Source organism: Bidens hawaiensis, unplaced genomic scaffold (assembly GCF_021521415.1).
Source record: "Bidens hawaiensis isolate Kalapana, Puna unplaced genomic scaffold, B.hawaiensis_p1.1 tig00025460_1, whole genome shotgun sequence".
NCBI classification, from domain to species: domain Eukaryota; kingdom Viridiplantae; phylum Streptophyta; class Magnoliopsida; order Asterales; family Asteraceae; genus Bidens; species Bidens hawaiensis.
Window position 1 is genome coordinate 201,805 of NW_027494073.1, and position 72,089 is coordinate 273,893.

Genomic DNA, 72,089 nt, shown 5'->3' on the forward strand with positions numbered 1-72,089 from the left:
CCTTCAATTAAAGTTATGTTCTTCCTCTCAGCCACTCCATTTTGTTGCGGTGTATACGGAGCGCTGTACTGGTGTTCAATCCCCTTCTGTAAGCAGAAGATCTCCATCTCATAGTTCTTGAACTCAGTCCCATTGTCACTTCTGATGTACTTAACCCTTTTTTCCCATGATATTCTCAACCTTGGTAATCAAATTCTTTACCATCTGAATAGTTTCATCCTTTGACTTCAGGAAATATACCCAGGAATATCGAGAGAAATCATCAGTGATCACCAAGCAGTAAGATGTTCCTCCTAGACTTTTTACATTCACTGGACCGAAGAGATCCATGTGAAGTAGTTCTAGGGAGCTGACTATAGAATTAATCTTCTTGGTGTTATGGGATTTCTTGTGTTGCTTTCCCTTCTTGCATGATAAGCATTGGTCTTCGAAGTTGAAATTCTTCAAGGGAACACCCAACACCAACCCATTCTTGACAATGTAGTTCATCTTCCGAAGATGAATATGCCCCATTCTCCTATGCCATAATTCGGACTCCGATTCAGTCGCTTTCGACAAAAGACACGATTCTTCTGTGGCCATTTCAGTCGACCTCATGTCCATGATATACGTATTCTTCTCTCTTGGAGCCCTCATAACAATCCAATCCTCGGGTATCTTAAAACCAGGATGCAACACAATCGCCTCATTCTTGGTAAAATGCATAGTGTAATCCTTGTCACAGATCTACGAAACACTCAGCAGATTGTGCTTCAATTCTTCAACAAAGTTCACTTTCTCTAAAGTCATCTTTCCATTCGTCACAGTCCCAATTCCTGTGATTCTTCCACCGCTCTCTCCAGCGAAACTCACTCTTCCTCCTTGAACAGGTTTCCATTCGTGTAACAAATTCTAGTTACCCGTCATGTGCCGGGAACAGCCGCTATCCACAACCCATAGATTGTTTGCAGCCCTGTTCAACTGTTCCTGCACGATTAAAGCAGAGGGTTAAAATCTGGGGACCCAAGACCTCTTGGTCTTGGGTCGATACATCCCGTACCTTGGCTGTCCAAAGTTAGCATCAGAATAATTTATGTAAGTCCTGAGCGGATACCTCCTTGGAGATTGACTATGAGGCCATCCAAACCATCGTGAATTAAATGAATTATTACTTATGGTTTGGTTGTTAGCAGTGAAAAACTGAGATCTATTTATTTGAAAACCTGAATTAGACCAATTTTTGAACTTTGATGAGTTTTCAGTTTTACCACTATTGTAATTACAGTTAGTTCTGTTTTCAGTTTTTGAAGGCCTCACACCTCTGAATCTCTGCTTCAGAGGGCAATCAGCAATTAGGTATCCTAATTGATTACATCTGAAACAACTCCTGTGTTCAACTTTCTTTTCCATAGTTGTTTTAGATGTTGAGGTTGTATTACTGCCCGTTTGTCTCACATAAGGTGGGACATACGGGTTTAGTGGAGATTTCTTTTCAGTTGTTTTATGTTTCTCCCCACTTTTTGGTAAGACTGCCTCTTGTTTTGTCTCACTCGACTCGAAAGACTTGTCCGAGTTAGATGAGACAGGACTAGGCACAGAAATTTTCACATTAGACACAGGCTTACTCGTTTCGCCTTTACTAACTTCTGGTTCTTTACTAGTTACCTTAACCGGAACTGTCTGACTATAATCAACATCAACAGATTTCTGATTACTAGGATCATAAGTGTAATTATGATTGTACGGTGGTGGAACTTCATGATATCCAGTTCCTCCCCTTTTAACTGGGGAACCTTGATCACTAACGAGGTGATCAAGTATAGCGGTGGAATTTCTAAAGTTCTCAAGTTTCCTGTTAAGTTCCACCACTTTCACCAGGTGATCAGCTATCTGTTTATCCCTTTCAGCTATTAGTTTGGTTTTTTCTTCTAACACTTCATAGCTCAGATCAATTACTTTAATTTTTTCAGCTAGATTTGCTTTTAGACTTCTAATATCTTTTTCACTAGCTTTTATTTTTACTTTATAACTATTTTCTCTAGCTTTAGTGAAATGATGTTCTTCTTTTAAGGTTTTAAATTGAGCATCCAAACTAACATACTGATCAGTTATAGTTGTCAATTGTTCAGACAGATTTTCACACTTAGTGCAAGGGAGTTTAGTACTTACCTCGGTGAGCTGATCTTTCACATCTGCCATACAAGCTTCATTTTGATCCTCTGCCATGTAAGCTTCACTTTCGCCAGTCACTTCCTCAGTATCTGCAGTTTCGATGTTTGCCATATTGGCATGTTCGAACACTTCTTCAACATGCAGATTCCAGTTATATTCCCCATTCTGTCTGGAAATCATGGCCCTATTATCATTACCACCCCCATTCTGGTGTGTCGACCTGTTCTGACTACGTTCAACTCTCTCATTCGTGCACTCCTTCGCAAAGTGGCCATTCTGCTGACAGTTGTAACAGCGCACCTTTGACTTATCAAAACCCGGTCTCTCACCAACAAACTTCCTTCCTGTCTTCTTCATAAACCTCTTAACCCTTCTCACGATCATCGCCATCTGCCACTGCAGATCCATCTCTTCCAGATCATCAGCATCGATCTGATCATAGTCTTCCTCCAATATTGCTGGATCAACAATCTTACCCTGAATGTAATTTTCATACGAAGCAATAAAGGATGCATAGAGAGCAAACTGTTGTTCAGCAGATTTGACACTCATGGGCATCCTTGAGTAGTTGTTGTTCGAAACATTTGGGGTAAAACTACTCTTGGTTGCTTGAGGGTTAGAAGCATTTGATCCTCCAGCTACAAAGCATACATCACCATTCATGTTGAGAGTTACATGACCTTCAGGTGTTGAGTTAGCGCCCGACTCTCCCTTTGAGTAGTAAGCAGACGAATCAGACTTCAAACTTGAACTTGTATTAACCTTGGCACCATACATTCCTGGATCTTGAACCTGATCAGTAGGTGTCTCTTTTCGAACCATGTTTAGTTCAAAAGTTCGTAGCTTGTTTACTGCCGTTTCCAAATCATAGTCGGCAAAGTCTTTGTCTTCTCTCATCAACACGGTGTACATCTCCCATTTTGGTGGGAGAGCATCAAGAAGCTTTTCAACAATCTCATCTTCTTTGTAAGTAATCGAATAATTGCTGAGTTCTGTCATCAGATGATAATATCTAGTGATGATATCATCAAGTGATTCATTCTTCAGATACTTGAAGACCGAGAACTGGGTTTTAAGTAGTTTAATCTTTGAAGCACGGATTCCCACATTACCCTCAAAACGGTTTTCAAGCGCTTCCCAAAGCTCTCTGGCAGTTTTGTACTTTCTGAAAGTGTGCAGAATCTCTTGTGGAAGAGCCATTGTAATTGCTGCATGAGCTTTGCTTTCGGCCTGATACATTTTCTTCTCTTCTTCTTCCATCTCTTTGTATTTCTTTATCTGATCACGACCCTCATACTCAGCAGTAGGTGGAATGTAACCATCTTGTATGCATACCCACATCTTAGCATCTTGGTACTTGACATATTGTTCAAAACGATCTTTCCACGCTACATAATCGGTTTTCTTAAGCATCTTCGGTGCCTTTGTAGCCGAACCCGCTTCCACTTCCATCTTAACTAGTTCCGTAATGTTGATTGAAGACATCTTTCACGAAACACACAGAAACCCGAAAAATAAAAATTTTATTTTTAACAGTACTGTAGGCGAAGTTGTGGATAACTTCGCTTATGTCTGAACTTCGCTGATTCTGAACTTCGCTTCCTTTTTAAATTCGCCTGATTCGGCGAAGTTGTGTATAACTTCGCTTAAGGAAGGCGAACTTGTGAAGTAGGCGAAGTTGTGGGTAACTTCGCTTGAGATAAGCGAACTTGAGAAGGTAGGCGAAGTTGTGGATAACTTCGCTTAACCTTATATCTTTGCTGAAACCCTACGAACAGTGACGGCAACTTCGCCTGATGAACACGATGAATATGCAGGTTTGATTTCTGGACTTTACGAGGTTTGTGAAGGTGATATGGGTTGTTTATGATTGTAGGAGGTGAGTAGGACACAAAAACTCAGAAAACTCGTCCCGCGAATAGTCGAACGGAACGATTTCTACACCCGCGTGATAATCCCGAACCACACAATCGAGCAAAAGCTCTGATACCAATTATAGGTTCCCAGCCGGATCTACACGAGATATCTCGTTCTACGTAGGTGCGGAATCCCTACGTAAGACGTTACGAGCGTAGAAGACAAAACGATTAAAGACGTAACAATAAACACAAACACGTTATATTGCAACCGTAAACACGTGATACAAAGATCACCAAATACAGACTCTCTCTAACTCGTTTTCTGAATAATGAACTCGTTCAATTCTAATAAAACTTAAGCCGTAACCTAAGTTTATATAATCACGACAACTTCGCCTGGCATGTTCAGGCGAAGTTGTCTCTAACTTCGCTTGTCTAACAAGTTCGCCTATATCAGCGAACTTGTTAGCAACTTCGCTTACATACAAACTCAAATCCAAACGACTCGATTACAGACACTAGACACTGAACTACTGACATCATGTACCAACAGTTCTTAAAGCCAAGATCAAGACTGTGAACGAGGCTAATGATCCTTCCTTTGAAAAGTCGGCATGGGATTTGGCAAAATGGAAGCAAGCTCTGGTAGCGTTGGGCGGTGGCGTAGATGAAGCTGGTGAAAGCTTCGATATTGCGGCCGGTGGTGAAGAGGCTGAGATGGCTGAAGCGGAAAAGGATGCAGCGATTGAGGAGGAGGCTACCAAAGTGGGTAATGAAGGATAGAGAAGACAAATCCCGAGCCCACTTTTTTTTATTTGTTTGTGTTTTGATGAATATTGGATGGTTTTGTACTTAAGACAATAGTAATTAGGGTAAATGATCTATGATCCTTAAGACAATTATGAGGGGTAGCAAAGGTGGAAGGATTCTCTTTTTTCGGGGATGAAGCCTTTGATACCCCTTTCCTTTATCTTTCCTGCACTTTAAGACTATTAGTAACACCTTCTTAACCCGGGTGGTTGGTCCATCTTTTGCATGGTGAAATCCGGGTTAAGATTTTTGGTGAGCCAAGGTGACTTTTTAATAATAATAACTGATGTGCGAAAATATATATATAAATAAAACACAAGTCGCAACTAAGCTTTAAAAACCAAACAATCTATCCTAGTTCACACAAACGGCAAGTGTACCGATCGCGTATAGCACAGATGAGGAAAGTCCGGATATCGAACTCGAAGACACATGAAAACGTTTATAATTACAAAACTCTAACCAAGACTCACCAAAATATTTAATTAATTTATTTTAGAATTTATTTAACTACTTAACTTAACTGAATGAAAACTTTTAACATAACTTAGAAAACTTTGATTTAAATTCAATGAATAAAGACGTCTACCTAGGAATGAATCATGTTGATAGAAATAACAAGACAATGGATTGAAAATATTCACGACACCGGTTATAAAAGATGACACAACTAAAAATTGTTTAAGAAAGTCAAATTACCTCTCAGTCTCTCTAACAATCTCTAACTTATTTTAATTGATTTTAAAGAATAAACCGGAAAAACAATTATTAACGTGTTCAAATGACGACTCTCCTCTCGGTCTCACCGACACACTAGCCTAATGGGAATGAATACTACGCAACCAAGGATAGAGGAACAATTTAACTTAACCCAAATTAAACCAACTAATTGCACATAAACACTCAAACTTGACAAGACAAAAACCCGCTCTCGCGCGGTCTTAATTCTAACAAGTAAAAGCAACGAGACAATATTACTTCTTATCACCTCTCGGTCTCAAAGAAGGTGTATTTTAACTGATTTTAGATGATTATATTACCCACTTATCCCTACGGTTGTACACCCCACAAATAAACCCTAAACACCAAGTCAAGAGTCTTACAAGCAATCAATTAATCAAAACTAATTCAAATAACTAATGCAAGAGGATTATAAGTAATAACAAATAAAACACAGCCATCACACACAATCTAATTTATGGTTTAGTTAAACTTTACATCAATAATTTAAGTCTTGAACATTAACAATCCATTAAACAAGTCTAAACTACTCAACAATCATCTATCCTAGGTAGAACAAGCAAGTTTAGCCTAACATTGATTTTGGACAGCCATGCATACTTAAGAAAAACATCATAAACATCATCATAAACATAATTATATTCATTCAAGATCCAAACATTATCAATCACAAGACAAACTATCAATCAATTGCAAAACAATTCAAAGTAAAAGACTAAATCAACAAAGTTAGGGTTCTTGAAAAATAAATAAAGTTTATGAGTGAATTACTAAAGTTATATGGCTGAGATATATGATGAATAAGGTCCCTAGTAGCTGAACAAGATCACCCCGAGCCTCCTTCTTCTTCCTTCTTCCTCCACAGCCGCCAACAGCCGCCGGTTCTTCTCTTTTTTTTTCCTTCTTGCCGGCTGCTGGTTCCGATCGGAACTTCTGCCCTAGTTAGGGTTCTTTGTAATTTCGGGATTCTTGGATGATTAATGGCTGGTAACTTTTTTAATTAACTTAATATAATATTATATAAGGCCTTTAAGATGTGGGCTTGGGTCGGGCCTTGACTTGTAAGTTTAAAAGTTGAACAATTAAGCCCCTAAACTCTTCCAATTTAACTCTTTTTTCCACCAAACTTCATAACCTACAAGAAAACAATCATCTTTGTAATATTAAGCATAAACAAACCATAAAACTTAATAATTAAACTAAAAAGTAATTAAAACATGATAAAAATGATACGGAAAGTAAGTGTGTTTCACTACACATCAATAACTTAAACCTTTTGACTACTTGCTCGTTGTTTATTATTATCAAAGCATTGCTGTTATAGTTTAGATCTATAAAGAGTTTTATGAAAAGTTCCAAGAATAATTAATCCTTGTAAAAATAGAATAAGGATCCTGGATCCTTAATTTTAAGGATATATAAAGATTTAATCCGAATAAATGTAAATTGATAAGTAGAGATCATACCATAAGGTCTGATTAGAGCTAAATTACCACAAGTGTTAATGTTTCCACGATCTTTGTAGTTAGACTTAGGATACCTGATGCAAATAAGTTATCATATTAACTGGGATTAAACCCAACAAACTGGGGACAAGCCCAAATAAACTGGGGACAAGCCCAAAAAACTGGAGACAAGCCCAAATAAACTAGGGACAAGCCCAACAAACTGGGGACAAGCCCAAATAAACTAGGGACAAGCCCAACAAACTGGGGACAAGCCCATATATACGGATGATAAACTAGGGACTCACCCAAACCAGGATTTAGCCCAAATTTGAGTGACGTGAAAACGCCAAAACCTTAGCTAACATGAAAATGTTTGAAACCTGGGAACTTGAGCTAACATGATAATTTTAGAAACCTTGTGTATGGTATGTCTACCATTAATTCGTAGGATCTTCCATATAGCCGAAAGCAATGAAATTGTCAGCCACTAAGCGTGTACTTGTCCCATTACCCCAAACTATACTTTGGATAGTTTGCGCTACAGGCGAGAGTATAGATACTCTAATTCGTGAGAAAGGTGAAACCCTTTAAACCTTGGAAGATGTGATCATCAGGGATCACACCTTATTCTTGGGATTAGACTAGGGAAATATTGATGCACCTTAAACGTGAAGGATAGGTGGCCAACCTCTTAATCATTGAATCTCTTATTGAAATCTGCATTGTTACTTAAAACTTAGAAAAGATAAATGTTAAGAATATATTATCCTTTAGTTAGTAACATAAATCTGAAATGTATAAACGATAAGATAAAATTTTACCAACTTTAGAATCCTTGATCCTGATTAAACAAAGTATTTCTTAAGATGAATAGCATTTCATGCTCTTGGCAGTCAGTCACCCTCCATGGTAAGTAGATGATATGCCCCATTTCCTACTTATGATTCGATCAAGTAAGGCCCTTCCCACTTAGGTGCAAGCTTTTCCATCTGCGGGATTAGTTGTATTCTGGAAAGCCTTCCTTAAGACCAGATCTCCTTCTTGAAATCTTCGATCTGATGTTCTTGTTGTATGCCCTAGCTATCCTTCGTTGGTATGCTGCCTTTCTGATCTTTGCTAGGTCTCTGAGCTCATCAACAGTATCTAGATCTTGGATAAGATTTTCATCGTTGGCCTGAGGATCACGAATGCTTGTTCTGGCATTAGGAACCACCATCTCTGTAGGGATCAGAGCTTCTGATCCAAACACCAATGAGAAGGGTGTTTGTCCTTTTGCATTCTTGGGTGTTGTTCTATCATCCAAAGGACATAAGGAAGTTCCTCAGCACACTTGCCTTTCTTGGATCCTAGCTTCTTCTTCAAGTTGTTGATGATAATCTTGTTGCTTGACTCTGCTTGACCATTTGCTTGAGGATGAACTGGTGTAGAAGTGATCATATTGATGCCCCAACTGTCACAAAAGTTAGTAGTTCTTTTCCCGATAAACTGGGATCCATTATCACAAACAATTTCAGATGGGATGCCAAATCTAGTTATAATATTTGTTTTAATGAAGGATATAACTTCCCTTTCTCGGACTTGTACGAAACCTTCTGGCTCAATCCATTTAGAGAAGTAGTATGTCATAGCAAGCATAAAGACCTTTCCGCCTGGTGCTTTTGGTAGCTTGCCAACAATATCTATTCCCCATTTCATGAAAGGCCATGAAGAGGATATAGGATGAATTGGTTCTGCTGGCTGGTGAAGAATTTTTCCATGACTTTGGCAAGAATCACACTTCCTTGAGTATTTCATGGCATCTTTCTTCATCGTTGGCCAGAAGTATTCAGTCCTAAGTATCCTGGAGAGTAATTCTCTCCCCCCTGTTTGATTGCCGAAATCTCCTTTATGGAAGTCTTGGAGCACCTCTTGTATTTCAGGATCCTCGATGCATATCAAGTAGGGACCTGCAAGAGACTTTCAATATACAGTATCTTGTAAAATAGTGAATTGTGATACCTTTGTTCTGAAAGCTTTAGGATTTTCCCCTGTAGCGATTTCTCCATCTTGGAGGAATTTTTTGATTGGAAGGATCCAAGATCCTATTTTTGAAGAGGGTGAAGGATCTGTAAGTTCTTCTACGCAATCCATTGTCACCTCCATAGCTTCCTGTCCCCCGATTTTCCGAGACAATATGTGAATGATAGGTATCTTTATATCATCCGGGATCTTCAAGGATGATGCGAAGTTTGCTAAGGAATCTGCCCCAGCATTTTCTTCTCTCGGTACCTGCATGACACTAAACAACTCGAAGGATTTCGCTAATTCCTTCACAATTTCTAAATACTTGATCATGTTCTTACCTTTCACGGTATAAGAGCCGTTAAAGTGGTTAGTTATAAGGAAAGAATCTATATAAACTTGTAGATACCTGATCCTCATTTGTTTGGCTAAAAGTAAACCTGCAATAAGTGCTTCGTATTCGGCCTCATTGTTGGTGGCTTGAAAGTCACATGCTATGGACGGGGATATTATGTCCCCCTTTGGCGATTTCAGTAGGATACCTAATCCTGTTCCTCTTATGGTGGATGCTCTATCTGTGAAAAGGGTCCAAGGATCCTTAGTTTCTTCTAGTTGCTGGCCCTCTAGATCAGCTTCCTTTTGCATAACACTACTAAAATCAGCCACAAAGTCTACAAGCACTTGTGACCTAATGGTTGTTCTAGGCTCATACTGAATATCATATGCGCTCAGCTTCACAGCCCACTTCGCCACCCTTCCTAACAATTCTGGCTTTCTAAGCACATTCTTAACAGGATAGTTAGTTCTCAAAATAATAGTATGTGTTTCAAAATAGTGCCTCAACTTGTTTGAGGCCATAATGAAAGCAAGAATTAATTTTTCAAGGTGAGAATACATGACCTCTGCAACTAAGACGCTTTTACTTACATATTATACCAGATGCTGTTAACCTTCATGATCCTTGGCCAGAAAAGCACTAACTGCATTACCTGAAACGGTTAAGTATAGGGACAATGGCTCACCGTCTATTGGCTTCATCAAGGCTGGTACTGAGGATAAGTAATCTTTAAGAGCCTTCAGTGCATCCTCATGCCTTTGAGTCCATTCAAACTTCTTATTCTTCCTCCAGATATCATAGAAGTCTTTGCACTTCTCTGAGAACCTGGAAATGAATCTGTTGAGGGCAGCTATCCTTCCCGTCAACCTCTGGACATCTTTAGCATTTATAGGAGACTTCAAATTGATGATGGCTTCAATCTGATCAGGACTTGCTTCTATTCCCATCTTTGTCACCATATATCCTATGAACTTCCCAGCCTTGACACCAAAATGGCATTTCGACGGGTTCATCTTCATATTGTACTGATCCAGGATGTTGAATGCTTCTTCAAGAACTTGAGGTGATCCTCAGCTTTCTTTGACATCACTACCATGTCATCTATGTAGACTTCCATGGTTTTGCCTAGCTGATCCTTGAACATCAATTTGACTAATCTTTGGTATGTTTCCCCTGAATTTATTAGTCTGAACAGCATAGAAATATAATAATATATGCCAGTAGGAGTCATGAATGTTGTATCCTATTTATCAGATGCTTCCATCTGAATTTGTTGAAATCCAGAGGAAGCATCCATAAAAGAGAGCATTTCATGTCCTGTCGTGGCATCCACCATAGAGTCAATGTGTGGTAAGGGGAAAGGATCCTTGGGACATGCCTTGTTTAAATCAGTAAATAGACACATACCCTCCACTTTCCATTTTTCTTAGAAACTACCACTGCGTTGGCTAACCGTGTTGGATACTTTACCTCTCTTATCATACCTACTTTGAGAAGTTTATCGACTTCTTCCTGGATAATAATATTTCTTTCAGGCGTAAACTTTCTCTGTTTCTGGTGAGCAGGCCTGATAGAAGTATATATCCCTATTTTATGTGTAATAATATCTTTAGATATACCTATCATATAAGAGTGTTTGAAGGCAAAGGTGGACTTCCTTTATTCGAGGAAGGATACCAAATCCTCTTCAATGTTTCTAAGGATATTGGATCCTATACACACCTTTACATCTGGATCCTGAAGTTGCATGTGATCCTCTTCATAAAAGGTTATAACCCTTTGATCAGTTAACGTGGTTGTCCAGATGGGTCTTTCACCATTCTCCAACTTCGTTTCCTTCGTGTGCCTCTTCGCCGAGGAGAATGAGGTTCCACAAATGTGTAAACCCCCGGAGATAAAATTGATGATCTGTGCATCAGGTGGTGGTGGAGTTGCTTTTTGGGGAAATTCTTTAGGATCCTGGATCCTTGATTTCTTTCTTCCTAGAAGCACCTTAAAGTGGCCCTTGCTTAGAAGATACCCAATTTCTCTCCTCGGACCAATACAGTCATCGGTTATCTGGCCAAAATCTTCGTGGAATGCACACCATTTGGACTTATCCTTGAAGGATGTTGACTTCTCATTTTTCCGAGGCCATCATGCTTTTTCTCCAAGATCCCTATAACACATATTAAGCCATGAGTATCAACAGAGAAGCAATACTCGAAAATTCTTGGATAATCCTCATCATTATCGTCCTCTTCTTGAACCGCATGGACAGCTTGGTTGTTCAACTTTGAATACGGTTTGGGATTGTTGTTCCTGAATAAGGATTCTTGTTTCTTGCTAGGTGACTCCTATTTTGTTGGAGTTCCTAACCGTTCTTGGATTTTGTTATCATCCTCCAATCTTATGAACCTGAGCGCCCTGTTCCTAACTTCATCTAATGTTCTGTATGGGGTCATAACAAGATCATCATAAAATGGGAAGCTCTTTTGTAACCCCATCTAGAATTCCTCAACAGCCGTAGCCATGTCAAGATTCGGGATTTCTAAGGCCTCCCTTCCAAACTTGATAACAAAATCCCTTAAGGATTCATCACACAGTTGGACAACAAGATATAAATCACTAGTTAATTTCTCAAATTTTCTACTACAAGAAAATTGGCTATTGAAGAAATTAAATAAATGTGAAAATGAAGTAACATAGTAGGGAGGAATACATAGCAGCCATCTAAGAGCGGATCCAGTTAACGTGGATCCAAAACCTTTGCACAGGAAGACCACTTTAAGCCTTTCCGGAATGGGGTTGATTTCCATTCTCTCCCTGTATTGAGCCACATGTTCCTCTGGATCGGTTGAGCCATCGTAAACCTTCATGTCGGGTTATTGGAAACGCTTCAGGATTTCAGCATCACATATTGGTGGAGCAAACCTCGACAGCTTATGGCTTCCTTCTGGAATTTCAGGAATGGTACGAACCACCCTTGGAACACTAGATATCATATCCTTCAATTTATGCAGTCCCTTGGCTATGGCTAGATTGATACCTATATCATTCGTAGAACCAAGGTTAGTGTCTAAAGATATATGATTATAAAGATTACCTCTTTGTTGACTAAACAATGGCATCCCAGATGAGTAAGAAGCATGAGTTATGATAGTTGGTCCACCAAAGGAAATGGTATGCATAGGGATGAAGTCTCTCTCATGAACCTCCGATGACCTTTGATGTTGTTTGATCTCGTTAATCCGATACACAGATGTCAGACCTGTTATATATATATAATTAACTTCTTACTAAGGATCTAGTTCATAATTACTCTTGATTGTATGTTGTATATATGATATATTAGTTGTATGTATGTATGTGTATAATAATACTTAGATTGAAGCTTGAGAGTGAATCTGGGCAGCAATTCGATAATATAACTCAAAACTTAACTTAAACAGTGGACTAAAGCCACTATAAATAGAGGATGGATCTAGTTCGTTACACATTTCATAACGAACTATTATCCACTTCGTTACATACACTTAAATGAAATAACATTAACGAATCACCCCTTGATTCGTTAAACATCCTTAACGAATCAGGAGGGATATTAACTTAACTCTAGTTCGTTAAACATCCTTAACGAACTAGATGCTAATGTAACGAACTACATTTATAACTTAATAAAAGATAAATACATAAACGATAGATACAAAGACTCGAGACTCAAAACCGTGTACTAACAGACCCCCCCCCTCGTCTTGAGCTCTTTGTCTTTACTTTATTTGAAACGCTTGGACTGCCAATCTCTGCAACTATGAATCCCGTTCTCATAATATACACGCACGACGCATAGGAATTGCATAGCCGGATCATAGTCTTCATTGCACTCGAACAAAATATTATTCTTGTGTAGCACGTCGTTGTCGGTCTCGGTTAAATTAACAAGCCACATTGGATCAATGATCTTGATCAGCTCGGTCTTCAAACCTTTGCCCAGGACAATGACGGCCTCGCCAGTTCGGTTATCGTAATACCAGCGGTTAAAAGACAGATGCATGTGTTGATTCAAAGTATTCATTGGTACCCGCTTTAAGGTCTTTGGCGGCTTAACCTTGAGAATCAACTTTCTCCAACCCGTCCTAGGATCAATTTCATTTATACATTTCCGGGTTGGAACCTGAGGCTTGAGGAACTTGAAACCAGAATTGACCTCGAATAGCAATTTTTGATGAAACCAATCTGCTATTCGGTCACCTCCTCGGTTGATAAATGGACGACACGCGAGGGTACGAACATCCCATCGCGGTAAAGTGAGAACATCCATTATCTTCTCATAATATTAAACCCCCTTTTCCCTTTTCATAATACATACTTTAAGATCGGAATCAAATAACCAAGAAATGATATTACCTTGAACCTTTAACATGTTCTTGAATGAAGTCACTTGATTTGCTTTGTCACGAGCGCAGCTTCGTCCTTCTATTCTTGATCCACATACCGATATGCATCTATAATCTTACGAGCTTTCTTGCTACGGTACCCAAACCACCTTTCAATAATAGCATCGGTTGGGTTTTCAATCGAATTGAATCTCGTATCAACCACCTTTTTACCCTTAGATACCTTCTCCAGATTACCCCCAACTGCTTTAAACGTATCCTCATTAAATGCTGGAGCACCCTGATCAACGTTGGTGTGTTGAAAAAGGTCAGGATACTCCTCAGCTATGACATCTTCTACCTCGACCTCCACATCTTCATAAATAAAATCCGTATTCATTTGAATAGTCAGATCATTTAGAATCTCCTTATCGTTCATCACTTCTACATCAGGCTCCGTCTTTAACACGGTCAATTCATCGTCATTCAAACCAAGCAGTAGTGAAATTTGCTCTCGTGTTAGAGATTTTTGTACAAGCTGCCCCTCTTCGATATCATCCTGATTCACCACACTCCTGACCACCCCCGATCCATCCACAAAGATAACTGTATCAGCTTCAATCATCTCAATCGGTTTAGCAGCAGTCGCATCATGATAAACAATGATCTTCTTGTCCGACTCACCAACTCCACTAGTGCCTGCACCAGAGGAAGAACCATGAGATTGTTTCGGCTCATTTCCTCCAGCACCTAACGCATCAGGGTCCTCCTCATCATCATTCTTCAACTTTTTCAAAACATCTTCTTTGCACGTGAGTTGAAAAATGAGATCCTCTTGTTCTTTCAATTTCACCCCCTGAGACGTGACAATATCACGAAGAGCTTTCGTTTCTTTTTGACAGTACGAAACTTAGCCCATCAATTTCATATGATTCTCCATTAACCGTTCTTTATTCGGGCGGTCAGCAGACATTTGATTTTCATACAAATATAGAAGACTTAACAACATATTTGTCTGCTGAGTTGGAGACATTGCATGAAAGGAAGCAGGAATAGGTTGCACAGGACCCTGTGGTCGACTCAATCTCAAGAACGAGATATCCATTAGAAGTGGAGGCAACAACATCGATGCTGGAGAAACCACCGAAGTTGCAGTAGAAGGCATTGGCAATGTAGATAATACTGAATGTGGAATCATGCCAAGCCTAGGATCTGAAGTGAGCGTGGTTGTCAAAGTAAGCTCCGGAGTGCTAGTAGTAAGCGGCACTGTCGGGCGTAGACGAGTGGACGATCTTGGAGGTTGAACTCCAAATGAGACGCCAGCACCAGCCGACACTCGACGCTTCGCTGATCCCTCAGCTGCCAATTCTTTACCCTTTCTATTTCGTTGAGCTGCAATTGTAGCAGCCAACGCCGCTTCAACCGCAGCTTGTTGTTCTAAAATAGCTGCATCACCATCACCACCATTACCACTGTCACCACCATCATCACCACCATCGTTCCCACTTGGTCCCTCCTCACGCTCAGAATCCGAATTGTCATGGATCAGGCTATCATTGTCAGGACATTCATAATCAGGATTCACAATATGACCAATCAAACGTTTGGTCCGAGGCCTCTCCTTCAGATAAATCTTCATTCTGCGTACTGTGTCAGCCTTCATGTGATCTAACTCCAATACGTCCTCTACCAGTGCTTGATCGATTACCAAATTTGGAATCAAGTCTTGAATAATTAACTGAAGGAACCTTGGATACATTAAAAACTTTTTCTTTTGAACCGTTTGCCGACACTGTTCTTTGAGATGGTAGAAGATCATCTCTGAAAAATTAAACTGCTTATTAAGAACAAGTGCCACAAAAGCCGACTGCAACAAGACACGGCATTCATCAAACCCGCCTTTACGTCCTCCCAAGCAATGGATCAACAAATGAAGGAGATACTTGTAAGTAGGACACAATCCATTCTTGTTGTACATAGATTCTCCGATGTCACCACCATAAAATACACGGCGAAACAGACCTTTGATTAGCTCTTTATCAAATTCACACGGATAATCATCAGTGTCACCAAAACGAAGTATTCGTCGAATCACACTAATATCAACAATAATAGGCGTTTGGTTGATTGTGGCAGTTATATGGTTCTCCTCTTCAATGTATCTTGATGTACTCCAGAATTGACAAACTATACTGAGAGGAACGTCAGGATTAATAGTGATTGCATAGTGAATACGGGAACGACGAAGAAACTCCAATAATCCTCCAAAGAGATTTCATTTGCAAAATTTGTACCAACAAAGGCACAAATGTTGTGTTTCTTGTCATAAGATAGCAAAGGCAAATTTTGTTGCTGTTGTTGTTGTTGTTACTCAGCAACTGGTGGATCTTGCTCCACATTAACAGCCATATGTCTAAATAAATAATATTAAGAATCAGTAATCTTCAATGTTATAAAGTAAATTTTGTACATTTAAATAATTTAAACTATTATAAACATATTTAAGATGTCATTCGTAAAGAATCAGTTTGATTCGTTACAAAATTTATAACGAATCTGCTAATTCGCTATCAAGTAAATTATTAACGAATAAGAAGTAGCGAATGTACAAAATTTGACTTATTTTGTCAAGGTCAAAAATAACCAAGAACACCAAAAGTCAAATTTGCAAATCTGAAATCGATTACCCTATATTCATCGATGATTAGCCGAACAAATGACCATAAAGATCTCGAAAACTCATTGCGACTAACATGGTATCGATTTGGTGGTCCAATACTTGATCTAAGTCAATTTAATTGAGGGTTTGAACGAAGAATAAAAACTCATCAATCATTAACCCATCATTCAGTAATCAAAACATAATCAAAGATCACCATTGATCTCGGAAATCCGTTCAGATGATAATGATAACAAATTTATGGTCCATTATATATAATACAACTTATAGATTAAGGTTCAAATAAACCTCAAAAACCCGATAACAAAACATCATAATTAACCTATATGTGTCATTTTTGACGAAAACCACAAAGATGTGATCATCTATACCTTAGTTTCAAGAGAATATGATTAGAAATTGATTTAATGAAAGTCGAAATTTTTGAGAAAAATGGCCAGAGTAACAATGCTTATGAGGGAGATGAAGTGTGAATAGTGAAGCAAACCGCCTTCACAATTCCCTATATAGTCTGACACTACACGTTTTTCAATGTATCGAATCATATGATTCGTTTGAATTTTGAATTAACGAATAAGATGATTCATTAGAGTAACATAACACATGTCATGACGAATCAGATTTTAATTATTGTCTAATTCGTTAAAATATGCATAACGAGATGAAGTCATTTGTTACAGAGTGCGGAAACGAATTAGAGTAACGAACTAAGATGTAATTCGTTAGAATAACCTAATTCGTTGTTCATAATTAACGAATTATACTTTATTTAATTTTAAATGAATAACTAAATTAATAAATGAAAATTAATATTTATAAGAATTAAATCATTAGAAAAAATTTAAAGAATTAAAGAATAAAGATTGCTAATTTTAATTTAAACTAATTACCGAAGTCTTTTATCACGATAATCGAATACCTTAAAACGTTTCACGTTTTTAAACACTTAACTTATAGAATTAAATAATATGTAAAAATGAAAACACAAGATCTTTTTGTATTTTGATCTTTTGATTTAAAATATTTACACAAGAAATATCTGAAACTAAAACGTAGAACATAAAATGTTTTTGTGTTTTTGTATGTTTTATCAAAAACAGTACATATTTTTTTTGGATTTTTGTTGAGTTTGAGCAGAGAATCATATTGACTGAATTGCCCTTCTATCACAGTTTTATGTGTCAGCGATATTATGACTGACGTTAAATCGGTCATTGATATTGTTGTCCACTTAAATCTTATAATAAGTCTTCAAGCATTTTTGTGATATGATTAAGTGTTCAATTATCGCACAGAATATCAGAAACTATCAGCCTCTAATCTCGGTTCAAGCTTAATTTGATTTTTGCCAAATCACCCCAACTTGACTTAAACCATTATAGTGTTGATCAAAATTTTGAGAATTTTATAACTTTGAGCAATGCATCAAGTTTCCTTTACTGTGAGTGAGTATGCACGAGTCCATCTGTCGGCTTACATACATTGTATCCCCTGGGGTCCGTTTCTTATTGGTAATGAGACGTGCGCAAGGGAGGAACAGATGTATGACTAACAGCGGATTTTAATCAAGTCAGTAATTTAGATTGTACGAAGTACAACATTGATCAAGTTTAATAACTTTGGATTTGCTCTAGAAGCGAGTGAAATATTCATGCTTATGAATACCCAGATGATTAAGCTGCATAAAGATTCACAGTGTCCGGAATCCTAACGCTTGTTATTTGCTTTATTATATTTTTGGGTGATCAACAACTATAAGTGATGTGGGGAGATCAAATATTTACCAAATAATGAATACATAGGTTATGGAATTACAAGAGTTTATAATTAACATTTTATGTCTTTTGGTTTAATCATTAGAAGCCCAACGGTTTATAGTTTCTTTTAAATTCTTGAGATTTTGGCATGTAAGAAAATAAGGTTTGGAATATATAAAAAAATCATTTCCTCTCTATCACAGTGTGTTTGTCAGGTCGTTTCGGATCGGATCTTAATCAATCATGTCATAACTCACACAAAATTAATCGTGTTGACAAGCGAGTTAATGACGGGTTACTATGTTTAGAAAGATGACCGTTTGTTAAAGGCGGAATCAATAACAAACATACGGTTGCAGTGAATATTCAAAATACGAAGACACATGAAGGATTCACTCAAAAGATTTCCATTTATATAACGTTAATCATACAAAAGGATAATCGATTAGGGTTTAGGAGGAATCCTAGGACAGCCGTCACACACAAAATATTCTCTTAATTAATGTGTCGGTCTTATCCTCTCTGTCTCTCGTGTCTTTTGCGGCGTGCCCTAATTATTCTATTTATAGGCCTGCCAACCTAGGACAGCTGTCATTCCTTCTAGAAACCCTATCCGATAGTACATATTCAATTTACATATTCAAAAATTATACTAAGTGTAAAACAAGTCTTCCGGGTAGGCTTTTCATTAAACTTCAGTCTCCGAGTACGCAGTGTACTCGGCCTTCCTTCAGACTTGGTAAACATAGAAGTGTACTCGGAATCAGTTTCCGGGTAGACTTTACTTAAAGAATATTTTACCAAGTAAAATATTCACCGAGTAGACTTCAATCTTCTTGGACTTATCAAACTTTGCTCGACAAATCCTTACGAGCAACCTTGTTCTTCTATGATCCTGTTCGGCTCATTGTCAGTTGAATAACTTATTGATAAGGCGTACTCGAGAGTACATACCTTGCTTGAGCAGAACCTTACTCGATATAACTTAGAGATATTCCATCAACTCATCAAGTATACTCGGACCATAATTATTAAAGAATACCTTGCCCGGTCTTCCAATTACTTGGCTTCTTGGACTTGGTTGACCAAACCTTACTCGGAAGAGTAAAATACTTGGTCTTGAAGAACAATCCTGCTTGACAAAGTGAACCTTGCTCGGATATGCCAAATTAATGAACCTTACTCGGGAAAACACTAAAAAGCATACCTTGCTCGGATATCCACTAAAGAAGACTACTTGAAGTAAACCTTGCCTGGGAGGCAAAATCTCATACTCGGCTAAGTAAAAGCTTACTCGAAGGTCCAAGGTGTACCCGGATTCAATACTTAGCAGTTTCTGAGGAGGTTGAGAAGATTCCAATCTTCAATATTCTTCATTTAGGTCAAATCTCCTCATTTGGGTCAAACTCTTGACCCAACAATCTCCCCCTAGATTGGAACACCTCAGCTGACCCAAAACACTCTAAGGTTACTACACTTAGCAAAATACACATCAAATTAAAGTCAAATTTCATAATCAAATTACATAAACAACATTACATATTCAGAAGCTTGTCCGAAGACATTACAAAGCAAAGCCTATTCTATCCCATTTGTCTTTTCCTCTCATTGTAGGCTGCTTGTCTTCTCAGGTGGATCACAGATGCTGCTCTTTCTCTGAATATATTGAGCACTTGGTAGTGAGAGTGTCCTTCTGGTATCACCAAGTCTCTTATATCAGTAAGATCATCATTATGTAGGCATGTCAGATCTGCATCCTTCTTGATTGTTGCCAAGGCCTTCCCATCCGAGTTCCTCAGCACATAGTGGCCAGTGTCTTCTTTGTATTCAACTTCTGTAATGACACCGTTCTTCTGCACTGTGTAATTTGGCCTTCTCATCCTTCTTCCCAAGTTTATACAAGTCTCCATGTTGGACAGAGGATTCTGATCTCGGACTCTCATCTGGTAGTTCAGTTCAGCCCTGTCCATTTTCTTCAGTTTTTCTGACCTCTTTGACTTGTGAAGTTGGATCAGTCTCCACCTTCTCTTTTCTTTCAAAAATTTGAACCCATCAGCAACCTGTTCTCGCAGATACTTAGATTAGTCATTCATCTGTCTTCCTGCTGATCTGTCCCTGTTCCTGTAATCATACAAGTGAAGTGTGGCCATCCTTTTTAATTGATCTTCATTATACTCACGGAAGTCACTTCTGACCACAATCTCCCTTAGCATTCTGCTCTCCATAATCACTTTCATAGAATCAGTAACTGAATCATAGTACAGCTCTCTGGGTAGATCCACATCAGACTGTGGTCTTGTTCTTTGTTGTACTGAGCTGCTTGAATCCCCTCTTCCTGCTTGGCCTCTTCCTCTTTGCAATCTTTGATGGATTGGAGGTCTGAATGGAATTGATTTCTTGGGCTTTTGAGGTCCCAAGTTGAATGTCTTCACATATATTGCTTCCACCATATCAGTAGGAAGGTTTGCAATCTCCACTATGTCATGTCCTGCTGCCTCCAGCTCAATTAACATTTTGATCATTCCTGGAGTTCTTGCTAGTCCAGCAGGCACAAATCTGCCATCAGAGTAATATCTGGGATTTTCTCCCTCCCTTAATGCTTTTTCCCACTCATCCTTCTGCAGATAGAAAAGAGTCTTCAAGTCCTCTTTCTCCAACACATTAAAGTCTTCTTCAGTCATCCCTCTCTTGTTTGTCATTATGTTTCTTAGGATGCTGATCATTTCCTCATTCTCCCAAGGCATAAATGGTTCAGTTTCTTGTTCAGATTTGACATCATCTTGAGGGATAGGAATTTCAACAGGTTTGACTTGCTCTTTTTCCTTCTCCCTTAAGGTCTGAATTCTTCTTTTCTTCTTTGGAGGCTCATTAGATAGTTCTTTTTGAGTTGTGCTCTCAGTATAGACCCTTTTTAACTCTTTCTCTTTCCTTTTGGAATATTGGTCAAATACTGCCTCTTTGCACAGATTTCTCACAACCTCAGGCTTCATGCCTTTCTCAATCAAATACCCACACATGCCATCATATTTCTTCTTTAATTCTTCCAATTCCATCTAATCATCTTGTTTCACAAACTTTTCTGCAACAATCTCTTTCTCACTGTTATAAAGATCTTGAATTTGTTCAGCAGTGTATTTTTCTAAGGCAGCTTCAGGATAGCCTCTAACCTTCAAAAAAGTTTTGTAATGCTCAGTATTTTTCTTTCTCTTCTCAACTTTCTTTAAGACTTCCTCTGCATTAATTTCAATGTTTCCCCTTTGAATATAAGTCATTTCAGCTTGAGGGGTCTCAGCAGTAGAGCTTGTATCAACTTTTTTACTTCCTTGATCAGGGTTGTCATCACCCTCTTCATCAGACTCCTCAGAGTCATCCTCCTCATCATCTGATAGATCATTCATGGCATCTATGGTTCATCAGATGCAGGATGTTCTGGTTCAGTAACATCAACATCAGGAACATTAACATCAGGAACATCAACATCAGGGACATCAACATCAGGGACATCAACATCAGGGACCCCTTGTAGTTTTTCTCCTGGTTTCAGTGTTTTCAATGGGATTGCCCTGATTGGTTCATCATTAGTCTGTTCAGCAGATTTCTTTCTTCTTTGATAGGTCTTTTCATATCTTCTTTCTCCCCAGTTACTAGCAGAGTTCTTTCTCATATCCTCCTTAACCTGTTCTGCCCATTTCTTGGCAGCTGCAGATGCAATTGACTCCCCAATCTCTTCAGGTATAATCATGTCAGTGTTAAGATTGGTTGATGGTTCAACAGTCTCCGATTGTTGCTCCTGAAACTTGTTAACCACCTTTCTCAAAGAGTCATCAAACTCTTGAGTTTTGTTCATATTCACCAGAATTTCAATAACCTCTTGATCTGCCACATCTTGAAATATTTCTTTTGCTACATTGGCTTCTTTGATCAATAGGTCCTGCTGTGCCAACTCTTCTTCAGTCAAGGAATGGGCAATTGCTTCCCTTTCCATTGATTCTTTAATAAGTCTTTCTCTCTCAGCAAGAGCAGCAGCAGCAGCAGTATCCACAAAAGTTACATCTTTTTCAACATATACAGCAGGTTCTTCATCTGTGGCTATCTCTTTACCCTTTTCTTTTCTCTTTCTTAACTGTTCTTCATTTTCTTCTTCATCACTTCCAAACTCATCAATCTCTCTAAATAAGTCTTCCAATTCAGAGTCATGCTCTACCCTCTTGGAACTAGCTTCTTGATCATCATTTGGCTCAGTGTATTCTAGTTCCTCAGTAGCAGCATTCACATTCACATTCTCCACACTCATTTTTTCATTCACAATCTCAGTCAACTCTTCTGTCAGCACATTCTCAACATCATCATTGATTACTTCTTCTCTCACATCCATTACAGATTCATCACTATCATCATATTTATTCATGATCCTCATCAAACCATCAATATTTTCAATATCAGTCATGACCATATCATTCTCATCTATATTCTCCCCCTGTTTTGGGGCAGCTGAGGTCTTCTCAACCTCCTGCACCAGGGTTCAAATTAACAATTCAGCATCAGCTAACTTTTTCAATAACAGTTCATTTTCACTTGTTAGCTTTTCATTCTTTCTTTTCAAATCAGTATTTTCATCCCTAACCTCCTCCACTTGCCTTTTCAACTCATCATTTTCAAGCATCAACTCAGCATTTCTTAGTGACATATCATCATGTGGACTTGTAGGGTTTGATGTAGTAAATGGTTCAAAATCAGGTAGGTTTGTGGTAGGGGTTTGTGGTGTTGGTGATTGATGTGTCTATTGATGTGTGGATGTTTCTGGTTGGTCTAGGGTAAGGGTTTGAGGTGGTGTTTGATGTGGTGAGGTAGGTGGTGGTGATTGTGGTAGTGTAGGGATAGGTTGTTCAAGTTCTTCATGTTGCTCCCCCTGTACTGGTGCCATAACCTCCATATCCAGACCATCTCCCCCATCATTGCCATCAACATCATCATTAGAGTCTCCTTCAGCACTCTCCTCATCACTCCCTTCTTCCTCCTCTGAGCTCAGCTCAGGCACAGGCATTATAGCCAAATCATGGTTTAATAACCATGGCAGAATTTCCAGTGGAATACTTGCATCAAAATTGTTAGAGACACCAGGATTCTTTATTCTCTTGTAGGCATCGGGATCTTGCAGTTTATGGGTGGTTCCAATTGTTGGTAAATCTTGTAGTATGCTATTGAATATGATCTGCAGGAATCTCGGGTACTGTAAAAATATTTTTCTTTCCGGTTTCTTTAGATTCCCCACTAGCCCATCAAAGATCATCTTGGAAAAATTAAATGGCAGGTCATAGATTGTTCCAACGATGGCATTTGCTAGATCAAGACTCATCAGAGTCCATGATCCCTTTCTCGGAGCAAATCCATGTATGATGTGATGAATCAGAAATCTGTACAACATTGGAAATAATCCCTTCTGAAACTGTCCCTCATGGACATTTCCTTGATACCCCATAGTTTCTCTGAAAATCTTCAACAGATGCTTTGTATCGAAGCTGATGTGATTGTGATCATCGTCATTCAGTCTTAAACATCTTCTGATCAATCTTTCAGTGATCTGTATCTTCTGTCTGGCCACGGTTGCCTCGATTCGTCTTTCATTACCGTCTTCAATAAGCTCTGCTGATCTCCAGAAATCCAAGGAGTGATTTCTGTAGATAATCGGGCTTTCAGTGAGAGCAAAGCTAATGTTTGACCATGCCATCCATAAGATCATTCGAGCCATCGGTTCATTTTCTGGTGTTACTTGTAGTAGTGCGCACATATTGTGCTTTGGCTCAAACACATACTTCGGCTCGTTGTCTGCCATATCTGTAAAACATAAACAAACATATTCAAAGTGAAATTAGACATAAAGTTTAAAACTTTAGACAATTTCAAGTTATAAAAATGAAGAAGAAAGAAAGAAATCTTCAAGAACCTGTTCTTCGACAAATTAATAACCTAAACACATAAACAAAGTGTTAGTACTCGAATACATAATCAAGTCACAATAACAATCTAATCGTGATCGGAAAACATAAAATTTTATGCTTACCGAGTCGGAAATTAGTGGCTGGTAAAAATTAGGGTTTGGATTAATCTTGAATTCGATAAGTCGGTTATTTTTCTTAGTAAGAGAGATTTGCAGTGGAAGGAGAGAGATAAAGGGAAATAATGTAGAAGAAATTTGCCTAAGTCCCTCTTTTATACATTTTGAAAGTGGGTTTTAAATGCTTTTTGTCTTCTTGTGAATTACTAGCTATCAACCAGTAACGTTATCCACTTGATATATTAAAAACATTTAATCTCATTTAAAATTATAAGACCTTACTCGAAAAATTAATTTATCCAAAGTCTACTCGATCTTCTTCCACTAACAAACCTTACTCAGTCAAACTTTACTCGAAAAATTTTCATTTTGAATGTGAAGTTTGCCCGAATACTTCTCTATTTAAACCTTGCTCGATCAAGTAAATTAATTTAAAGTTATGTATGTTTGCCCAGTTGGAAATTATGTCATTTGCCCAGTTGGAAGGACATGCACTTGTGTATGTTTGGTCCTTAAATCTCTATAGATTCAAAGGATAGCCATTGACCTGAAAACTGAATGCATTTGGGGCAATTATGACTTGTTTCTTATTCCTTCACTTAAAACTATGTCAATAACTCTGACTTTAAAAGGACATATACTCACATGTATGTTTGGTCCTGTTGACCACTTTTGGTCAAAACAGGATAGCCATTAACCTGACAATGAAGAGGTATTGGGGTGATTGAATATTAAACTGTATTTATGGGAAATGATAGTACATTGACTACTTAGCTAATCATATGGAATTATTAGGCTAAAAAAGGCCTTAGTATAGTCATTAACATGTATGGTTACTTTCCCATGATGATGTAAAATCTAAGGTGATATAAACATAATGAATATGCTAATCTTTATGTGGAGATGCATGGTTGTTTTGCATGTCTCAAGATAGATCTCTCCGAATGATATGGCAGAAAAGTGATTACCCAGTCATACACAAGCCTGTTGTTATTTGGTCAACCAAAATGAAACAATTTTTTTGTATGACAAAGAACATGCTTTAAGAAAATTTTGAGAAAATATCAAAAACAAGGGGAAGAATGAATAAATCAACCAAAAGTTGATAAATATTTTAAATATTTTATCAAACAAGAGGGTTACAACAAGAACTACAAAGATGTTGACAAAATCTGTCTCATCTTGAATGAAATGCATGTTGCTAACCGTAAGTCCAACGTTCAACCTCTATATATGTTTGAATCTAAAAATACAAAAATATAATAAGTTCTGTCATAAGAATCTATTTTTGTAATACTCAGACATTCATAGGATATATACTTAATAATTCAGTATTATTCTCACGACTAGGTATCCTTCTCTAGCCATTAGTTATTCAATTTTATTTGTTACATTGTCAGTTATTTGTCTCCAATAAGCCATCGCTTCCCAATACCTCTAAATCCCAGTTTCATCTATTCTACCAAAACTCTTGTGGTTTGGGTGTTTAATTTTTCGATGTTCGAAACAGTGAAAAATTAAATTCTGTTATGTATTTGTTACATCTAAAATTTATTTTCATTAATTATATATATCAAATTTCGAGGACGAAATGTTTTTTTTAGGATGAAAGAGTTGTAATACCCGTAAATTTTAGTTTTACAAAATATGATATACTAATAATAATAATGGGAATAATAATAATAATAATAATAATAATAATAATAATAATTTAAAATTGAAACCTAGATGATTTCAAACTCATGATTGAGCATATGTTTATTATTTGATATTCCAATCATCATCTAGATCAACTTGTTTCAAATTCAAACGTGCTGGACAATTTGGATTAACTCCAAAGCCTCGTTACTTCACAAACGACCTCCGTAATAAATTGCAACAAACTCCATCGCACCCATCTATCATCTACTCTCATCACACCTATCTCCACCTCCCTCACTGTGACTCTTTGTTGCTGTTACAAGTGGCCGACGCCGACTCCATTGCCGACGAACCGTCACGAACCAACCACTTGGCGATCCGAGTTGTTCCTATTTCGCCATATTAGTTTCATATCCCGACGCGAACGCCACCACCTTCACGAATAGTGTACTACTACGACCGCCGCTTACCGTCCCTATTGCTCTCTATTTGACGTCTTGTTCCGCTATTCGGCCACCGTCACACACTTGTGTTCCCTCACATTTTTGTTCGGCTTGTGAGGTAACAGTTTTGATCATCCGCTTTTGGTTTGTATATGTTTTTAATGTGTTCTAATATGGGGGTGGGTTCGTTGATTCGTTACGAGGACAAAATCCTTATTTTAACTAGGAATTTGTAGTTAAGCTCAAGAATGGAATTTAAACAATATAATTTTATGTTGTTAGTTCATTCGTTTTGGGTGTTGTTTGCTAATGTTTGGATATGGCAATCAAATCCGGATAATGGAAGCTATAAGTATAGTTGCATATTTATATTATGTGGCTAATTCATGCAGCCAAGTCCAAATCTCCAACCCATGTGTTTTGTTTTTTTTATATAATACCCATAATATAACTAATATTAATTTTTCTAATATGTTGTTCCTAACTGTCAACAAAGTTAGGATATTAAGTAAGAATGAAAAACTAAATAAAGAGTTGGTGGGTTTTTTTTAATAATCATTTGAAAGTTATTTATTTCATGTCTACTCTTTTATAACAAATAAGTAAATAGTTATATTAGAAATTTTCATATAACCAAGTTGTAAACTACACGTCCTTGGATAAATACTACACGGGCAGTGACAATGATTGTTTCTTTTATCAATCATGAATTAAAGGTTTTCGTCATGGGAAAATCAACGAATCAACCAATGCAAATTCTGTTTGTATATCTAAATTAGAATGTAACTAAATTATAGGTTATCATACTCTATGGAAAAACTTAGAGTTTAATTGACTATGCTTACTTGTGTCTGGCGAACTAAGGTACGGTTTCTGTTTTTGTTTCCTCTTAGTATTAATTATATTTCGTTACTTTAGAGTACGGTTTCTGTTTTTGTTTCCTCTTAGTATTAATTATATTTCGTTACTTTAGAGTACGGTTTCTGTTTTTGTTTCCTCTTAGTATTAATTATATTTCGTTACTTTAGAGTACGGTTTCTGTTTTTGTTTCCTCTTAGTATTAATTATATTTCGTTACTTTAGAGTACGGTTTCTGTTTTTGTTTCCTCTTAGTATTAATTATATTTCGTTACTTTAGAGTACGGTTTCTGTTTTTGTTTACTCGTAGTATAAATTATATTCCATTTTATATTCGGCATCCGTCACTTTGTAGCGCGGACTTTTCAGTTTGAGTTCGGTTTATTTATTTGGTATGTTTTATATTTGTTTTTGTACCATGCAATAGATTATATATTTTGTACTCGTCATTGCATGTTCCGTTAGTAACAATTTTATTCGGATATTAAAACTGTAATACTCAGACATTCATAGGATATATACTTAATAATTCAGTATTATTCTCACGACTAGGTATCCTTCTCTAGCCATTAGTTATTCAATTTTATTTGTTACATTGTCAGTTATTTGTCTCCAATAAGCCATCGCTTCCCAATACCTCTAAATCCCAGTTTCATCTATTCTACCAAAACTCTTGTGGTTTGGGTGTTTAATTTTTCGATGTTCGAAACAGTGAAAAATTAAATTCTGTTATGTATTTGTTACATCTAAAATTTATTTTCATTAATTATATATATCAAATTTCGAGGACGAAATGTTTTTTTTAGGATGAAAGAGTTGTAATACCCGTAAATTTTAGTTTGACAAAATATGATATAATAATAATAATGGGAATAATAATAATAATAATAATAATAATAATAATAATAATAATAATAATAATTTAAAATTGAAACCTAGATGATTTCAAACTCATGATTGAGCATATGTTTATTATTTGATATTCCAATCATCATCTAGATCAACTTGTTTCAAATTCAAACGTGCTGGACAATTTGGATTAACTCCAAAGCCTCGTTACTTCACAAACGACCTCCGTTATAAATTGCAACAAACTCCATCGCACCCATCTATCATCTACTCTCATCACACCTATCTCCACCTCCCTCACTGTGACTCTTTGTTGCTGTTACAAGTGGCCGACGCCGACTCCATTGCCGACGAACCGTCACGAACCAACCACTTGGCGATCCGAGTTGTTCCTATTTCGCCATATTAGTTTCATATCCCGACGCGAACGCCACCACCTTCACGAATAGTGTACTACTACGACCGCCGCTTACCGTCCCTATTGCTCTCTATTTGACGTCTTGTTCCGCTATTCGGCCACCGTCGCACACTTGTGTTCCCTCACATTTTTGTTCGGCTTGTGAGGTAACAGTTTTGATCATCCGCTTTTGGTTTGTATATGTTTTTAATGTGTTCTAATATGGGGGTGGGTTCGTTGATTCGTTACGAGGACAAAATCCTTATTTTAACTAGGAATTTGTAGTTAAGCTCAAGAATGGAATTTAAACAATATAATTTTATGTTGTTAGTTCATTCGTTTTGGGTGTTGTTTGCTAATGTTTGGATATGGCAATCAAATCCGGAAAATGGAAGCTATAAGTATAGTTGCATATTTATATTATGTGGCTAATTCATGCAGCCAAGTCCAAATCTCCAACCCATGTGTTTTGTTTTTTTTATATAATACCCATAATATAACTAATATTAATTTTTCTAATATGTTGTTCCTAACTGTCAACAAAGTTAGGATATTAAGTAAGAATGATAAACTAAATAAAGAGTTGGTGGGTTTTTTTTAATAATCATTTGAAAGTTATTTATTTCATGTCTACTCTTTTATAACAAATAAGTAAATAGTTATATTAGAAATTTTCATATAACCAAGTTGTAAACTACACGTCCTTGGATAAATACTACACGGGCAGTGACAATGATTGTTTCTTTTATCAATCATGAATTAAAGGTTTTCGTCATGGGAAAATCAACGAATCAACCAATGCAAATTCTGTTTGTATATCTAAATTAGAATGTAACTAAATTATAGGTTATCATACTCTTTGGAAAAACTTAGAGTTTAATTGACTATGCTTACTTGTGTCTGGCGAACTAAGGTACGGTTTCTGTTTTTGTTTCCTCTTAGTATTAATTATATTTCGTTACTTTAGAGTACGGTTTCTGTTTTTGTTTCCTCTTAGTATTAATTATATTTCGTTACTTTAGAGTACGGTTTCTGTTTTTGTTTCCTCTTAGTATTAATTATATTTCGTTACTTTAGAGTACGGTTTCTGTTTTTGTTTCCTCTTAGTATTAATTATATTTCGTTACTTTAGAGTACGGTTTCTGTTTTTGTTTCCTCTTAGTATTAATTATATTTCGTTACTTTAGAGTACGGTTTCTGTTTTTGTTTACTCGTAGTATAAATTATATTCCATTTTATATTCGGCATCCGTCACTTTGTAGCGCGGACTTTTCAGTTTGAGTTCGGTTTATTTATTTGGTATGTTTTATATTTGTTTTTGTACCATGCAATAGATTATATATTTTGTACTCGTCATTGCATGTTCCGTTAGTAACAATTTTATTCGGATATTAAAACTATCTTTGTTATGATCCTTAAAACCGAAAACCATTATGTTGATTCAAGTCAAGAAGTGATTGTTAATTAAGGGTTAAGTTATTGTTGGGTTAAATTGATAAACACTTAAATCTGTGATCAATAAAGGTGACCTACTGGTCTTTCCTCACCTTCCTATTTTATAAAACTAAACGTTTAGAAACAGAATCTGATTTAAGGGTCTCAAAATAGTTTTATCCTTTTACAAATTATTTTATTAGATAATATTAAAGAGTATAATATAATATGGTTTGATAACTAAATATGAAAATAACTCTGAAAGGTTACGATGAATATGAAAGTTCAATTCAACAATAATTATTATTTAATTATTAATGGTGATCTATACACACACATATATGGAACTTATTTGCAAATACCGAAAATGATAGAATGAACGTGAGCATCACAACTATAAATTAAACTACCATAATATTATAGGTTCGCGTACGAGCTAAGGACCGGGACTGTTTATACTTAGTGTGTCCTTGTTCATCGGATCAAGTACGGATTCCGTGTTTTTTCTTCTTTTAGCTTTATATTGTTTTCACCGTTCTCGTAGTGGTACGGATTCTGTTTCTTGTTACTTCGTAGTACGGTTTCTGGTTTCTTTCTCTAATAGTATTAATTATATTCCGTTACTTCGTAGTGCGGCTTTTGTTCTCGTTTACTAATAGTATTGAATCTATTCCGTTACTTTGTAGTACGGATTTTCGTTACGCATCGGTTATATTTTGAGTTCAGTTATTTTATATAGTATATTTTAGTTATATGTTTTTAGTTTTAGTACTCTGTTACCCGAGCATTTTCTGACTTGTCGTTGGGGCGTCAACGGGAAGGCACTTGTCGTGACAGTGCGTAATTAAAGTTCACGGCGTCTCTAACTAGTACTTTTGAAGTATTAGGGCCACTTAGGGGTGTATAGATCGATCTTAGCTCCGACTCCTGACTCCTGACTCCTGACATGGCATTTATCGTGACAGTGCGTAATCAAAGTTCACGGCGTCTCTGAAAGTATTCATGTAGTACCTTGGCCACTTAGAGGCGTATAGATCGATCTTAGCTCTGACTCCTGACTCCTGACTCCTGACTTCTGTTTGAGATGGAACAATGTGTGCACACCACCCACACCGTCTCTTTGGTGCATGGACTAGCTAGCTGTGTACCAGTCTGTTCTGTTTTGGCTCGTGGGTGCTTCCGTTTCACGTGACTTTGAGTTTTTGATATGTGTAGTCACGTGGTCTGATGTGTGTATATGTTATGATATGTTTCTGATATGTTTCTGTATGCGTTTGATTATGTTCTGGCCAAGTGTCAGATCATACCTCTGAATTTTATTAAGTATATGTTTAGGTAAAAAGGGTTGGTTTCGAGTTTGAATTGAAGTTCGTATATTTATTCTCTTACGTCTGTCCTTACCTATACTATTGTTCTTTCCGTTACTGGGCAATTTTTGGCTCAGCCGTGTTTTCTTGTTTTGTTTTTCTTATTTTGTTTTCAGGTAATCCGGGATTCTGGGAATTTAGTGATGAGAGATAAAAAAATGAAGTTCAAGCTTCTAAAAGTTAATTCATTTTGTTTAATAATATGACGTAGGTTGCATTAATTTTTGTTGTATTTTGGATTGTGGCGTTGATTTGATGTCTGTAATAGTAACACGTTAGCCTGTTCCGGGTTGGGGTGTTACAATTTTTGACCAAATACAGGAGGTTGGAGTCAAATTGGGGTGATCTGGGGAAAGCCAAATAAGCTTTGAGAAGAGATATGAGGCATCATAGCACAGTGTTGACCATTATTGCATTATGCTCAAATTGAACCTTAATCATATCACCAAAGAGATGAAAATCATGCTAAGTTTATACCTGCTGTTAACCTATCTAAGTTGTCATAATAATGCTGAGAGTGAAGTAATGAGATAGCTACTTAGTCAATATGATCCCATTCCTGAGATCTTTTCAATTTATAAAAGAAATTGTTTTGAATAGAAGTATAACTGAAATTTGATCTCTAAATGCACCATTTGCTCTTAAACTATGTTCTGAAATGATACATAACTTAGAAATATCTTTGAAAAGTGGTTTAAGTCAAAAAGTGTTGCATTTTGCCTAAAATAGGCTGAATATGTAAGTTCGAGTAAGGTTTGATGATTTCTAACCCTCTCGAGCACAAACTGTTTGAATATGTATTTTCGGGTAAGGTTATTGAATTATAACCTTTCCGAGTACAGAACAGTTGATTATGTGTGAATATGTTGTTTCGGGTAAGGTTTGACAACTTTCAACCTTTCCGAGTAAGCTTAGTCATTTTTGACTAACATTATGATTTTCGGGCATGCTTTGAAGTGTTTACACTGTTGCACTCACTTTCCGAGCAAGCTTGAAGTCTTGAGATGATTATGTGTTGAAATAGCTAACTGTTAACAAGAAATTCTTGTTTCGAGTAAGCTATGCATGTTTTATGCTAGCTTCGAATAAGCTATGCATGTAATATGCTGATTGTGTTTTCAAGCTAACTTTGTGAACTTAAGTGAGTACACCAAGTAAGCTTTGTGTGAATATGTTGTTAGGAAAGGTTTGTTAATCTTTCCGGGCACGCTTAGATGTTACTGTTTAAGTTTGTCATTTTCCGGGTATGGTTTGATATGATAAGTTCCCTCGAACAAGGGCATACCTAATGATTGAATGTGTTTATCCTAGCAAGCTTAGTGCTAACTTAGGATTTTCGAGCAAGCTCTATGAAATTTTAGACTATAGCACACTTAAATGTTTATGTGTTTAATTTCATTCCGAGCATGCTCTGTGATATATGTGTTTATGATTTCTTTGAAATTACAAGTGTTTTCGGGCAAACTTTGTTTTCCGAGCACACTTTATATTTCGGGTACACTTGTGTTCCTTCAATATACTTGGTAATTTTCAAAACCTAACTTTCCGAGTACACTGTCTGCTAGAATTTGGTCTCGAGCACACTTTGTATTATATGAAAGTTATTCGGGTATACTTTGCATAAGATTGTTGTCCGAGCACACTTTACATTTGAAAGAGTGCTCGAGCACAATCTTCATACAAGTATACTTGAATGAATGCATTGATTGAATATGTGAGTTAGTATGACGAAATTGTTTAGACTCATACTTGAATGAATACGTTGTTTGAATATGTTAGTGATTATGATTTTTAGGGTTCATGCTAGATAAGTTTTAATTTGAATTTGAGAAATTTTTGGGAGGATCTTAATTGATTCTTAGTAAGAATGTTTATTTGATAACTATATTTGATTATTTGTCTGGCGATTTATTTCTCAAGAAATCAAGTATTTCGGGTAAGCTTTCTTCATTATATCTTAAGTCTCCGAGTACGCAGTGTACTCGGCCTTCCTTCAGACTTGGTAAACATAGAAGTGTACTCGGAATCAGTTTCCGGGTAGACTTTACTTAAAGAATATTTTACCAAGTAAAATATTCACCAAGTAGACTTCAATCTTCTTGGACTTATCAAACTTTGCTCGACAAATCCTTACGAGCAACCTTGTTCTTCTATGATCCTGTTCGGCTCATTGTCAGTTGAATAACTTATTGATAAGGCATACTCGAGAGTACATACCTTGCTTGAGCAGAACCTTACTCGATATAACTTAGAGATATTCCATCAACTCATCAAGTATACTCGGACCATAATTATTAAAGAATACCTTTCCCGGTCTTCCAATTACTTGGCTTCTTGGACTTGGTTGACCAAACCTTACTCGGAAGAGTAAAATACTTGGTCTTGAAGAACAATCCTGCTTGACAAAGTGAACCTTGCTCGGATATGCCAAATTAATGAACCTTACTCGGGAAAACACTAAAAAGCATACCTTGCTCGGATATCCACTAAAGAAGACTACTTGAAGTAAACCTTGCCTGGGAGGCAAAATCTCATACTCGGCTAAGTAAAAGCTTACTCGAAGGTCCAAGGCGTACCCGGGTTCAATACTTAGCAGTTTCTGAGGAGGTTGAGAAGATTCCAATCTTCAATATTCTTCATTTAGGTTAAATCTCCTCATTTGGGTCAAACTCTTGACCCAACAGTGTTTTAGTATGTGAAGGACCTAATTATCGGTATTCTTCGTGAATCAACGATAGTTGGAAGAATTGATCCTGGTATTCGTGTGAATCAACATGTTCAATTATTTATCTTATTTACGATCTACATCTTTTTTGAGAGTTTTAGGAAGTTCTTCACGGGAATTCTTAGAATCAACGTGATTCGATCTTCGTTTTTGTTTACACCGCTGCGTCAGTAATGATGTGGGGAGATCAAACATTTAACAAATAATGAAGACATAGGTTATGGAATTACAAGAGTTTATAATTAATATTTTATGTCTTTTGGTTTAATCATTAGAAGCCCAATGGTTTATAGTTTCTTTTAAATACTTGAGATTTTCTCATGCAAGAAAATAAGGTTTGGAATATATAAAAAAATCATTTCCTCTCTATCACAGTGTGTGTTAGTGTGTGAAGGACCTAATTATCGGTATTCTTCGTGAGTCAACGATAGTTGGAAGAATTGATCCTGATATTCGTGTGAATCAACAGGTTCAATTATTTATCTTATTTACGATCTACGTTTTTTTTGAGAGTTTTAGGAAGTTTTTCACAGGTATTCTTAGAATCAACGTGATTCGATCTTCGTTTTTGTTTACACCGCTGCATCAGTTGGTATCAAAGCCGAATTCCTGGCTCAATATGGCTTGTGAGGGGGACAATATCTATGATTCTTGGCCCGTGTTTGATGAATACGAGGACGAGGAATGGTATGTTTGGGCAACCGGTGATATTCTTGAAAGTTTAAAAAGAAAACATGAGTGGTCTACAATTTATTCAGGTGGCGTGGATATTACTCAAGAAGAAAAAAACCACTGGAATAGATTTTTGTCAAATGCTAATATTAATATGGTTAGCAATGTTATTTATGAAGATTTGTATGCAAGTTTCACAGACAACACTCTAAGGTTAGAAGTCAATCAATTATATCTTAAAAATGCACAAGATATAATGGGGCCAATTATTAAATATGCAAGCAAAGAAATATTATCAAGATCACATGAACTTGTAGAAAAAAGAAAGTGTATCGATGCTCCCTTTGACCCATGTGGTACAAGCCTAGAGTCGGACAAGATGATTAGTAAAGTTGAACTATATGAGCAGGTCATCATAACTATAAATTGGAATCGGATGGATGGTCCCTTTGACCCAGGTGGCTACGGTTCAAAGACAAAAACTCGAGGGCGAGTTTTTCAAAGGTGGAGAGAATGATGTGGGGAGATCAAACATTTACCAAATAATGAAGACATAGGTTATGGAATTACAAGAGTTTATAATTAATATTTTATGTCTTTTGGTTTAATCATTAGAAGCCCAATGGTTTATAGTTTCTTTTAAATACTTGAGATTTTGTCATGTAAGAAAATAAGGTTTGGAATATATAAAAAAATCATTTCCTCTCTATCACAGTGTGTGTTAGTGTGTGAAGGACCTAATTATCGGTATTATTCGTGAATCAACGATAGTTGGAAGAATTGATCCTGGTATTCGTGTGAATCAACAGGTTTAATTATTTATCTTATTTACGTTCTACGTCTTTTTTGAGAGTTTTAGGAAGTTCTTCACGGGTATTCTTAGAATCAACGTGATTCGATCTTCGTTTTTGTTTACACCGCTGTATCAAGTTGTATTTGGTAAGGTCCTAAAGAAAGATAAGCCCGTCTTACTTGTTCCCTTAAATTTACCGGATGCTCCCACATAGGTTTTCGTTTAGCCGGGTCTCTTTCTAATTGGTTAGGATCCACTTCATTAGCATTTGATTGTGGTTGTGGAGCTTCCGAATCACCATGATTTTCTTGTTGATTTACTTGGTTAATATCCACTTCATTAGTATTTGATTGTGGTTGTTGTGGAGCTTCATAATTAACCGGCTCACTAGTTATAGCTCTTTGTCGTTTACTCGTTTGTTCATCACCGCTTTTTTTTTGAAAAAAGAATATATAGTCTCTTGCTTTTTCATGATTGACCTAATTAAGAATATTCAATAGGGTGAGTTAAAGTAAACTTTCACCATAGAATACCAATTACAAGCCTAGTTGATCAATTTCCCCAATTCTACAATTACAAACCCTAAGTTTATAATCCTTAAACACTAATCAATATAAATCATACAATGTTTAACAATAACAAAAAGATGAAGTAATACCATGTTGATCAAGGCTGAGCGCCGGCGGTACGTGGTGGCGTGGACGGCGGAGTGGCGGACGGTAGGCGGTGGTCTACGGCAGAAACAACAGGTTACATGGGTGAGGGAATGAAGGATTTCAAACCCTAATAAAATAATATATCCCGGTCTTTTTTTTTCGTTTTGTTTAAACAAGTTTGAATTTTACAAGTAGCCCCTCAATTTTGAGTTTTACACAAACAAAGCTTTTTTTTATCCGGTTACCATTTTATAACTTTTGTTTATAAAACTTGCGAGGTTTTATAAAAAAATTCAAACGATGGGGTATTATATTTAAAAAAAATTAGTGGTGGCCGGTAGGCTTTTGGAAAAATACGTTGGGGGTGACCGGGCTAAATACCTATAAAAAAATTTTGGAAAAAATCGGGAAATTTACCCTACTAACGGAGAAAACGGCAGTGGCATGGGCCACCCCGGGTCCCTTCATAGCTGCGCCCCTGGATCCAAGTATTCCATTCTTCAAGTTCTTGATAGTTTGACTCTTCAAGGTTAAACTAATACGAACTTTCGTTTCTAAATAATTCTTGTAATTAAAGCTTGTTATTATAACTTGTCTAAAACATACTCCCCTTGTTTCCTTGGCTTTCCCTTCGATCTCTGGCCATGTCGGTTTAGGTGTATTGCTAGGCAAGGCTTCATGGAGGACTATTATAGTCATTGTTAAACACTTTAATTTATGCTTTAATTTATGCAAGCTTACTAATGTTGTTAGTTTATAATTACTTTAGTTTTCAAAACATTTTAATGAGTTCTATGGTATTGGGTATGTGGCCACCATTCTCGGTTTCATCCCGAGTCAAGAGCCGAACCAAAACCGAACTTTTGTTTAAATACTTTATTGTTAACATATTGTATGTAAGACTTGAGTATTATCATTTCTAAGTTTGTTCTAATGAATTCTATGGTATTGGGTATGTAGTAATCATCCTCGGTCTTATTCCGAGTCAATGACCAAACCAAGACCGAACTCTCGTTTAGATGCTTTATATTTAAAATGATTTAATAATATGTTACATGTAAGATTTGTATATTATAAATTCTAAATTCATTTTAATAAGTTATATGGTATTGGGTATGTGGTAACCATCCTCGGTCTAATTCCGAGTCAAGGACCGAACCAAAACCGAACTAAACCGAGTACACTCGCTTAAGAAACACTAGTTGTGTTTTGGGCCACCGAATCTCGTATTTTTCTCTAAAACTATGTTATAAACTAATTTTAATTATTTTCTCAAAATACTTGGCATGTCGGATCCAACTTGATCTCATCAAATTTGGACCGACAATACCAAACACTCGCTTAACGGAATTCGAGGTTCTCCTTAATAGAACTACACACTTTGTTAAGTTTCTTTTGATTTCATTGAGTTATCTCATAGCATTTATTGCTTTGGAATCTTAGCTTCAAGCTTGACCAATTATCAAGACTCGAACCGACAAATCTGAACACTCGTAAAATCTCGTTTTGGTACCTATCTAACAAAGGATCTTGCAATATTGCAACCTTACCCAAATATTTACTTAACAAAGGTTAAGTAAAACTAATGAATAGGATACCGATACCCGATTTCAAGTAAACTTACTTTTCTAAAACCATTACTTTAATTCTTCTGTATTTACACTTTAACTCTCAAACTTTAATTATTTTTTTTCCTTAACAAGTTATTTTACTTTAAAGCTTTTAAAACCATCTACTAACTCAAGACCCTTTTTAATCTAGGTCTTGCCCCTTGAACTTACCCTTCCCCGTTTTATCGCAAACTATCGTTCAAGTTACTTATTTCACGTGAGTACATTTCATCCCATGTTTTCTTTTTATACTTTGGAGGCAACATGCATACTTATTCAAAACAAGAATGATTTATAACACTCTATTCTCAAACCACAAACTCTAGGGTGTATGATACTTAGAATACTTGCTCTATTGTGTGTTATATGTTTCATATGCTTTCGTGCACGAGTGTTTATTTTTATGTTGTTGTGGAGCCTTAATAAGTATGATCATACGCACCCCTAACTACTTTAGCCTTGTGCTAGTGGAATAGGACCTCATTATCCGAGTATGTCGGTTGTTACCGATTAGAAAGGATCCTCATTTACTTATGATTTATATACCGCAATTGTTGCTTTTATTTATAGTCTCATATACGTTTGTGGATTTCGCCTCATATTATATATACTCAAAACTATTAAATTGCTCACCAACATTCATGTTGAAAAATATTATTTTATGCATTGTTACAGGTTTAATTATTGGTTGATTGGAGTTTGAAGATGCTATCTTATTTGAGACCGTTTAGGTTATTAGAAGAATGAACAATTAAATTCTTATATTTGGTGTTATTTGTATGAACAAGATGTGTACTTTTGGTGATTGAATTAAATTAATGAGTTGTTTAAATATTGTCACTTTAATAGTGTTTTGTGTTCTTGGGCAACCCGTTGCACCCCGGCATGTTCCGCCGCCTTTGGTCGGGGTGTGACACAACCAGTCTGACCACTAAACCGCTTTGAATCTGTTGTCTCAACTAAAAACGGTTTAAACACATCAGAACTAGAACTGATCCGACTTCGTTATTGGTTGAGTCGATCGGTTTTCAAAACATTGGTTATAAATGGTATGTGTACCATAAAGTTATGTCATGTGTGCATATAGATTTCTTTTGATATATAGTAGTAAGATTTGAAAATCCTGATGAATGGTTATGGGATGTCATTGGTGGAGGTAAATACTATAGACCAATAATTGAATGTCATATGGCATCCACGAGCTTTTTTTTTCTTCTTTCGTCTCTAATTTAATATATTGGTACCACTTTCTAGTGTGTTCTGCAGAGGAGATGCATCTATTAGGCACAACGTACTCTTTTTTGGTTTGGAATATAATATGAAAAACAAGAGAAGAACTGAGATAAGAAGGTTAGGCTGAGAAGTATCGGGCCCATGAGAGGTTCTGAAAAAATCCGGATGTTATTCATTATCTTTGCTGGTTATTTACAACAAATGAAATGCCTTAGATAGGTTGATAAAAGAAACTATTACATTGTTTCAATACACTATTATTTACTAATGCCCTCGTGGTTGATAGTAGAGGTGTATAAATCGGGCTTTTCAAATACCCAGGTTCGGGTATGACCGGGTATTGGAAAATCGGATATTGGTTAAAACCGGGTCGGGTTTGGATCCGGTATTGCCTCTAAAAACCATACCCTATGCATCGGGTTCGGGTCGGGTATAGAACCGGGTATTTGTATACCCTATTGTCAGGTATTGAAAACACCCTATTTGTGGGTTTTTTCAGGCTTTTTTCCTGGTATTTTTCGGGTATAGATTTGACCTTTTAAAAAGTTGCATTTTTTAAGGGTACTTTTCGGGTATTTTTAAAGTATTTTTCGGGTATATATCGGGTATTTGAAATGCCCGGTTTCGGTATTGAAAAAACCCGGTTCTGGGTATGAAACCGGTTCGGGTTTTCGGGTATTACCGGGTACAAATTGGGTCCGGTTCAGGTTCGGGTTCGGGTTTTAGTACCGAAATGCATACCCTATTCGTACCCTACGGGTAGGGTCGGGTTCGGGTATTAAAAAAACCGGTTCCGGGTTTTATTTCACGTCGGTTCCAAGTTCGGGTTTTTTTTTCACCTCTAGTTGATAGTGTGTTTTAATTCTAAAGGTTTCACTCTCCTTCAAAGGGAAGAATATATATATACACACACAAGCAAATGAATGTTAAATCCAGAAAAGCAAGTGGTATATTGTTGCAATTTACTTATTTTTATCTGCCTTTTAAACCCACACTAAGTAAAAGAAGCGGTCATAAATAAAGGGTCAGTCAAGGTAAATAATGCAAGATACGTCACTAGTGCATAAACATGTTAAAAAAAACATTTTTAGACTTCTAGCTTTATAATTCATTTACTTATTAATGACTGTTATTCTAACATTCATTTTACTATTTTGTAAATAAAGCAGAGTTAACTGATACCAAATAATATTACACAGTCCATAAGCTTACCGAAAGGGTTCTCACAATAAATAAAAGATAAAGAAGGATGTCAAATATAAGTTCTATAGGTCTTACTATTTTCAAGTTCCAAAACAACTATTTTCTCAAGAAGTCTAGATCAAACATTATATGACCAAACAAGCATGCTGAAGATAAATATATATATGTCATTGGTTTTTTTTACCCTCCTGCAACTTGATAATGGTGTATAAAACCACGAACTCAATCGATGTTGTGAAACCCGGGGAGGAGAGAAGTAATGAAGCCAAAAACAATCAACTGTATCTCCTTCACAATCCCCCACGCCCACCATCTGTTGTTGTTTGCGTTTTCTTCATTCGCTTCACCTTCGTTTACAACCCGGTTCTCGTTTTCACCACCCGCTTGTCCATCTAATAATAAGATTTGCAGTTGCAAACAATATTTACATTGAACTTTTAATTATTATGTCAACTTACTGGCTAATAATAATGAAGAGAATATATATACCTAACAAGGGAGCATTCTCGTTTTCTTGCCTAGCGACTGGTGCAGGAACGTTATCTGCCCTAACAGCAGGCGGCCTTGGTTGTTGGAGAGGTGCACCCGCCCTCTGCATTCCTTGTGACAGCCACCGTATCAACGGTGCAAGCGCTCCTGTTTGGTACCTGACACATCACAATTTCCTTAGTTGTGTTTTCCAAAGATATGGATTGCTACTGCAATATTATTGACTTATACTTCACCCATCTCGTTTTGACCATCGTACTGAAAATGGCCTGTTCCTCGGAGTGTACATAAAAACGAAGAAACCAATGTGTAACTGAAATAGCCAAACCCAAACAAAAAAACTGACGGTCTGGTTTTATGATTTTGTAAAAACCAAATGTTAGGACGGTTTTGGTTTTGAAATTAACTTAAACTGAAAAAAACCGAACCGAATTTATAGATTTTCATTTTTTGTTTTGAGTGTTAACTGTTAAGTAATTTATAAAAATTTAATAAATTGTGTAACCCAAATATTTTAGCCCGGTTGTATAATAATCAATTAATCATTAATTAACACAAAGATTTAAGCCCAAATTCATTATTTTGGATCATTTTTTTCTTTTTGCCCAGAAATTTCAATCCCAAGTGGTAAAACTCACAAAAACTGAAACCCGAAATTTCAGTTTTCTTTACGTGAGCCGAAAAACCGTACCGACCCATGCAAACAATCGTTTTGATCCATTACCAAACCCACTGATCTTACCAGCTCTGTTTATGTAGTTATAAATTATTTCCTATAATTACCAAACTATTTTGACAACGGTTTGTTATTGACTTACAGATAAATGAGTGAAGCAACAAATATGAGTAAAACAAGCCTTTTTCTTGAGCCATCTTGGTTGAACAAAAAGATAACCGCTGCCAGCTTAAACAAGAGCATCAAATCAACATGAATTGCAATTTGGAACCTTCTGACCACAACTTGTCTCTGTTGTCCAGCCTGCAGTTGCTGTCCTGCTTGGCCTTGCTCCTCACCTTGTGTTCCAGCTTCAGAAGGACTCGGGCCACTAGTTAACAATATCAATTCTTTGAATAAAAAATGAGTTCAATTTTATATAGAAAGGTGAATAAGGACTTACGTGGGAACGTTGTAAGTAAAAGGGATGAGAGTGTTGGATGGAAATCCAGCCATAAATGAATTCGGGAAAGTGGGGACGGCGTATATGCCAGGGCCGTGATCGGGTTGTTCCTGGCCATTATCTTGAGGAACAAGAACCGGGTACATGATTGGAAACATTGGGACTTGACCATTTGGTGGTGTGAAGCCATACAACGGAGGTAACTGCAACAAAGTATATATATATAACATCCAGTTTTAGTATGAATTGAAATCATCATCATCATCATCATCATCATCGTACTCAGTATATCCCACCAATAGCAAAGCTATGGTAGGGTCTGAGAAGGGTAAGATGTAGGCAGCCTTACCTCTACCCCATAGGGATAGAGAGGCTGCTTCCGGTGAGACCCCCGGCTCGATAGTAGTTTTGCATCAAGCCTTGGACATAAGGCACATAGCACTCAATCATCGGGACACCGGCTGATCGGTGCATGTACCCTTATCTTTCAGCTATCAACGCCACTACATGATGCCTGACTAACCATCCGTCACTTTTAACGTTATTTTCACGAGATTAGTAAAATAACGTCAAAATTAGTGCAATTTCACTTTTGCCCACCCGAGGGTTCACACATATATACATCATATGTGCGCACCGCAAGCAGGGCTGTTAGTATGAATTGAAATGAATAATAGAAAAATCAACGAATTGTTGAGTAATGACTAGTTTGATCGGAGTGACCATTGAGACAGATCAAGGTTCGTTGGAGGGATATGGGAAATATAATTAGAATTTATAAGTGATGCAATTAGACAGGTAGGGGAATATAATTAAGCAAATGAGAAAGAGATGATGTGATATACATATAGACATATAATAATAATAATAATAATAATAATAATAATAATAATAATAATAATAATCGGAAACCCTAGATTGAAGTGAATATGATTGAAACCTGCTGCTTAGGATCGGCGACTGCTGCTTGTTGTTGTGATGGTGAAGAAGAAGAAGAAGATGATGATGGAATCGGAGGCTGATTTTGGATGATGATTTCTTCTTCTTTGCTCATTTTTGTTAGTTTCGGATGGATGAATGGATCGCAATGTGGAGGATAAACAAAGTCGTACCCACCCCACCCGGCACCCGGGTTATTATTATTATTATTAATTATTATTATCATCTTACTTTCTTGCGTGGCTCAACTAATGGGAGCATGCCACGTGTTCTACATGTAACCTAATTACCTCACTACTACTCATGAATCATCATCATAAAGACCCAACAACACTCACTATACCATTATTGTAATTGTCACAAACCGTATCAATATTTGTTTTTCTAGTTTTAAAAACTTTTTTATCATAAACTATACCAAGCACGGGTATCGTAACCCACTAAGTTGTGTTTAGAATAATAATTCTTTTTCTCTCGTATACTATATTGATTGTTGCCGGCGATGAATCCAACAGTACCAATACGGATCAAACAATGTCGATTTCGGTATTATTGGAACCAGTGCCACATTGGTTTTTATGGTTTTCGATCGAACTAACATATTTTATGTTTATTAGATATAATGTTTTATAAAATTCCAAATATACTTATTTTATCTAAGTTTCGATATATATTTTACTCAAAACCGAAACAACATAATGTACTGTCATAACTCACTCGTTTAGAGTAAATGTAAAAATCAGTTTTATCTTATATCTAAAATAAAAGTCAAATTAAATGTATCCAAATTACTATATATGTAAGTTATTTTCATTGCAAAATGAAAACCCAAATATATTATATTTGAAAAATAAAAAAAAACAGGCATGTGTTTGAGCAATCGATTTAACTTATAAAGTTAAAACCTCATTGTTTTAACTCTCACGGCATTAGAGGTGCACAAATCGGGTTCAACTGGAAAACCAGAACCGGTTCGAAACCGGTTTTTTCACACCGGGTTGTAAAATGGCACCGGTTCCAATCAAGAACCGGTTCGGTTCCCGACCCGAACCGATGCCCAGATATGCTAACTTTTAAGAACCGGGTAGGGTATGAACCGGAACCGGTTTTTACGTAAAAACGGTTCCACCGGTTTTTTTTTGAAATTTAAATATTATAGCCGTTAGGAACCGGTTCCAACGGCTATATAGCCGTTTTTGACCGTTGGAACCGGTTTTTTAACTATAAATAGGTTATTTTTTTACTCTAAATAGCAAGGTTTGTTTGTGTACTTGTTAAACCACTTCCAAAACTATAAAACACACTCCAAACCACAATTAACCTTAAACCGACAACAAATGGCAACTAATGATGACGTTGTTATGGTGATCGAAACAACAAGATGCCCCGATGTTTGGGTTCATTATGATTTGTGTCTCATGACCGACTCACATGAGTTGGCACGTTGCAAATATTGCTCGAAGTTTCTTAAAGCAGGGTCCAACTCGACATTACGAAAACATACGAATAAGTATTGTCGAGAGAAAAGAAGTTTGGATGCTAAAAAAACGGAAGTGGGAGAGTCGTCCGGCTCTACAACCCAAAAATAAGTATTCCCGGATTAAAACGACGAACTTTTTTTTTATGTTTTAGTTGTTATGTTTAGTATCGTTTATGTTTTAATAATGTTTGTAATAGTTATTTTTTAAATAAATAAAATGTTCGTCGTTATTAAAAAAGTAACAAAAATTAATCATGAGTAACAAAAGTAATTATAATAAAACAAATCAAAACTAAATATTAGTTGAACAAGTTACAAATAATTTTACCAAAACAAATAATTACAACTCTTCTTCGTCTTCATTCTCGTCTTCACCCTCGTCTTCGTTATCGGAAGAAACCCCGTCCTCCGCCTCCTCATCATGAATATGACGCTCTATTGGTATTTCGTCTTCAAAGTTCGCCTTGTGTTGTACACGATCCACCGCATCCAAATGGTCCTTTAGGCAAATGCAAACCTCTAGAGACTCGGAAGTTAGTTTTGTTCTTCGCATAGATAACACCCTCCCACTAAGAGAAAAAACCGATTCGGAAGCAACCGTTGAGGCTTGTACGGCAAGCAAATCACGAGCCATGGCGGATAGAATGGGAAATTCGTTTTGTTTACCTTTCCACCAAGCCAACAAATCAATATTGCGAATTTCGTCGACCGTTGCGCCCTCAACATAGTTTGCTCCACTATATCGACCAAGTTCGCTACTTGGTGTGTTTCCTCTTTGCCTCTTAGATGCCGATTCACGAATCCCATTCATCAAGTTTATAAGTGGGTCATTGCACGGCCTACTAGTTGTTGTTTTTTTCACAAAAGACGATCTCGTGCTTGGACCATACATTTGAAAATAATGGTCATAAAGGTCTTGAAGGTTTTTGTTGAACTTGTCATTCGCTTCCGTCGACAACTTCGGGTCAATCTCGTGCATACCTAAGTTATCGAATATTTCCTCAATCGTTGTTTCAACCCCATTAACATTTCAATAGGGGTTTAATGCGGCGGCACAAGTAAAGACCGGCGGTATGTTTTCAAAATATTTTATGAACTTTTCTTTCATCACCGCAACAATATTTTCGAAGAGTTTGTTCTTCTCCGCAAAGCTTTTAAAAACACAAGACATATAGTACAATTCTTGCAAAACCCAACAACTAGTAGGGTAATAGACCCCCGATAATTTTGTTGTTGACTTTTTGAACACGTCAAGATACTCCAACAAATAACCGACTTGGACCCAAACACTTTCCGGAAACATATCGGCCTCGCGTTCTTCAACAAGATTGTTATGAAAAGCTTGTAAAGTTTGGCGTTGGGCAAAAGCACACTTTAACATATGACAAGTTGAGTTCCAACGGGTTGGAACGTCCCAATTCGGCCCCAAATACTTTCTTTCAACCGACTTGCAATAGTTCTTATATTCAAGATGTCTTCTTTTACAACTTTTGAAGACATCTTGTAACATAAGTCTAAAGTATTTTAAATCATCACAAATGTTTTCATTGTCAAGACCTATTTGAACAACCAAGTTGATGATGTGTGCAACACATCGGACATGAAAAAAATCCCCGAAACAAGGTGGTGAATATTTAATGATAAATTTTTCAGCCGCCTTAGTATTGTTTGAAGCGTTGTCAAACGAAATCGAAAATATTTTATTTCTCAAGTTGTAAGTCGTTATAACTTCATCAAGTAATTCAAACAATTTTTCGGCGGTATGTGGGAACGGGAAGTTTTCAAAAGCGATGGTGCGTTTCATCAATTGCCATGTCACCGGATCAACCCAATGAGCGGTGACACATATGTATGATTCGGGCAACCCGTGTGGTGCCGACCAAACATCGGTAGTTAAACTAACCATGGCTTCTAAAGAATGAAAAGACTCGATTAACTCTTTTTAGCACACTCCCACAACCTGATACAATGACGTCTTAAGGTAGTACGACTTACATGAGTGTATCTCGGTTGTAGAGTTTCGCGAATCAACGACGTCAACTCCGGGTCATCAAAGTGGTTAAACGGCAAACCTCGTTGAATAACGAACTTTGTCATTCTATCTTGAACTTGAGTCGTGTTGTAACGAAATAGTGTACCATCTTTACCCAAGTCAATTTGATCGGTCGCGCCAATCCCTTTCAACGCCTTGCAATATGGCTTCTCGATGTGCTTTCTCAAAGTAGAGTTGGAATCGTGCTTTAATATTGAACCACATAGTTTGCAACGAGCCTTTTGATAACCTTCGTCATCCACAATCAAATCCCAATTCTTCCATATGTCTTGGTTGCGGTTGTGGTTGACTACCGTAACAACCCTTGGGTCCTCCGTAACAGGAACGGGGGCAACAAAAACACTCTTCTTAGCCTTCTTGTTAGTTTTTTTGATGGGTGCCATAATAATATTTAGTTGGATGGTCGGGTAACGGAACGGGTTTGCTAAAGGAGTAGTATTTTAGTTTGTTTTTGAGTTTGGTGGTGAAATTAGTGGTGGAAAACAAGTTATATATAGGTTTGGGCATCAAAAACCGGTTCCAACGGCTATATTACCGTTGGAACCGGTTCCAACGGCTAATTGGTGGCTAAAAAACCGGTTCTAACGGCTATATTACCGTTGGAACCGGTTCCAACGGCTACTTTGACTTTTGTTTGACTCTTCAAAAAAAAACCCGCCGGAGCCGGTTTTTCCGGGTACGAACCGAACCGGTTACAATTAAGAACCGGGTAGGAACCGGGTTGGAACTGATACTAACATACAAATATGAGAACCAGGTACGATTTTCGGGTACAAAAATACCCAAACCGGATATTGTACCAACCGGGTTGGAACTGGAACCGGTTCCGGTTCGGTTCCACTAGTTAGGTTCCGGAACCGGTTTTTTTGTGCACGTCTACATGGCATTCTTTCATTAATTTTTGAAATATTATGTCAAACACATATTAGAGTATTAGTATTATATACACAGGTATTTGAATGAGAATGACGTAATGACAATAATGCCCTCAGTTATTTTGCACATGCCTATCACTTTTGTTAACATTTAGTGTTAACATTTAGAAGTTAAAGTAAGTAGCTAAGATTGATATAAAATCATAACCTTAGTGCCCATATATGTGACTTTTAAACATTATTACTAATCTTGTTACTTTAAAGGCTAGCAAGAAACTGAGGAAAAACATACAAAACAAAGGATAACAAACAAGATTATGATCTTATGTGTATAAATAACCAAACACTCACTAAAAGGTTTTAAAAACAAGAAACCAGGCTAAACAAATGAAGAATCAATAACCACTAGGAATGACGTTGTCAGGAAAGAAAACTGAGTCAGAGTAAGTCTCATGCCCGACTCATGCCCCCAGAGGCGGGGACATGTCCATGAAAAACTAAAACTGCTCGGAGCAGCACCCACACGCGCAATAATGGAGAAAAACGCTTATGCGAAGGCAACCTGTCATGCATTTTCAATAGAGAACTAGTTGGCAAAAATCACAAAACGTCACATATACACAAGAATATGCGAAATATGCCATCTGTCACGATAACCACCGTATACAATCGCTACCTTTTTCATATATACACATATACGTAACTATATGACAATTAAATGTGAAAGATAAAGGTTTATGGCTGCTGGAGCCATTCTTGAATGGCAGAGCGAAGAGCACGGTTTGGGACAAGGTTGGAATTGGCTAACTCAAGGTTCGTCATGGGTGAGGTGTTATGACCACCGTCTAACCATCCTTTTAGAGCCTCTGCTTCGTAAGTAAACCCATCCGCAGCAACCACTGGATCTTGCATAACTTCCTGTAAATTTCATCCAGACATGTTGAACCAAATGTTTCACTCTTTAACGTGTTGACTTTAGTTTCAAGCAGGCCCAACAAAATAAAAGCTTGATCGAGATTAGAGGCATAGATGAGCCAAGCCGCTCGTAAGCAACTCGAGATCGGCCACTAACTACTCGAATCGAGCTACGCTTAAATGACCTCGAGCCCGAGCTTGAACTTAAAAAGAAGTCATTTTAGTAAGTGAGCCCGAGCTTTACTTATCGTGTGCCTAAACGACCTAATTATTCATATAACTTTTATTTTATATATTAAATATATATTCATATAAAGATTATTAAGTTATATAGAATTATGATACATATAACTATAAATATATATTATGTTATAAAAATTATAATCAGATTATATATAAAAGGGGTATCGGAGCAGCTTGTTGCCCGTTTGCCTTGTGAATAAACTTTAACATATATAAAAAATAACTATAAATGTATAAAAAATAATAAAAAACAAACAACCCGAGCGTGATCCAAGCCCAAGCTTGAAAAACTACTCACGAATCAAGCTAGGGCTTTAGAAATAAAGTTCAAACCATGCGGAACTCGAGCTCTCGTAAATTAAACGAGGTCGAGCTCTGCTCGTATACACGAAATTAGACAACGCAGTTAAGAGGTGTAAACAAACCTGAAAGATTGGACAAATAAAGTAAGGCGGAATCTGGCTTTCTCGTTCTGACCCAAACCCAAAAGATGAAAGCCCACAAGAGACCCGCATAGGTTCAAGCACCCGCCAAACCTCGGATGCAAGATCGGGCCGGTTTTTTCTAACATCACAACAACTCATTGCTAAAAGAGCCAACTGTTGTGCCTGCACAAATGACCAATCTCCAGCCGTTGGATCCAATATGTTTTTCAAATTTTCTTCATTAAGCGCGCGCTGCACTTCCTTTGTTAGCCCCAAAGCGGGTTTACCCGTTAACAATCTCAATAATATGATACCAAATGAGTACGTATCTGACTTCGAAGTAAGCTCCCCGGTAGAAAGAAATTCAGGGTCCATGTAGACAAACGTACCCTTCGGATCGGTTCGGCAACAAAAAGATGTGTTATTGCTTGAAAGTTCGGTTTGAGAGAGAACACGACATATTCCAAAGTCGCTTAATTTTGTGACCATGTTTTTGTCTAGAAGGAGGTTAGCCGGTTTTAAATCACCGTGAACGATAGCACATGAATGAAGAAAAATGAGAACGGAACAATGTTCGGTGGCTATACTGATGCTGGTTTGCCATGAAAATGGGGATGTGTTGTCTTTGCAGTTGAGGCGATCTTCGAGGCTTCCACCGGAAAGATACTCGTAGATGATTATCCAGGCATCCGGGCAGGCTCCGATTAGGGTTACAAGATTTGGGTGTCTCAGTCTGCTCAAAACGTTGACCTGAAAAGTCAACAACGAGCACAGATACATTAGTTCTGAATTAGCAGACCATATTTAGAAACAAAACTAATCAACTGGGTCAAACTCATAGCAACCAGGAAGAAATTAAACAAAAACTGAAAATAAAAAAGAACGAACAATTCTAAAAAACAAGATGGATAACTGCTTATGTTCCAGATATGTTTAAACCAAACTACCTTAATGACACTCGATCAAACTCTGTGATACAAGAAGTAAGAATAATAATCAACCCCTCATAATTCCTATGTATAGGGTCATTTAGTTATGGACACAAAAAACATAATTGATAATTTATGCCTTAATTCAATTGGGGAAACAAGTCAAAAGTCGTCGAAAGTGTATTTTAATGCTTATAAGTTATAACCAAGTTTTCATAACCAAGCCAATCAACGAACTGGCAGCCTTACGGGTTCACTAGTCATAATACTTTTTTAAATTAAGAAACCAGATGACATCATATATATATCAATCAATCAATCATACCCAGTAAAATCCCACCGACAGCAGAGCTATAGGTAGGGTCTGGGGAGGGTGGGATGTAGGCACACCGTACCTCTATCCAAAGGAATAAAGAGGTGGCTTCCAGAGAGACCCTCGGCTCTAAGAACATGTGTATGAAGCAAAAAAAAAAGGAAATCAAAGACATCATAGATACTTTTAAGCTGAACATATAAATATATGACAAATTTAAATTAAAATAAAGAAATGTATTACTATTCGTGTGAATCTGAGGTATGAAAACTTAATTGAGAAGACATAGAGTTTAAAGTAGTAAAATAGATCGATACATGGTCCTTTGGAAAGGGAAAAAAGTTAAAAAAATTGAACTACGCTCTGATTGGTAGCCAGGCGGTCCAGTTCTGAAAGCATTGCATACTATGCGAGTGCAACATCTATATTTAAAAGATTAAATTATAATTTAAACAATAGAGTTTTTGTAACCACCATACCTCCTGCTGAAACTCGGTGGGCCCTTGCATGCTATGCGAGTGCAACATCTTAATGGCAACTTCAGTATGCCGAATAAAACCTCTATAAATACTTCCATAGCCCCCTTCTCCAATCTTGAAAGATGGGTCAAAGTTGCGAGTGGCATCTTTGACTTCCGAGTACGAAAACTCAGTGTAGAACTGAGAGGCACTTGAACACGAGGCTTCATCTGCCTGTTTCTCCCTCATTTCCTCTAATAATCTAAGTGCATCATCACACTCTACCTGCAATTCATCACGTTCCTTTTTGTATGTCTGCAAAAGGCCAACAGCATCAAACATTTTCATTTCTAGATCCTGCACCGAGCGGCTAGCAACAGCAATTTGACTTTCGAGATGTAGTTTCTGTTCAAGTGCCAAGCGGAGTTCTTCTGAAACTTCATCAAGCTCCCTTCTAATATTTTCATGTTCTTCCTTGGTTTTTTTGAGGGCTTCATCAACCTCTATCCTTCGTCTCAATTCTTCGGTATACGAGTTTTCAGATGCTTTAACCTATATGATTATGGCAACAAAATCAACTCTGTGAACTCATTATTTACTTATAAATATGTCTATTCGGGTTATGCTTTATCAATAAGTCAAACAGATAAGATTAAAATTTTAACTAACACGAAAACAGGTCAAAACCGCCTTAATTGTACTTTTAATGCATAAGACCTTCTAAAATCATTTTAATAAACATCATAGAAGATTATAAAAATAATAACATACCTGGCACACTATTTATATTAAAATATAAAGAAAATGAACAGAAAGCGTTCCTTAGTGCCAAAATCTTACTCATTTTGAACGCATTAAATGCATATTTGACTTTAAACATGTTTCATTAGAAGATTTTAACTTATGCATGCATGCTTCATCATGATACACAATCATGGTGACACATAAGGTCGGTGCTGCTGACCAAAATGAGCTGAGCCCATAATTGTGCATCCGCACAGATTATAAACAGGCTCAAGCCAGCTCAGACCAGATTGCACCACTACTCTTAGACCATTGATATATTTGTTTTTAAGAATCCTGGTTTGTTTATTATAGATTGATTATGTTTAATTTATATATAATAATCTAGAATATTTGACAAAAAGACTTTACCCTGCGTTTAGCCTCAATAGCATCTTTTTCTGCTTTCCTGTGTCTGAGAGACTCTTCAAACGCGTCTCGTTTGGAATTGTCTGCCTCAGCCATGGCTTGCATAAGCTGCTCATAAAGTTCATCATTCATTCCCCTTTCCTGCTAAAGTTTCAAATAAACTCTTAATAAAGTTTCAGTTAAAAATATTAAAATAAAATTGTGTGTACACATTCAAGAAATGGTATTACATACCAGGACGCTTGGAGGGGAAGGGTTTTGAACATCGTCTTTAAATCCAGCCACAGAACGGTAGTTTGAATCAGCTTCACTTATTGCATATGGGATCAATCCTGAATCATCCACCGTTTCACTAGAACATGTAGACAATCGCGAACCAGTGGAAGGACTTCTTTGTGAAAGCCCACTCCATTCTGAAGATAACCTAGCTGCAGGAGTTGACTCGATACTGAAAGTTGGTGACATTCTGGTCCCACGATTGTCAGACATGACTCGGCGGTAGTCCTGAGCTGGACTATTGAGCTGTAATATAGTACTCTGTCCTTCAGTAATAGATCTTGACCTCAATGAACTGTCTCCAGAATCAGAGTTTGTGTTTGGTAAAACTGATGGAGATGAAACCGAGACACCGACTCCATCCAACCTTCCCGGCCTGCATTGACATAGCAACTTACGATTGTTTCTAACAGCGTTTTTGTATGCGTACACACGTAGTACAACATGCAACACAGACGACTAGACAAGTAAAAAGTTATGCATACCTGGTAAATATGACGTTTCCTTTGCATATAAAGTGAATCTGACAGGAAGGATCTGCAACCAAGCGTACATAGATGGCCTTTTTGGACTTCAAGTCAACCATTTTCCTGTATGTTCAAAGGTATGATAAACATGAAAGTGTGATACTCGTATACAAACAAGTAATGAAAATGAAAGCTTTCTTACAACTTATACCTTGAATAGTGCTTATCTGCAGCTCCTCCCATCACAAGCCTTCTGATATTATGCTGAAGAATGAATTCAACAATTCCTTTCTCAATAGAATCCATTTCAATATAGTGTGTTTCAGCAGACACCTGAGTAATTTGAAGAATCAAGATCCCACAAAGAAGGGTTAGGAGCTAGAATGGATTTAAGGGGTGTTCGGAGTGTGTATATTGGAAATGATTATGCGACATTGAGTAAACAAAAATTGATAATCAATTATAACCCCACTAGTTGCAGAAAACAATGTTTGGGTAGGTCCTTTTTGTGTAAAGTTGTGATATTCGAATAAGAAAGTAAAAAAAATGACTTTGGCAAAAAAAGATAGCTTATGAAATGTGAGTAAAGCCTCTTAAAGTAAGTTAAAGGAACCGAGTAAATAAGTAGTAATAATCGGTTTTTTTTTTTTGCCAACTAATCAGGCATCATTTAGTGGCGTTGATAGCCGAAAGACAAGGGTACATGCACCGATCAGCCGGTGTCCCGATGATTGAGTGCTATGTGCCTTATGTCCAAGGCTTGATGCAAAACTACTATCGAGCCGGGGGTCTCATCGGAAGCAGCCTCTCTATCCTTATGGGGTAGAGGTAAGGCTGTCTACATCTTACCCCCCCTCAGACCCTACCATAGCTTTGCTATTGGTGGGATATACTGAGTACGATGATGATGATGATGATTTTTTGCCAACTGGTATGAAACTATGAAAGCTGATAACTTGATCGCAACAGTCAGATAATCAGCAGAAAGATTTGTTTATCAAAATACTAAACTGACTTTAAAAGATAATAATCAGATAATCATTTACAAAATACAGATCCACATCCCCTTAGCAACAATAAGGTTCCACAAAAATCATTTACAATACCCCTGCTTGCAGACATGTCTGTTTATATTTGTCAAGAAGCCGGAGCATATCTTGCCTCTCTGTTTCATGGTACGCTGCTACTTGATGTGCATCAAGCTGGTTTATCCGAAACTTTGTGCCCACTGAAAATTAGAACAAACATTAACATATGTGCACATAAACGCATCTGAAAAATACCTTTTTTTCTCGCCTCTCTCTTCTATTAATTATACATATTTCTTTAATTCTTTATATATTTTTTTCTTCCCGACTTTCTCTCCTATTAAATAATAATGATTTCTGTAATTCTTTTTATAAAGCGTTTTGTTATTTTAAAAAAAAAATAAGTTTGTTCATAAGACATTTTCATCAATTAGTCCCAACATGGTTTCATTCATAACCATTCAAACAATTACAGTAAAGAGTTATATAACCAGTCAACAAGCTGCACTGCAACCCCCTTTCAATATAAATCAAACATTATTTAGCTCGAATTAAACGGTTTTCTATAAAAAAAAAGAATCATGTACATGTTTATGAATTATTATCCAACCGTGTATAGTAAGAAAAGTCAAGGAAAGAGATTTTACTAAATGGGATCTTGTCTGCAGGCTGATGAACATGAAGCATGCATATCCGTCTACCTCCCGAATTACTTAACGCCCATCGCAGAGTCAACTGGCTCTCTTTCATACTCTTCCCCACAGCCACATAAACCTTATCCTCAACCACCTCCTTACCCGCGCACCCTCCCCCGCCATCTCAATCACAATATATTCTTACCACAGCCCTACATATGTTCATTTCTATTGAAAATTGTTAATAATATCAACGGATTAGAATATGTTTTCCCCCAAAATCAAGCTCCTAAATTGGAAACATAATATTGTGATTGAGAGTGAAACATAAACCCTAACTTAAATTGAAGAGTGAATAGTTATAATAAGACAGTTGAATATGAATGTGTGAGTGAAATCAAAAAAAGGTTGTAATGATGAATGAATGAATGAATGAATGAATGAATATACTCTCCTCTATTCTTCCTAAATAAAGTGAAAAGGGCTAAATTGTTTTGAAGCTATATAATATAACCTTGATTGATTTGAGTGTGATATTATTATTATATATAGATATAGATATTTTGTTTATTGATAGAATTGGGTTGGTGATGTTTATCCGGTCCGATTGCTTGATAACATATACTCGACGTTATATATACACCCAATATAATTTTGTTATTTTAAGTATACACTCTGTATAATATACTAGCTTTTAACCCCTCAAATTACGGGGTTGTTCAACATTATTCATTTATAATATTTTTTTGGATTTTAATTTTATTTATTGTAAATAAGTTAATAATATACTTAGAATTTGATGATGAAAGGGTTTCACAAACAAATGATATATTATAATTCAGTTTAAAAGCTATATGGGTTTGGCGAGACCTATGATCCACTTATTTCTTTTACTATAAAATTGTTAATTAATTATAAATAATATATATATATAATTGGATATTAGTTTTTAGTATATCTCTACCTTATATGATTTTAATATCAGGTATTTTGTGAGATTAATTTTAATTTTAATGAGATGTTATAACCCGTTTAAGGGTTATGTGGGTTTGCTGAGACTCATAACCGTGAATTCGGGTCAACTGCATAAAATGTATCCATTTACAAATAAAACAATCTAGTGGCTTGAGAGAATGTAAAAGCAACCAGAGACCTTTTAAAAGTTTCATTTATATATATTTAAGATTCAATGATATACCCGAAAATGCATATATGGCTGATACTTGACGAGTTTTAGCTTGGGTTCAGGGTCGGCCCTTAGGGGGGTTGGGTGGTCGACGGCCCCCAGTCAGACACCACTCTAGGCCCAATTTTTTTTCAAAAAAAATATTTATGTATTTTTTATGAAAAATAGTAGTATATTTAATGTTTAAACTCAATTACATAACAACTAGCTTGGTTTAGTGGCAAATGGACATGACTCCCGACCAAATGTTGTGGTATCTATTCTCATTTGAGACATGTTTAAGACTAAATTATACAAAAGTTTTTATACAACTCAAATCATAACCAAGTATACCCATTTAAAAATTAAATTGTTTAAACCCAAAAAATACTCATTTTACTTAAGGCCCAAAATATTTTTCGCTTTCGGCCTAAATTATTTTCGTATTCTCAGAGCCAGTCCTGCCTGAATTTAGGACAAGCTTTTTATAATTTGATATGTGATTGAGATTACCTAAACATGTCTCAAACCGGACCCATTGATTGTACTTACCCATTGATTGTCCTTTCATGAAAGAACGTAAAGGTGTACAAAAAAAAACGATTCAGAAACCATGACCAGCATTAAATTCGGCTTGGCAATATAACTGAAAAATAAAATAAAAATGAAGGGGAATAAGAGAAATAGACCGTATTTATGTTTGGAAAATAAACAAATTCTAGAAACTGCGATTTAATACGCACGAGGGGAATATTCAATATTCTCGTACAAGATGCCTTGAGAAGTGAGAATTAATCTAGTCATTGCTTGATATCTTAACAAAACAAATTTTTATTTACATAATATAATAATTTTAATTATAATAATAATAAAGATAACAATAATTTAGAATAAATTACTAATCATAATCCTTAGGAGGACTACGCATTTAAGGAATGATGTGACGTCTTTATTTTAAAATAAATATGCAACTATGCATGAATATGACGGTATTTATGGTTGGCTTGCTTTTGTATCCTTTATTTTTATATGGTTTTTGGTTTGATTAAAAGTCGAACTTGAACTAAACTTAAGCGAATCAAAGTTTTTGATTTTGTTTAATAAATTAAATGATAAAGTTTACACTTAGAAACTTAAATTGCATTGATTTTTATATTTTCAAACTTAAAGTAGTTAATAAACTTATGTAAGTGTTAGATTCAGTTACAAGTCTTTATTGAAATCATACCTATCAAGTTAAGAACTGTAGCATTGATCCATGTCATGAAATATGTGGACCACGTGCGTGAAGCGTGGTTGTGAAATGCTCCACGAAGTGGAGGTAAGGGGCGATGGGAAAATCAATTAATTTTTTATTAGGTTTAATTTGTAACTAATTAAGCACATCATCTAGTTGTTTAGTAATAACTTGTACTCGTTAAATTTGTATTCTTTTTTTAAATCTAATTTCACGATGTTTATATTTCTTCATGAATATCACGAGATAAATCTCAATAAAACCTAGTTAGTTTCAAAATATGTAACTTGTATACGATTTTAGCACACTTGTATCATTAACTTTTATTGGATATATTTACACACATCGACCATCCAACAATCATGAGAACTAGTTATATTATTTTTGCAATTTACGTTTGCGTTTTTTAAATTACTAGGGTTATTATTTTATTTTAATTTTAGTATGTTCTTAAAATTATCATTGTGTAATGTGTCGGCTATTTTATTAATTCATGTCTCTTGTAATTTGGCCTTTTCTAGTTTCATTTCCCCACTTTCCTTTGTGATTAATTTATATAGTTGTTTTTGCCGGTCAAAACTAATATTATACTATACATGTTTGATTTTTAAATTTCGTTTGATTTGAGTTCCAACCGTTTACCTTGGGAGAAATGTATAGATTTTTTTAATGAAAAATTAATAAAGTCTAACAATCCGAGGTAATTCAATAGCAAAAGACAACTTCACAGCCCATGATTGCAGACGATGTTAGGTAGTCCAAATTCACCAAGCCATGATCTTCTGTTTCGGGAAAACCCGTTGCCCAAAAACCACTACACTATAATAAGGTTAGATCGGAATCGAACTTGAGACCTTATGGCAGCATTCGATCCAATCTTACCTGCATATAAATCATAGATGGGAAGACGAAACGAGAGAGTGAAAAACCGTTGGATTTTCCCCTCTAATATTAGTTGAACTAAAACTCATTGACGAAGGATGGGAGTTTTCATCTTGTAAACTAAAAAATATTAAAATGAAGCCTAATATTCTATTAAAGAACTTGTACCACATGTGTATATGTTCGAAACATCAAATCAAAAGGTTAGAAATAACTAGGAAAGGCTAAGGAAATTTCTTATTTTCTTTCATAATTAAGAAAATAATATGATATTGCTTATATAGAACATTTTACAAATAATATGTGCAAACGCATACTGATAACGTGGGTACTCTTACCCACTCGTAAGCTAGGAAAGCTTAGGAATATAAAAGCAACAAATACAAGCTGTCAGATGGAGGAGCTTCGCAAGATTCCTAAGTTGATCAAGGGAGCTCTTGCTATACTAAAATCGCAGAAAAAGTCATGACTGACATGAAGTTGGCATCTGCCATAAAGTAAGAGTGACAACATGGCAGACAAAAGAAGAACGCATGTTGCACGAATATGGTATTACCAGTCTACATAAGCTGAAAGAGGAGTTGGCCATTTCCCCTTAAGAAGCTTAGGTTTCCCCGGAGAAGTTTCCGAATGCCTATAAAAGTGTCACACCCCAACGTAATGCGGAAATGCCGGGACGTGAGCTGATTGCACACAGCTCTCAAGGTGCTATCATGCAATAATTTAAAATGTGGCAATATATCTATTAACAAAAATTAAATATTCAGATAATTTCAAATAACAAAGTACAACTCATTAAACAAAACAATAAATACAACTCTAAGTCTTGATTTATTCTCTAGCAACTATAACCCTGTATTTTTCACCAATTTTGAATAAATTCAAACGATAACATGCATATGCGTATAAAATAAAATAGTTTTATCAACACAAGGTTGAGTGAGTAAAATACCAGTTAATTTGAGATACAATATATTATTAGTAAATGAGCAAATGGTCCTTAATGTGGTATACAATTAAGCCATAACATATAGACAATACAAACATATAATAAAACATGGGCAAAATCGTTGCCATGCGAATCGGGCGTTGGTTACTATGAGTGAGTTGTCGGTGAAACCATTGTCATGCGATTGGACACCGGTCACTACGACAGTCGTATGATCATACTAAAAGTGAATATGTTGGACCTCCTCGAATGCGTTCAAATAAGCAAATTTACAAGTAGCAAGTTAGGCACACAATTGATATCACACACGGTTAACAGTTGCAAATGCGAATACTAATAATAAGTAAATATTGTAAATACGCATATGTCCCCAAAAGATTTAAAATAAGTAAAAAGGGGAGTGAAATACTCACCTTATCAAATAAACAAAACGGGAATGAACACGATAAGAACATAAATCTATAAACGTCACGCTTGATGTTAGTGCATTTTCTGCATGGCATTATCTGTATATAGACACACGTGAAGATCAATTGAAAGCAACAAGGAATAAAGCTTAACAAACTCTAGCAAGTGTCAAAGGGGAGTCTGTTAATACATAAAATATGACTAAGTGCTGAGAGTATGGACAGCGAATGAGTATTTGAAGTCTACATATAACGAATGGGCATGTCACATTTAACGAATGAGTACTTTACTATAAATAGGTTCACTGCTAAGAGTTAGTTAGCTGTATACTTTACGAGAAACCGATTCCTATTTCTACAGTTACTCTGCCGAAATTTATAACGAGCTTCAAAGAGTTAATATTTACGTCTTTGCTTCAAAGAGTTAATATTTACGTCTTTTGTACACGCTCGGTTGTTTTCGTTCATCTATTAGTACCGAAACGCACCGAAACAAACATAGTGTGTTTTCGGTTTCGTAGATCAATATCGAGTTCATCGATCCTCATCGGGAAAAACAAGTGGTATCAGAGCTTTCGGTGCTCGATTCTACATCTAATCGCTGAATATCGTGTTAAATCGTTACTTCTAACATGCTCAATTTTGATTCCGAAATGTTCGTGTTCATCAGTTTGATTTTCGGTTGATTCGGACTATAATCGGTTGATATTTGACGTATAGAACTGTTTAGGATTGATATACGATCGATTTCGTGTTCAAAACTGAGTTTAATTTGCTGTTTTATTGTGTTCTTGAGTTTTCCGACAGTGAAAACCGTTTTCCCGGCGTGTAACTGAATTATCCGGCGACGTTCGTGTTTCCGGCATACTCTTCAGATCAAAATCAGTTTTTTTTATACTGAGGACTGTTTAGGTTTGTTATATGGATGAATTCGAGTCAAATTTTGTGATTAATTTGATCTCTGGTTGAGATTTATTAGTTCCCGACGTGTTTCCGGCCATAACCGTAATTCCGGCGAGCTTAACAACTTTTTCCGGAACTATGGCAGTAACGGAATTCTCAGACGGAAAACAAGTTATTCGGGCGACGTAACCGAAGATGCTGCAAATAAGCATAATCCGGCTATTGAGTTCGCGTTCCAGTTATGGTTCAATTTGAGTTCGCGTCATTTCTATTCAAGACTACGTGTTCAATTTGGTGGTTCATATTCTGAATTGATAGCTCATACGTTGAAGGTCTTCATTCTCTGACGTCATGGCAATATATATTTGCTTACATCACCAACACATTCATTGACTGGGAATAATTTTCTTTTGTTCATACGTTAAAGACTAAAGTGGTGGTGGTAGTTATTGTCAATTAATAAATGGAATTGGCACTCACTATTGTGGTTTTGGTTACTTTACACACGGATACAAAAATTGATATATTGTTGTCGTAAATGGTGATCTTTAATTAGAAAGAGGAATTCACAAACAGATTAACTTTTGAGTGCATTTGTTCCAAATTTTATTGAGATTAATCAGAAGCTGACGGGTAGTTTAGACATTCATTAAAAAAGAGTTTAAACGAGTAAAGTTTGAGGTGCGGGTTAGATATTCGGATTGAACGCGAGGGCAAAGTTGGAAAAATTGTTCGAAATTTGGTTAAAAGATTGGTTGTTGACTTTCTTTAGTCAAACGGGCCAGAAAGTGAAGATTCAAAATTTTAAACGAGCAAAAATCAAAGTTCGAAGTGAAAGTTAGAGGCTCGGGTCAGATTCGTTGTTTAATCAAAAGTGGTGAAAGTTTGTAGGTTGCATAGAAATTTGTTGTTTGACGAACTGGTTGCATAGAAATTTGTTGTTTGACGAACTGGTTGTTTGGCATTTGGTCATTGACTATTATTAGTCAAACGGGCTGTAGGTTGCATAGAAATTTGTTGTTTGACTAACTGGTTGTTTGGCATTTGGTCATTGACTATTATTAGTCAAACGGGCCTAAGTGGAAGCAAGTTTTATCGAACTAGTCTGGTAAATTTGTTGACAAAGTTTGTTGTCAACGCGTGTCTAACCCATTCAAAGGAATATTTGGAGAAATATTTTTTTTTCGGGTCAGCTCGTATTCTAAATTGTTCGAGTTTACGCTGCTGGTGGCGTTTTCGTAATTAACAGCAGTGGCAATCTGGTAATATTGCTGCAATGGCAGTTTCGTAATATTGCAATAGTGGCAGTCTTGTAATTAACTGCAGTGGCAGTTTGGTAAATACCAGTACGTGGCAGCTTGGTAAATACTGCATAAACTCAAGCTGAAAGTTATAAACATGCTTAACGAGCGTCTTTTGTTCAAACTTTTCAACGGAATAAAGTTTGATTCAATCTAGACATCATCTCAAGTTTGGATCAACAAAATTTTTCGATTCCCGTTTTGGTGCTCAACTCGCTTATCGTTAAATTTCAAAGATGAAGTCAGTGTATTCTTTAGTTGCAACTAATTCAACCGGCCAAACCAGTTCTTTTTCTAATAATAAGATCGAAGTTCCGAAACTTACAAATATTGCTGATCTCATAGTTTGGAAAGTTCGTTTTGAAGAATATATCAGTTTGATGGATAGAGATTTGTTGATACCGATAAAAGTAAAGGCTTTTTGTCCTCCGCTGAGTGATGAAGGATACCGTCCGTTTGGTCGCGGTCCGTACAAATCAGAATTTGAATGGAATTCTTGTGAAAAAAGCTGAGTATGATCGTGAAAGGAAGGCATTTGCTACACTTAAATCAACAATATCATTTAATGAAATCGACAAATCCAAAGGAGAATTTAGATCATGCCTAAAGTCATATGAGATATGGATTTCTCTTGATCGACAATATGCTCGCGTTTATCAACGTCTTAAGCCTGCGTTTGATACATTCAAGCACTTGCTTGATGAAAGTCTAATGGTGATGATCGAGAGATTTTTGAATCTGTTGAAGAAATTGGATGAAAACAAAGTCATGTATCTAATGAAGATATTAAAGAGAGATTGATTGACATTCTTCATGTTCGGGATTTAGGAGTAGTTCATGAAAAGATTGTTTCAACTTCATCATCTGAATCTTCTCAGACAACATCAATGAAATCTTTTGATTTGAAGTGGACGAAGGATGGTTAATGGATTTGAAGAAAGCTCATGCTGATGAGGACTGGTCTATGCTTGTTGATGATATATCCAATACCACATCATCAATGAATGCTAATGAAGATCCAAATGCAATGGAGATTATCTTGCCTATCCAGGTGCTTTTTCCTGATAACCTTTACGAATCTTATGATTCCATGCCAATGTCACCTAAGGTATTTTCTAAACCATCTGATTCATTTATTTGTGAAACTTGTGTTGCAAATTCATCACAAAATGATTGTTCTCAATGTGGTGAATACAAGACTAAAATTGAATCAATTCGTCACCACAATAAGCAATTAGTATTTTGATTTAACATGTATTCGTGATAACTATCGACAAGTGGTTGAAATTGATAAAAAATCGAAAGATAAGATTAATGCCTTGGTTGATAGTAATCATGATTTGAAAGCTGAGGTTTCAGTTAAATTAGTCATGATTGAAAAACAGTTTCAAGAGATTTTGCGACTCAGAACCAAAATAACTGAGCTTGAAAATGAGGTGCTGGAGTTAAAGAATAAATTGGGTAAATTTAGAAATTCATCTTTCTACTAAATGGAATTATTGAAGTTAACAGCAATCACCAAAAGGATGGTAAAACTGGTTTAGGGTTTGTTGAAATCCCTCCTCCTTTTCATAATGATTACACCATACGAGCAGACACGGTAGATCTAAAAGAAGTGGACATTAACTATCCACTGACAGTAGATCCTCCCGTGACTGTTAGTAAGGTTAAAATAAACAATGAGGAGAAAGTTAAACCAATTGATCCAAAGAGGACTGTTAAGAAAGAAACAAATTGTTTAACTCCAAAATCTCATATTCAAAGCAATCTGGTTTTCTGTCAAACTAATAATGATGTTCTTATTGAAGATGTGGTTGAATCAGTAGTGGTTCACAAAAATGAAAATATACCTGTTGAAAATCATATTCTTTGTGAACCACAAATTGATGAGAAATCAAAAACTGGTAAAACAAAATTGGTTGTTACACCAAGGACATGTGAGAAGAAAGTTGTTTATGAAAATATATCAAAATCATTTTCAAAGCGGAGTGTTAAGGGTTAAAACTGGAAAGTTTATAAATTAAAAGGTGTTGACAAGATGTTTGCTGATGAGCTCTTTCCAATAGCTCTTGTTAAACCTGAGTGTGTTGAAAGAGTTTATGATTGTGATCATTTAGTTTTAGTTAATTATGATACATCAGTGATGCCTATTGGGGAAAGGAAAAAGTTAGAATTTAAATCCCAAAAGGAATCCAAACCAGTGTTGTTTCAACAGAACAAATTTGTCAAATCTACTGATTCTGATGTATTAGACAATTTTGCACAGTGTTCAAATCTTGAATTTTCCCAAAAGAAAAATCATGAGAAAATTCAACCCTCCGCATCTAAGCTTATAACAGAATCATTTTTGATGCAGGTTGAATTGAGAAAGTGTTTTTATTGTAATGTTAAAGGACATTTGATTGTTGATTGTCCTTCCAAGAGACGACTCAAATTGCCATATGAGTTAATCAAGTTTTCTTTAACCTTTGGGCAATTTGAGACACTTGAACAAAAAGCTAAACAACAAAGAGTTTATATTAATTCATTGTTAAAATCTCCTGAAAAGTCTCACAGTTCTTACGATGTTAATTTTTTGAGACAACAAGCTGATAAACCGTTACCAGCTTGGAAACCAAAGATTCTATCAGTTGTTGCTGATCATGTTGAGGATAATGGTCGACCTAAGACTATGATCTGGGTTACAGTTTCTCATTAAAGTATTTAGTTTTTGTGTAGGGATATCCAAGAAGGTCTATCAGCGTTATATGGATTGTTGCTAAATCAAATTAGTTGATAGTGGATTATCTCGGCATATTGGTTTAGTTTGATTTGATTGTTACTTGCAAAGATTTAAAATTCATAAAATTTTCAATCGGCAAACTTGTTCATCATTCACACTTTTAAATGTAAGATTTTTTCTGTGAACAGGATTTTCAAAATATTTTATCCATGTTGGAAGACCGCTTTTCGTTTTTCGTTATTTTTCTTCAAATTTTTGTTATCCTTTTTAATTTTAGGGGAGAGAAAATTTATAAAAATCTAAAAACATTGTGTATCCTATCTGAAAATATATAAAAATACAAAAGCATGTTGTTAATTTGAAAAAATATAAAATTTGAGAAATTGATCTGACATATATGGGAAATGATAGTACATTGACTTAGCAGACCTAACACATGAATAAATTAGACTAAAAAGTGACATAATGTAACAACTCGGGCATTTCAAAATTTAAATATCCATTTTTAAAACCTGACTTATTTAACATGTTCGGAAATTTATCGCGTTTATCGAGTTAATTTATTATTATATTATTATTTATATATTATATATTTATAACTTTCAAAGTATGGCATAAATCTCTCAAACTTAAACTTTAAACCCATATTGTTTCCACACTCAACCTTTAGGAACAAAAGTGCAAATTCATATCATGACCCATCAAAATTTGGTAACCCATATCCAAAACCCATGCCCATGACTCGTTTAGAAAACCCGGATACACAATCCTCTAACTTGGACCTAAATTCTCGTACCCAATATAGAAATTGAATCCAATCCTTGTTATACCTTCCTAATTGCGGCCTAACCGACTCTCTATTATGTTAGTTAGATCAAAAAGGATTCGAATTACTTATTTTACCTAGCCGACCATAACCCTTGACCATTATATGTATAATTGTTTATATAAACTCAATTAACCTTGCAGACAGTATCACCTAACCCTAGCCGACCCCAACCCTCAATTTTATTTGATTCCCGTCGCTGTGTGGTAGTCAGTTCGTCAAGCTTTATAGCCAGCCACAGTTCACGTCGTTTAATTAGTTATACAACATCGTTGAGGTAATTAAATTACACCGCAAGTTCGTCTTTAACCAGGGATCAATAACCCTATGATTGATTAAACTAAAACATAACGAATCGATCGATTAGATATCTTAGGGTTCATGAGCTTTTGGGTTTAATTCTATTGCTGGTTATTATTTTGTTTGTTTGATGTTTATAACAACAGATCTGATAGTTCAGTTGGTCATGCGTCTGTGTTAATGGGTTCTGGGCTGGAAGGCGCGGGTTCGAACCCCTCCAGACCCGTTTTGGTTTGTTGTTTTTGAAAATGTAACATCCTACTTTTAGTTATAATAAAATAAATTTTGACTATTTTGGGTCGTTATCGGTTTAGATAAATAGAACATGAGTTGGGCTAGTGTTGGGTAAATGGATATGGGTTATGGACTTGGGTTGTGAAAGAAAGAAGGGAAAGACCATGGGCTTAAGCCCATGATCCCTAAATATATAAACCATTAATCACCATTTAATCCTCATTCACACATATTCCATACACCACCCAAAACACACACTTAAGCTTCTCTCTAGTTCTCTCTTTTCTCTCTAGCCGAAACCAAGAAGGAAACCGAGCACCGACCCGAGGTAATAATAGTTTGATGTTTATAAACTTAAACCCGTTAAATTTAGTCACGAAACGACGAGCCGACACCGTTAAACCGTTTAAGTCACGAGATCCGGGTGGAATCGGGTATAAAACGAACCTAAGATGAGCTTAGGGATCACCCTAGCTCAGATCTGGATCGAACGGGACAAAAAACGATGAAAATGGTGGAAAAACGAGTGAGATTTCGTTTTTCCGGTGAAAACCCGGTTTTCCGGCAAAGCCAGCGCCGGAAAGGCGGCATCGGAAAGTGGTACGAGGTTAAGGGGAATGTCAGAGAATGTTCTGACATTCTCTGACCTAACCCTAATTCGTTAACGGAGAGTTAACGAACTAGGGGTAATTCGTTAAGTTGATTCGCTGAGGAAAGATAACGAACTAGCCTTAGTTCGTGTCCAGATTCGTTAAGGAAATGATAACGAATTAACCCCCATTTCGTTTTAGTCATTCGTTAAAGGAGATAATGAATTAGAAGGTCCAATTCGTTACATGGACTGATTCGCTACATGAACTGATTCGTTAAGGACCAGTTCGTTATCAGGTCCAGTTCGCTTAATTCGTTAAGGGGTTCAATTCGCTACATGGACCAGTTCGCTAAGACAAACCAATTCGTTAAAGAACCAAGTAACAAACTAGAGGTTTTAGGAAATGACAGAATGGTTCCTAAACTTATATAAGAATGGTTTAATTGCAAAGAAGCCCTTGAACTTTTAAGTTAGTTAATTACATAATGATTCAAAATGCTAATGGAAAATGTGTTATGACAGTTAATGGAAATAAAATTTTTCCAAGCTGACCTGGCAGCTCGACCCCAGCTAGGGGCTCTGCCCCTTGGACCCTGCTAGGGGCTGCTTCCCTAGACCCCACTGTCAGGGGCGCTGTCCCCGGACCCCCGTTCGTTGAGGGTAATAATTAGATTAGAAACGCGAGATGAGTAGTGATAGTTAATTGATGCATGTAATTATTATACAGCTAGCCGTGCCCAACTGAAGAAGGGAATAACAATTAACGGTGAATGTAACCGACTTCAGGTGAGTTTCTAGCCTTATTCCTTGTTATGTTTTCGGGGCTGTGTGCATACTCGATGTGATAGTTAATACACTTATCCTAAGTGATAAGTGTATGCCATATATATATATTATGTGAAATGTATGAATGGTTTCTTGCCAATACATGAACGATCTTCGGAATTGCATGTACTGCCAGGAAATGGTTGATGTTATACGTTTGTTGTAAGATGAAGAATGAATGATGTATGTATGTGCGAAACTTACGATTATGTATATAGAAAGTATGTTAAGGAGGTAGGGAATAAAGGGTACCGGACCCTAATAATATCCAAGGATGGAGGGTGACCGGACCCTAATAATATCCGAGGATGGAGGGTACCGGACCCTAATAATATCCGAGGATGAAGGGTGACCGGACCCTAATAATATCCGAGGATGAAGGGTGACCGGACCCTGATAATATCCGAGGATGGAGGGTACCGGACCCTAATAATATCCGAGGTATGTAGGGCGAATGCTCTTTATAACGTAAGGTTAGTTATGAATGTATGTGAAAGAATGATGGACAGATTAAGTATGTAATGCGTACCTACGAGCACGTATATGTGTATGTAAAGTAAGTTATGTGATTAACTAGAACTCACTCAGCGTAGCTGACTTTTAGTATGCACACAGGCAAATAGGTTAAGGCAGCTCGCGTGATTGAAGACATATGGCATGGAATCGAAGATACTGGCATCTCGAAGAAATGTTGTGATGTTTTAAAGACTATGTTTTATTTAATTGACTATGAATGTTTTATAAGACAAGATTTGATGGTTATGTAACATATTATGGTTGAAGTTTTAATGTTCCGCGAATGTTTTAATTAACTATGATATTTAGAACTGCGTTTATGAGTAAATCCAACACCAAAGTAGGGTTACTGGTAACGGGGCCTTACAGAAAAGATTCATATTTATAACATATAATTTGGTTTATTTATCAAACAATATTGTATATGTTATAAATACAATAAATAATCAGTTTTTTTATATAAAACCGACATATTAACGAATCACTTTTTCGAACATTAGAGAAAACCATATATATTCATATATTAATAATTAAAAATTGATAAAAGTTTTGATTTAAAAAGGTTTTTTTTTATTTAAAATACATAGTATACCCTCTTATTTTACGTAAATATTTGACCAAGTACGTTATAAATCAAATGTATTTTTCTTAATATATAAATATTTATGTGTACCATTTATTACAACTTTAACTAAAAATACGACTTATGAATAAAAGTCTTTTATAAATATTCTATTTTATACAGATTATTATTTACAATTTTAATTGATAAGTAATCATTATTTATACATTTTAAATAAATTATTATAACTTTAATATTTTTTTTAAAGAATTTATTTTACTCATAAAATTATCATTTAGAGTGGAAGTTTAAATAAATTATTTTGAACTCAATACCCATTCATATCTTGAGTATCTATTAGTTCATCTATTAATTCGTTATATCCTCCGATTATTATTGCTATTTAGGGATCTTTTCGTTGATCATCGCGACAAGCATAACTCATAGTATTCGTTTCTTTATCAACTTCCAACCCTTGCTTAATCACTTAGGTGAGTATTTCACTCCCCTTCTTTTACTTATTTTTAACCGTTTTGGGGACATATGCGTTAATTCGTAGATATTTTTATATTATATAGTACTCAACCGCAACTGTTTATCCTTGTGTGTTTATCAGTTTGCCTAACTTGATATTTGCTTACTTGCCTTGTTTGAATGCTACTTGCTTATTTCGGCAACCGATGTCCATTTTTATGGCACGGTTTAGTCCTTGCTTGGTAACCAATGTCCATTTATATGGATTGGTTGAGCACTTTCTTTATGGTTTGCTTTCTTTATAATTGTTTGATTGTTATGTGCTATGGCTTATCTGTATATCTCACAGGAACAGTTTGCACTTTTACTTATTATTATATAGTGTCTCAAATCTGGTGATTTACTCACTCAACATTGTGTTGACAAAACCTATCGTGTGATGTGATTCTCAAGCTTGTATTTGAAGAAAACTTAGGTTGCATGCTAGATAAAAAGATACAAGAATTAGAATATTTGATTTTGTTTTATTTGATTTAATTTAACTTATTTACTTTGGTTAATTTGATGTAAATGATTATTTAATTAAATCTAATATATATTTTCACCTTTAATATTGCATGATAGTACCTTGAGAGTTGTGACAATCAGTTCACGCCCCGGCATTTCCGCCGTAGGTTGGGGTGTGACACATAAGATCAATTGCATGATGTGTATGATAGGCTTAACAGATCGTATACATGCTGAAAAGATATAAACCTAAATGCTTGCCAAATCTAGTGGTATTACCTATTGATGTTCAGTTAATATCTATTTTAAGTATCAAAAAGTTTAAAGATTACTGTGTGTACATGTGTTCATTTTGCAAAGTAATTCAACTTATTTTTCTTTTTCATTTTAGAAAGAAATTCAACTTTATTTTTTCTTTATTTTTGCTTAAGTCTTGGTTCCTTTCTGCGTGCAGTTAAACCGATCTGAGGGTTAAAACCTAAGTATTATGCTTTATTTTCTTGGTGTTTCGTACAAGCCTTGGACCTTCTATGCGTATACTATAATCATAAACATGTGAAAGTCATGTATCGAACTGGAGGTTAAGGCCATGTACAACTTCAACTTATTTTATTTTTTATATTTTGTTAAAATGGAACCTTATCTGCGTGTAGTAATACCGATCTTAAGGGAAAAATTTTAACCTTCTTCTTTATTTTCTATTTTTTATTTTTGCATGGGTCACAACTTATCATTTCAAGGATGAAAAATACAAACATGTGAAATTCACTGTATAAAGATATAAAAACTTTGTCTGAAAGTTGGGGTCCACATAAGAGTTGTGCTTAATTGAATCTTAATACGTGTCGTAAAGTTACGGATGAATCTGTATAAAGTTTAAAGTGGACAATTTTATCTGCAATCATCGTTGGATTATGTGCATAATAATATCAAAATTGAGGTGGAGTCTAGGACGCTACTAGTCAATATGATCCCATGTCGCGATCTTTCTCACAAAGTATAGATATATATATATATAAATTATTTTTACTACTTACATTTACCGCTTTAATTTTATTTTCATTATGTTGAGAAAAAAAATTTTAGGTGTTTTTTGTATAAATTTTGAAAAATCAAAAATATTTTGGGTGTGTTTTAGTATAAAGTTTGTAAAAGCCAAAAAGATTTTTTCTTCCAATATATTTGTGATCTTCCAACAAGTGATATACATTTTCAAATAGTTTGCCAAGATACCAAAAATGTTTTCACCATTACACATTCTGGTTCATACTATTTTGTGCTCAAATGCTAAATCAAGATAAACTTTACAGTTTATTGATGGAATGTGTTGATTGACTGTAGTTATGATAAGAGTGATGATTATTCAATCCTTGAATCTTCTCAAGATGGTGAATTTAAGTTATTGCAGAGTAATAGAGTTAAGGGGATGTAAAGATGCTAATCGTGTGTCCAAGATTGATGCTGATAAAGATTGGAGACATACAACTAATGCCAAGGGAGAGTCTGTTAGTGCATTTTCTGCATATAGACACACGTGAAGATCAACTGAAAGCGACAAGGAATAAAGATTAACAAACTCCAACAAGTGTCGAGGGGGAGTCTGTTAGTACATGAAATGTGACAAGTGCTGAGAGTTGATCATGACTAGTCATTTAGTCTCGATGTGTGACTAATTCGTTAAAACTATGCATGCAAGATGGAGTATGGACAGCGAATGAGTATTTGAAGTCTACATATAACGAATGGGCATGTCACATTTAACGAATGAGTATTTTACTATAAATAGGTTCACTGTTAAGAGTTAGTTAGCCGTATACTTTACGAGAAACCGATTTGTACCGTTACTCTGCCGAAATTTATAACGAGCTTCAACGAGTTAGTATTTACGTCTTTTGTACACGCTCGGTCATTTTCCTTCATTGATTAGTACCGAAACGCACTGAAACACATCGTGTGTTTTCGGTTTCGTAGATCAATATCGAGTTCATCGATCCTCATCGGGAAAAACACTTGACAAGATATATCCACAAACAAATCCTAAGTATGAGTAATAACGAATAACTATGGATTAATGGCTGGATTCATAGATAAATAGAGCTTTAGAAATTAAACGGGTATTTGGAAGTTAAAATATTTATTTAAAGTGTTACCTTATAAAAATTATTATATGATAAAATAAATCATTTTCTTTAAGAATATTATTTTTATTTATAGTTGTATTAAATAATATTAAATATTCAATTATAAAAATACATTTGTAAAGATTTCTTTTTAAATTAATATTGTAATTAAAAATAACACATATATAAAAATAAAGTTGTTTATGAAATAATTATAACTACATTTTAAAATGTTATTTAACATGATAAATTTTAAATATATATTTATAATCAAAACCCTTTTTAAATATTAAAACATTTTTCAATTTTTTTATAACTAAAATATACACGCGCGCGTGCACACACATATATATCCCACACACACACACACACACATATATATATATGGTTTTAACCAAGATTCGGAAAAGTGGCTAGCTAAAAAGTCGGTTTTAATAAAATTCTGATTAATTATTATATATGTAATATTAATAATAAAATTTAAATGATTAATATATTAATATATATGCTTAAACAAAATTCTAAAAATAAAGGAGGTAAAAATGGGCTGGGGATGGCTCAAACCCACGCCTCCAGCCACACCAAGCCTTAACACCGCACCCCAAAGCCAGCTGAGCTAGGGTGTCAATTAGTTTAAATATTAATTCTGATAATTTACAACCAGACAGAAGCATAACCAGAGTATACTATGAACCATCGCAAATTCAATTGGCCAAATCGTTTGACGTTTGGCTGATTGAACATAGGGTTATTGTTAAGGGTTACATGCTGATAGCGTGCGTGTGGTGAAATAAATTATGATGGATTGGATATTTAGCTTTTGCACAAGATCGTGTTTTAAATTTATAAAAGTGATTTCTACAAAGACTAAACACACACAAAATAGGCAAGTGTACCTATCGTATATGTAGAATAGTATTGGTAAGAACCAAGTATCGATCCGTGGACACAAATGTTTCTAATGATAAATCGTTGTTTTACTTTAATAGGAGGTTTTAATCATTTCGGGGTTAATTTTTGAACTTTTCATAAGATATAAATATTTATATATAATATATAGGTGACCAAGACGAGAGATTCTAAACAAGTTGTTCAATTATGCGAAGGTTACCATCTAAGATCAAGAATCCACTCCATTTTAGCATTGATAATTAATATTTAAACATGTGGTAAACTTACCGTAGCAATATATGATAGATAGCTCCTTAAGCCTTAAGTGAGCATTTTTGGCACTAAGGAGGTAACATGCGCATTTTAAAGTCCACCCTTTCCTAATGTCATGCTACCTCAATGATGTCAATTTAAGTTGGCAAGTAGTTTCGTAAAGTAGAAAGATTAGGATTGACTTCGATTTCTCAAATACCAATTCTAACAACTTTGGGTGGTTGTAGTTTAGTCACACAACCTCCCCTTGGTTGATTTATGTAGGTTATAATTACACATTCCGTTAACATATGACTTTAACTAGCATGATATCCTAAGCAAAGCCATTTTCGGATTACCAAGACTTAGAAAAATACATCATAACTTATATCTCATCATTTCTAAGTACAATATAAGGATCCATGTTTCGATAATGTATCAAAGTATTTCAATCTTTCAAGAACATGAATCGATCATGAACGATTGCCAATATAATTGACAATCACCAACTTTGAATTAGTATTTTAAGATGGTGAAACATTTCTCATCAAATG

General features: G+C 35.9%; 2 protein-coding genes across 2 annotated transcripts; both read right to left on the reverse strand.

The window, feature by feature from the left end:
- Window positions 1-40,105: 40,105 nt before the first annotated feature.
- On the reverse strand, window positions 40,106-42,768 carry LOC143571680 (uncharacterized). Its single transcript, XM_077057042.1, has 5 exons — window positions 42,623-42,768; window positions 41,683-41,885; window positions 41,383-41,610; window positions 40,565-40,722; window positions 40,106-40,467 (listed from the first exon to the last, which is right to left on the reverse strand). The coding sequence occupies exons 1-5, from the start codon at window positions 42,734-42,736 to the stop codon at window positions 40,298-40,300; spliced, it is 873 nt and encodes a 290-aa protein (XP_076913157.1). The 5' UTR covers window positions 42,737-42,768; the 3' UTR covers window positions 40,106-40,297.
- A 4,797-nt stretch (window positions 42,769-47,565) lies between these two features.
- On the reverse strand, window positions 47,566-54,028 carry LOC143571681 (U-box domain-containing protein 33-like). The gene is made up of 9 exons (XM_077057043.1): window positions 53,883-54,028; window positions 53,314-53,435; window positions 52,419-52,540; window positions 52,226-52,330; window positions 51,699-52,116; window positions 51,468-51,608; window positions 50,334-50,864; window positions 48,613-49,362; window positions 47,566-47,947 (listed from the first exon to the last, which is right to left on the reverse strand). The coding sequence occupies exons 1-9, from the start codon at window positions 53,983-53,985 to the stop codon at window positions 47,765-47,767; spliced, it is 2,475 nt and encodes an 824-aa protein (XP_076913158.1). The 5' UTR covers window positions 53,986-54,028; the 3' UTR covers window positions 47,566-47,764.
- Between the last annotated feature and the right edge of the window lie 18,061 nt (window positions 54,029-72,089).

Bases quoted from the DNA above. Each gene is read 5' to 3' on its own strand.
- LOC143571680 (XM_077057042.1), bottom strand. From the start codon at position 42,736: ATGAGCAAAGAAGAAGAAATCATCATCCAAAATCAGCCTCCGATTCCA. The intron at 41,886-42,622 runs GTTTCAATCATA...ACTTTGTTGCAG, and splicing joins TCGCCGATCCTAAGCAGCAG to TTACCTCCGTTGTATGGCTT. The intron at 40,723-41,382 runs GTAAGTCAATAA...GTGATGTGTCAG, and splicing joins GTTGCTTCACTCATTTATCT to GTACCAAACAGGAGCGCTTG.
- LOC143571681 (XM_077057043.1), bottom strand. From the start codon at position 53,985: ATGAAAGAGAGCCAGTTGACTCTGCGATGGGCGTTAAGTAATTCGGGA. The intron at 52,331-52,418 runs GTATAAGTTGTA...TTGAACATACAG, and splicing joins GCAGATAAGCACTATTCAAG to GAAAATGGTTGACTTGAAGT. The intron at 50,865-51,467 runs GTAAAGTCTTTT...ATAATCATATAG, and splicing joins CTATTGAGGCTAAACGCAGG to GTTAAAGCATCTGAAAACTC.